Consider the following 61,514-nt stretch of genomic DNA (forward strand, 5'->3'; position numbering starts at 1 on the left):
GAAAGCAGGGACTTGTGCCTGGGTGATTTCAGGTACCATTTAGCGAGCACATATTATAGCCTAGACTCCTTTCTAAGTGATTCCCACAGGTCAACTCACATAATACTTCAAACATGCCTCTGAGATCTTGCAATTTTCAGAAAGCTTTAAAGAAGCCAAGGCACAGAGAAGTCTTCCACTTGGCAAGGACATTTAGCTTGTGACCAGAGGAACCTGGGTGGGAAGCTGGCCAGTCCAACTCCTGAAGTCTCAATGTGTGGGGTCACCCAGAGGGCCAAACCCAGCTCAGCTGGGGTGCCCAGCCACATGGTGGTAGTCGGATACAGCAGAATGCTGAGAGAACAAATCTATGGCCACTGAGACCTAGCAACTAGCCCAGGCTTGCCCCGGGGTAGCCCACGGCATCATTCTTACTGTCACACTGGACAAGGCATCCCCAAGCCACTGTGTGAGTCTCAGCTTCTGTTGCACTCCGTTTCGACTTGCTACACAAAGGGTCTGACCAAAAGCTATGTTCTGAAACGCGGAAGCCCTGGCGCACTTCTGATACCTTAGCATGGAGCTAGACCCAAGGAAAATGCAAATGAACTGCTGAAATGAAATCAAATACCTTCGAATATTACTCCTCATTATGTCTGCACCCCCTTCTCCCTAGAAGCTCTCATGAGCACCTGGGTAGTTGGGTATGGTTCTGTTTGGAGACAGAGGAATGTATAAGGTGCCCTTGGATACCTCTCCCACCCTACGATTCTTGAATCATCCATTTCCTCTGCTTGCCCCCTCCAACCTCTAGCAGCAGCTGTGTTCTCTCAGAAGTCAGTTTCCATCCCCCACCCCCAGATTTCCAGCTCCCCTGCCAGTGGTCCCCACTGGCTAGATGCTGTTGCTATGGTAATGCTTCAGGAGCCTTCAAACGCCCCCCCCCCCACCCCCCAGGCTGCTTGGATGGAGATGGGCTGGTCAAATGCCTTACACATCTTCTGCCTGTCTGTATGCAAGGTCTGGGGAGAAGAGAGTGCAAAAGTCGGGGCTGCCAGGGGTGTGGAGCTCCAAGAGTTTTCAATGGCACCCCTGCCGTTTAAATATGTCCCCTGAAGTTTGAGTATTACCCGCAACACAAAGGTGTTGCAAGATGAGATGGAGCCTTTAAGAGATGCTGAGATCAAAGACTCCATCCTTACAAAGGGTGTAATGTGGGAGTGGCTCCTTATTTGGCCGCTCCCCCTCTCTCCCAGTGACCACCACATCATGATGGGTCCTGCCATGTTCTACGACACAGCCAGGAGACCCTCACCACAGGCAGCCTGTTGATCTTGGACTTTCTTCCCAGAATCATGAGCCCAATCAACTTCCTTTGTTTACAGACTTCCCCGGTCTGTGACAGTCTATCAGGTCAACACAGCCAACAAGCCACTCCATCCCCAAGAGTGTGGTGATAGTATGTGGGAGGATGCTTGAGGAAGCTACCATTGTGTCATCTTCACTTGTAGTTCTGAAGCAGGCAAACCCCAGTGTGCACTGGGAGAACTTGTGAGTCTGATAGAAGATTCCAGAAGCCTCTGGCCTCTCTCTCCCTCTCTCTCTGTATATGTGAGAGAGAGAGAGAGAATCTTGAGAAACCAAGTCCTCCTAGGTCTGCTCCAGTTGCCTGTCTCCTGCCAGGGTCTCTGGTATGGGGACATGTGCCCCACCCTCCTTCTAGGATCTAGAAAATTCAGGCTGGGCTGCCAGGAGGCCATCTTGGTATTAGAGACCAATAGAAAACCCTTCAAATACTTGCAATGTGATGTTACTCAGAGGAAGCACTGGCTGGGGGGAGGGTGCTACTCTGGCCCTGAGACAGCTGGCACCTCCCAGGTGCTCTGCTTGAGATCAGACAGCTCAGCTCCCTCCTGCTGCCCACTCCCTCCTGGCGAGGATCGCGCCCCACTCCATTGTTGTGCCTAATGACCCTGGGCATCAGAGGCTGTGCTGAACAAGGCAAGTCAGGAATAAGTCAGGGGACCTGGGCAGGGGGTCTCTGGAGTGCAAGGACAAGATCTCACAGGACCCCTTGAATCTGACCTGATGGGCCCACCTGTGGGGAATCCCCCAGCAAGGGCTTCCTGCTAACGGAATGATGCGGTACAGTCCCACCTATAATTCTTTCTGCTGAAACCAACAGAGTTGGTGTTGCTTATGGTCCACAAATGCCAACTTCTGGAAGTAAAGGGACAAATACAGGGCTCCCAGGGCCCTACAGTGGGCTCAGGAAGTGTCTGCTGCTTTGTGTGGTCTCTGGCAGGGCCCAGCACAACGGGCCCCAGTGGTCCATGTGGGGACTTGCTTGACAAGATGCCCTTTATTCCCTTTCCAGACTCCCCACCAGTGGCTCTTGGGGTCACTGTCAAATGCCCAGACACTTGAGTCCTTGTTTCAGGGTCCAGTTCTATGGGGCTCAAGCCAAGAGGTCACTCCCAGTGGGTGAACTTCTCCTCACCCGTGTGAACTCTGTGTGGTGTTTTGCACCGCTCAAGTAAGGCCTTGGCAGAGAGGGCCTCAAAGGGCCCCTCCATGGGAGACTCAATGATGGGCCAATGGCTGCTTTACTGAGCCTGGACCCTGACTCCCACTACATACTATTTTGTGTGGGTGGGAAGCCATCTTCCTGGAGTTTACTGGAGCCAGAAGGAGTCTCTCCCAGCACAGGCTCCATGACCACGTCCCAGTGGGATGGTGTGGGCTCCCTGTTCCCCTCCAGCAGTCCCATCACAACCTGCTGTTGGGGTTCCGACAACTCCCTGGAACTGGCGCGAGAATGAGGCTCCGGCTAGAGGGACGCAGGCGGACTTGTCTGGGGTGAGTCCTCCAGGGATGTTTGTGAGTCTGTCCCCTCGGAAGAGAAGCTGCCTCCAGCGGGGTGGGGGCCCTGGCTCTGTCTGGGGAGATGTTGCCAGGAGAAGAGGGAGGCCAGAAGCCGCTCCGGAGCGGGCTCAGGAAGATCCGGGGCACCTCTGCCCCCATCGGTGTCCACAGCCTGGCCAGTTTCGTGGGGAAGAGGACCTGCCTGGACGTTTCTGCTCTGGCCCCCTCGGGGGGCCTGCGAGGGCCAGTAGGACTTTGTCACAGGCTCCATACCCTGAGAGTCTTGTAGGGGCAGGTCCCGTCTCCCCCTGGGTGTGGCTTCTCTGTGTAGACACTTGCCCTTGGCCACCGGTCTGCTGCGACCCGCGTGGGCCGAGAGGGCCAGGAGATCCGCTGGGTTCCGGCAGTGGGCCAGCGCCATCCTCAGCAGGCCGTGGATCTCCTCGTGTTGTCGCTGGGTCTCGTCCCACAGCTCCTGTCCCAGGCTGGCCTGGCTCAGGGAGGCCGCCTGCAACCCCATGGCTTCCAGCTTCTCTGCTGAGAACTCGGATGTCAGGCGCTGCAGGTAGCGGTGGAGGCGACGCTCGTCCCCAGGGCTGGCCTTCGGGGCCTTGCCCAGCCTGAGCTGGGTCATCAGATCCTGACAGTCCATGTGGAACCAAGTTATCTGAGGACAGGAAGTGGGGGTGCTCCGTGAGGGACAAGGAGAGCAGGGTTGATGAGTGAAAAACGGTCGAACTGAATTACTCAACGCCCAGCAAGTGCCTCGACCCCACAGCCTGGCGACAATTTCCCTTCACTGTGATGACAGTCGTTCCCCTTCCTTCCAGGCTATATACGCCTGCCATCTGCACACAGCCTCTAGTACCCTTGGGCTTTCAGGCACCACCAACAGACCTATGGGCTAGTAGGACCTACCCGTCTCAGAGACTGTTTTCCCCTCATCACATAAAACCTCTGAAGAACTGAGGGCTGCAGGGATGGCTTAGTGGTTAAGGCATTTGCCTGCAAAGCCAAAGGACCCAGGTTCAATTCCCCAGGACCCATGTTAGCCAGATGCACAAGGGGGCGCAAGTGTCTGGCGTTCGTTTTCAATGGCTGGAGGCCCTGGCGCGCACACGCACACGCTCTCTCTCTCTCTCCCTGTTTCTCTGTCAAATAAAAATAAAATATTAAAAATATATATTTTTTTAAAAAGACCTCTTAGGTGGTGAAAAGAATGTAAGAGCCAAAGGAAGGGTAGGACTCCTTACAACGTGCTCCCTCCAGACACAAAATGGCCTGGATATCCATGACCTCACAGTGCCTGACACTACCTACACAAGACCATCATAAGAGGAGGAAAAGATCATGACATCAAAATAAAAGAGAGACTGGTTGAGATAAGGAGGGGATATGATGGAGAATGGAGTTTCAAAGGGGGAGTGTGGGGGGAGGGAGGGTGTTACCATGGGATATTTTTTATAATCATGGAAGTTGTTAATAAAATTTTTTTAAAAAAAGACCTCTTAAGAGCTGAGACTATAGCAGGCCTGCAATTTGAGCCACTTAAGAGATACTACAGAGTGAGTTCAAAGCCAGCCTGGGCAATTTGTGAGGCAATGTTTCAAAATTTAAAAAAAAGAGGGCTGGGGAGATGGCTTAGTGGTTAAGGTGCTTGCCTGTGAAACCTCCAGATCCCTTGTAAGCCAGATGCACAAAGGTGAGGTAAGCACAAGGTTGCACATGCCCTGTGGCACAAGCGTCTGGAGTTCAACTGCAGAGGCTGAGGCCCTGGTGCGCCAATTCTCTCTCCCCTCCCCCAACCAGCTCCTCACTCTCAGGCCAGGCCTCCACAAGCGCCCTGCTCTGTGGCCTCAGGGAGCTCATGTCCTCAGAGACACACAGGTGACTGGTAGCAGCGTCATTTCAGATCATGAGGTGCACTGGGAAGGTGGTGGGCGATGCCAGCCCAGCCTTCCAGGCGGTGGGAATGACAGACACAAAGGCCTCAAGTCCTGGGGAGTTTGGCAGATTCGGGGGAGATTCCTAGGGTACAAGTCCAAGCCGGTGGGCCCCCAGGAGCAAGAAGCTTCCAGATGCCCTTGACTCTTGCATTGCTTCTCCTCCTGCTCAGAAACAATGCTCAGAAACCGGATCCTCTCACCACCTGGCTAGGTCCACCACGTTCCAGCCACGTGGTCTGAGTTCCAATCACAGTTCTGCCACTCTGTTAGCTAGCTGTGCGGCCTGGGCTGAGTCGTTCAGGCTCCCTGGTTGCCCGCAGTGGTGACAGTAAAACAAGATGGAAGGTGACTCGCACTCATCCTGGCACAGAAGCCCAACAGGAGCTGGGGCTCAGGGCTCAGGGCTCTGGGGACTGCTGCTGGAAGTTACCAAGCCCGCTTGGGCACATGTGGCCCTGACTCCTGCGTCCCAGATTCTCGTCCTGTGTTCTCCAGATCCTGTGCAGCTGGGAAGGGGATCCCCTTCACTGCCACAGCCTTGACCACTGCCCCCAAGGAGAGAGAGAGAGAGAGAGAGAGAGGCTCTGGTTCTGTGGGTCGCCAGACATGCGTGAGTTGCTGGGTGCCACTGACTGTCCTCCAAGACACCCTGTGTTCCCTGTCCCTGCGTGTAGGGCCGGCCAACAGCTGGGAGGCAGGGGCCTGGCTTCTCCCACGCCCTGTCCCTGAGGGCAAGTTCAAGGGGCAGCTGAGGGCACTAGGCAAGAGCCAGCCCCACGGCTTCCTGTCCCAGCTGGGTCCCGGCTCTCCTAGCCTGCTCCCTTGTCCACAGACCTCCAGCTCCCCATTAGAAAAACAAGGGAGTGGTTCCATGGAGCCCGGAGGGGTGGAACCCGGAAGTCGGATCGTGCTCGATCCTGGGCAGTGCTGGTGGCCCACGCAGAGGTGGTGAGGATGGAGGCTCTCTTAGAGATAGATCTGCGCTCACGTGGGCTGCCCTTCCGGTAAATACGTCCTCCTCATCCTCACCCTCCCTCCACTCCCTTCTCTTTATGGAGAAAAGACCCAGGTATGTCCCCTGGCAGGACCACACCTGCCCCACGCCATCTCCGTCTCTCACAGAGTGCGTAGGGCTGTGTCCCAGCGGGCCAGCGGGCTCACCTTCTTGCTGAACCGGTGCAGGTGGAGCAGCGTCTCCAGGTCGGTGCGCTGTCGCTCGGCAGCCATGTAGAAATGGGTCAGCTTCGCCTGGAACGCTCGCTGGGTGGAGGCGAAGGCCACCAGCTCTGGGAGCTCGGTCTCCCCAGCCTCGCCGGCCCCTCCGGCTGCAGCGCCCAGCTGGGCCGCCTGTTTGCACAGCTCCAGGCCCCGACGGTACTGAGCCTGCGAGGGGAGAGGAGGACGTCCGCTCAGCTGCTGTCTAATGAGCTCCCCGGAGGGCCAAGAGCCTCCGCGACCTGCTGCTGAGCTGTGACAAGTCCTGAACCTCAGTTTCCCCATGCTAAAGTGGAGATCCTGACCTGCTCCCCTCCCCCACAGGGACCTGCAGGACTCAGCCCAGGGTCAGGACTTAACACATAGCAGCTATCATGCATCCGACAATCCAAGTCTTTGTGTTAGCATGTCACTTCCTTCTGGAAAGTTCTGTGCCCCCTCCCCAAGCCTGGGTCAGGGGTTTCTTTTTGTTTTTTTTTTTTCTCTCCATGGTCTTCTCTGTTGGTGACCCTGTTAGATATCATCTCTACCCTCCACTGTCCTGGGTGATCTCTCTCTAGGGCTAACCCAGCAGGCCTGGGGTAGGGCCTTTGAGCCTGCACTTTAAGGAACCCTTGAGGTCTCAGAGTTCTTTGCATTTGGTCTCAGAGAGATTCTGGAAGAGGTAACATCTGAGCCGCCACATGTGTGGGCCAGTTGTTTCCTCGATGTCCACAGAAGTCCCCTTGCATTCTGCCCCCCACCCCCCCGCACAACTCCCTGTCCCCAGCAGATGCCCTCCCCGGGGAGCGCACCGCGGCCTGCAGGAAGAAGTCCTCACACTCCACGTGGGCTCTCTCCACGCTCTCCATGCTGGCGTCGGTCGGGACAAGCGCCTGCAGACGCTGGCTTCCCTCCCGCTCCATCCAGTCGCTGACCTGGGAAGGAACAAGGATTGGGCTTGATAGGCTGAGGCTTCCTGAACCTCAGCTTGCCCATCTTAAAGTGGAGATCCTGACCTGGCCCCCTTCCCCCGCCCCGCAGGACTCAGCTCAGAGCCGCCCAGGTCTAGCTCCCCGCTTCCGGAGGTGCCAAGGTCGGCCCACCGTCAGTCCGTTGGTGGGCCTAGACAGCAACCCTCCCAGTGCTGGGCAGGAGAATCAGGGAGTGAAGAGGGGTTGGATGGGGTTGTGTTCTGCCAACATGGAGGGGAGAACCTCCACCAGCACCCTGCACCTACTAAGTCTCTGTGCCCCTGGTTTGGGATGACGATGACATCACAGGAAGGCAAGCCTCAGGGGATAACAGATGAGCACCCCATTCAATGAAGGACAGAGGGTAGAAAGCAGCGCTTCAGCCCCTGAGCCCAGTTCCCTTCCTGTTCTGGGGTATGAGCGCACACTGTCCTCACAAAGCAGGGCGCTGACTCACTACTGCCACTAGGGAAATGAGGACACGGAGGTCTCACAGTCACGTGACCCACATGCACAGAGCCTAACATGGACACTGCATTGGCTTGGGGTGTTGGAATCAGGAGAAGGGGTGCCAACAGGGTTGCAATACCTGACCCCATGTATGCATGGATGTCAACCCCCCAACTGTGTGGTAAGGAATCCCAGTAGCTCCCACATCTGGTCTCTGGTGAGTGACCAGACTGGAAAATGAGACTGGGAGCAAAGGCGCTGGTCCAGGGCATGGCCATAGCCAGTGCTTAATAAATGGCACTTCTTGGCATCATGTCTTTATCCATTAAGCACCTGTTGAGTGCCACATCTTGTGCCTTGCCCCCCTCAAATAAATGCCTGATTGGTCTTCATGGGGGCTGTCAGCCTGGTGAGATGGTTCCTGGGGAAAGCAACTGGACAGAGCCCACATTTTCCCCGCCAGCCTCCCCTTCACCTGGTGGATGGCAGCTTCCAGGTGTCCCAGGCGGACGCGAAGCTCTAACCTTCCCAGCAGGTGGTTGGATGTGGTGACCAGGACATGGAGTTGCTCATCCACAAGGCTGTACAGGGCAGCAGCTTCAGCCAGATGGCTCCTGGGAACAGAGGAAGGTGAGGAAAGACGCCCCCCCCCCTACACCCTCACACTCTTGTCCACCAGGCCTGCTCTCCTGATCTGTGACCCGGCACAGGTGCCTTTACCTTTCTGGGCTTCAGCCTTAACCTTCCATGAGATCCAGAGGACTTGACAATACAGCAGGAAGTGAAATGACTCTCCTATTCTTGGCAGGGTTTAAAGCCTGCTGGACAGATCTGGTTTGAATCCCACCTTTCAAGTGGAACCTTTTAGGGCCTCTGTTTTTCCATCTATGAAATGGGGATGGCTACAGAACCCACTTCACAAAGAGGCTGTGAGCAGTCAGGGATCTAAGGGGGGGAACTTTTAGAAAGGACCCTCTCATGCTCTACCCCAGGCTTTTGGGACAGACTTGGACCCCAGAGCTTTCTAGAGTGGCCCTGTAGGTTCCTGGCAGCCAAGGTAAGAGTTGCCCTTGTGCTCAAAACACTCAAGAGAGTGTCGGGCCCAGGACCTTTACTGTGTTATGATCTCTGACTATCCAACTTCCATTCTACAGGTGGTAAAACTGAGGTCCAGAATGGGATTCAGGCCAGACCTGGCCCTGCATGAAATTTTTGTTGTTGTTTTTGTTGTTTTTATTTATTTCTGAGAGGGAGAAAGAAACAGGCAGGGGAAGGGGAAGAGAGGGAGAGAATGGGTGCATCAGGGTCTACAACCACTGAAAATAAACTCCAGACACAGGCGCTGCCTTGTGCATCTGGCTTTCGTGAGTCCTAGGAAATCAAACCTGGGTCCTTTAGCTTTCAGGCTATGTCTCCAACCCCTTCTCCTTTTTGGGGGTTTTTCAAGGTAGGGTCTCACTCCAGCCCAGGCTGATTTGGACTTCATAGTTCCAGGCTGGCCTCGAACTTATGGCAATCCTCCTACCACCAGCACACCCGGCTTCAAAGCCACAAGGCCTAAAGGCAGGCCTCCGATAGAAGTTAGGGCAGGAAGATGCTCAGGTGAAATCTGGGGGTCTCCCGCACCCTTGCTCTGGGGAGCCTATCTTCAGGACAAAGATGCTACCTTCCACCTGGGCCTCCAAGATGCCTGAAGGGACAGGACATGCAACCCAGAGGCTGAGGCTGGAGAGGGAAGGCTGAATGCAGGGAGAGAGGGAGAGAGGTAGGGGGCAGGTAGGCCAAGGCTGCAAGACCCAACAAGAAATAGTCGCAGGCTGTCAGCCAGCACAGGCCCACAGCGCCCCCTGGTGGAACTCCGGCTGGAGGGTCTACAGGGACCTCAGGTTATACAGAGGGGGCTGGGTGAGACAGGTGGGGCAAGGGCGTGCTGGGAAATAGCTAGAGCAAGCCCCGTGAGGAACGTAGAGGTGGCCCACACCCAGCACCAGGTCCCGCTGTCCCTTGGCGCTCCATCTGCGGGAAACTGACCTTGAGTCTAGGGGTTGTAGCTCAGGGAATGCGGTATGTGTTGACGATTGTAGGCCAGACTGCCTGCTTCCACCCTTGTCCCACCACATCCCAGCGGTGTGACCCTGGATAGTCACACAACCTCCGGTTCCTCCACGGCAACGTAAGAATCCTGGGATGCGCCTCAGTAGAGGGACTTAAATGGAACAATGGGGAGGCACACTGAGTTTGGGTTCAGTGAACAGATTCTTAAGAGCTGACTCCTGGATATTGTGCATATGTGTGTGATTGGCACGAACATGCTCATATGTATGCGGGTGCACGTGTGCATATGTGAAGGTGGAGGCCAGAGGTCAACATCAGATGTCTTCCTCATCGCTCTCCACCTTATTTATTTATTTATTTTTTATTTATTTCTGAGACAGAGACAGAGAGAGAGAGAGAGAAAAGGAATGGGCACACCAAGGCCTCCAGCCACTGCAAACGAACTCCAGACACATGTGCTACCCTGTGCATCTGGCTTACATGGGTTCTGGGGAATCGAACCTGTGTCCTTAGGCTTTGCATTAACTGCTGAGCCACCTCTCCAGGCCTCCATCTTATGTTTTTTGAGACATGGTCTCTCACTGAATCTGGAGCTCATAGATTTGCCTAGGCCAGCTAGCTAGAAAGCTCTAGCGTCCCTCACTGTCTCAGCCTCCCCGTCACCGGGGTGACAGACACACGGCTACGCCTGGCTTCTACTGTGGGTACTGGGGATCCCGACTCAAGATCCTCATGTTTGCCCAGCAGCCGCTTTACCCACTGAGCCATCTCCACAGCCCATGTATGTCTCACGAACACCTTTTACACATAGCCTGGAGGCGATTGTAGGCAATGGCTTTTAATAACTTTGAACATGAAACAAAGTCTAACAGTGTGAGATTTTCCACCTGTGCTCAAGCTGTCTCAGTTTGGGGGCCATTTGGATTCCTAATTCGTAGATTGGGGGATCACACATGCCCTGCACCGACTCCCCAGCCCATAAAAAGAAGGAAGCTGGCTTCCCAGGCATGCCTGGCATGCCTGGCATTTACTCAAGTGGCTCCCACACACAGTGAGGCTTCTCCACCAGGAAGTCCTTGTGGGGTGGGGGATGATGGGGTGTATAGAGTTAGACGCTCCGCTTGTCCCCACCTCAGGTTCCCAGTGGGCTGCTTGCCCCACTGTTATTTCTCTGTGCCGAGTCTTAGTGTTCCCTTCTACCCAGTGAGGGTGGCGTGGACTGCACCCAGTCCCTGCCAGGAATAAATGAGAAGAACCTTGAAGGGCTTGGCCCAGTGTCTGGGTCAGAAAAGGGCACGGCCCATGCAGTGAGTAGATGGGAAGGGCAGCCTCCAGTGACCACCCCACGCTGAAGAATGGTCAGCAGTGAAGGAGGGGCAGCAGAGACACAGCAAGGGACTTTCCGAGGTCCGGTGGGTGGGGACCTGTGACCAGGCCTGTTCCGGGCTCGGGAAATGCCAGCTCCTTGCTTTCCTGGGCCCACCCTACACACCCCCTGGACGGGGTTGCCCCACTTCTGGGTTTCCAGACTGGGGAATGGTGGAGGCGAGACAAGCCATACCTGACGTCGGGGTTGGGGTCCAGTCTGCTGGCCTCATGCTGCAGCCTGGCCAGGGTGGCTCCGCCTTCCCGCTGGAGCCCCAGCAGCCCTGGGTCCTTGAGCACAGCCTCCATCAGCTCCTTAGATTTGTTCAGGCACCTGGTGGCCTCCTGTCACATAGGGAGGAATTCTGAAGCCCAGTCCCCACTCTCCCCAGGGGAACTCCCCACTCCCAGGTCTGACTGACTTCCCCAGTAGCGCATTCAAGTGTCTTCATAAAGTTGAAGCCAGACCCCTCATCACCATAGCAACCTCACTCCATCTACTCTCTGGAAACCCAGTTCAGCATCTTGACTGATCTCCCTACAGCTCTCTGGCGCCCCCTGCGGTCCATCCTCCAGATAGCAGCAGAAAGGACAGCGGCCAAGTCCTTGTGGGTCTGGTAAGTCTCTTTCCTTCCTCCTGACTCCGTGCCACGCTGACCTCGTGCTATTCCTGCACACTCCAAACATCATCCTGCCTCAGGGACTTTGCACACACCTGCCCTCTGCTTGGCACTGATTCCCTTCAAAGACAGACTTCAATTAATGCCATCTCTTCAGAGAGGTCCTCTCTCCTGTCCCACCACGCTCAATCTCACTTTTACAGCATTTGGCCCAGTTTGTAGCTGCCTTTTAACATGTTGTTTATTTATTTGAAAGAGGGAGGGAGGGCCGGGCATGGTGGCACACGCCTTTAATCCCAGCACTTGGAGGCAGAGGTAGGAGGATCACCATGAGTTCAAGGCCACCCTGAGACTACATAGTAAATTCCAGGTCAGCCCAGGCCAGAGTGAGACCCTACCTCGGAAAAAAAAAAAAAAGAACAAAAGAGGGAGGGAGGGAGAGAGAAAGAGAATGGGCAAACCAAGGCCTGGAAGTGAGCGACCAGATGCCACCTTGTGCATCTGGCTTACGTGGGTCCTGGGGAGTCGAACCTGGATCCTTTGGCTTTGCAGGCAAGCACCTTCACTGCTAAGCTATCTCTCCTGTAGCTACCTTTTAAATGACCACTCTGCCATTGCACACAAGCCCCACCAGAGCAGAGGCAAGCTGGTTTGCCCCCACTAGGACCGCAGTGCAAGACACACAGTGTAATTACTGTCTGCCCAGGAAACATTAGTTGAACAGAGGAGTGAAGAGCAGGAGTGACCGTGGTCACCCTGAGTGTCCTCTTCACTGTGCCCTTTGGTCTGTGGGGCTTCCCTGCCCAGTGCTCAAGGCTCACCTGTGCCCCCGAGGGGAGATCGCCCTTCTCAAATGCCTGGATGGCAGCCTGCAGCAGGGAGGAGACCTGGAGCAGGCCAACAAGGAATGGGTCCAGCCTCTGAAAGGACATGAGTGGGGGGGGGGGTGGGTTCAGCCCGGGTGGCCAGGACGATGTCCCCTCCCCAGGAGGACATGGGGAGAGGCAGCAGTCTGTGGTTCCAGACCTTCAGCTGATGCCAAGCCAGGTGCCTGGGCCCTCCTGGAATTCGGTGCCTGGAGGTGGGCAGTGCCCTGGAGGCGGGGCATGAGAACGAGTGGCTCTATCAAGTCCCCGGGCAGATCTGGCTGCTGCTGTGGCAGGTCTAGAAACTACGTGTTGTGATTTGAATGTAAAATTCCCTCCCCGCCCCCCCCCCCACCACATAGTCTTATGTGTTCAAACACTTGGTTCCCAGCTGGTCACTACCATTTGAGAAAGCTGTGGAACTTTTAGGAGGCACAGACTTGCTGGAGGAAATAGGCAGGCTTTGAAATTAAATGGCACAGCTCCACTTCCTGTTAGGCCTCTGCTTCCTGACTCTGGTGCCATGTGACCAGCTGCTTCTTGCTCCTGCCACCAGGCTTTCCTGTCATGAAACTTCCCTTTGAAACCGTAAGCCCCCCCAAAATCCCTTTCCTTCCATAGGAAGCTTCTGGCCAGGTTTCTGTTCACAGCAACAAGAAAGTAACTGATGAACACATGTGGGGACAGAGTTGGAGGAGAAAGACAGTTCTGAACCGATCTCAGAGTGTGGGGATCCTCACAGGAGGGACAAGACAGGAGAGAGAGAGGACAAGGTGGGGGAGCATTCTTAGCTCTGCCACCTGCTAGCTGTGTGGCCACAGGTAAGTGACTCAACCTTTTAGGCCTTTGCTTCTGCCTTTGTGAAGTGGGGGACCTGTCTTACAGGGCAAGTGAGGGTCTGAGGCATTAATTTATCAGGGCATTTTGTCTTGATTCTCGTTTTGTTTTGTTTTGTTTTTTGAGGTAGGGTCTCCCTCTAGCCCAGGCTGACCTGGAATTCACCATGTAGTCTCAGGGTGGTCTTGAACTCAAGGCAGTCCTCCTACCTCTGCCTCCCGAGTGCTGGGATCAAAGGTGTGTGCCACCATGCCCGGCTTAGCAGGGCATTTTGAATACAGCCTGGCACACACAGAAGTCACCACCGGTGTCAGTTTTATGCTCTGGGTCTGCAGGTAAGATTTCACTGGAAGGACGTCTGAAATAGGAAGTGAAGTCCAAGTCCACTGGGGTAATGGGAGGCCCTGGTGGAAGGGGCCAGGGAGCCCGGGAACAAGCGGCCATGGGATGCCTCAAGAGCTGCCATGTGGAATGTGAATGTGCACGGTTTGGTGCGTGCCAGCAAGGTGTGGAGTCGGTGCCAGGCCCTATGGAAAGGCTGCATCGAGCGTACACACAGCTCCTGTGCACTCACGATGCCTGTGTAATAAGAATGCCGGGTCAGGAATCGTTCTGGGCACTGAGAAAATAGCTCCATGGGAAGGGCACTTGCCACGTGAGTGACTGAGTTCACATCCCCAGAACACACGTGAAGAAAGGCGGCACGGCAGCAAGTGCCCGCCGTTCCAGTTCCAACGTGCCTACTGCAAGAAGAGAGACGGAAACAGAGAGCCCGCAGAGGCGGAGGGCTAGCTAGCCTCCTGATTGCAGGCGGTGAGCGGCACGACCCCACCTCGGGGAGGTGGAAGGTGAGAACTGACTACACGCGTAACCGTGCTCATACATGTGCATGCACGCACACACCAAAAGAAGTTGTACTGGAATTGTGTCAGTGGTCATAAGAAAAAGGTCTGCACGTATTCAGAGCAGTACAATCTCTCTCTGTTTCCTTTCTTTATTTTTCTTTTTAATTTATTTGAGAGAGGGAAGGAGGCAGAGTGAGAGAAAGAGAGAGAGAGAATGGGCGTGCCAGGGCTTCCAGCCACTGCAAACAAACTCCAGACGCATGTGCCACCTTATACATCTGGCTTACGTGGGTACGGGGAAAAGGAACCAAGGTCCTTTGGTTTTGCAAGCAAGCACCTTAACCACTAAGCCATCTCTCCAGTCCTCTTTCCTTTATTATTTATTTATTTAAGAGAGAGACACGCATGTGCCACATTGTGTATCTGGTTCTACATGGGTACTAGGGAATAGAACCGGGGTCCTTGGGCTTTGCAAGAAAGTGCCTTAGCTGGTAAGCCATCTCTCCAGCCCACTCCCCCTACCCCGTTTTATTTTTAAAGAGATGGGTGCTCATATAGCCTAGGCTGATCTCCAAGTATGTAGCCAAGGGTGACCTTGAATTCCTGATCCTGTTGCCTCTGCCACCCTAGTGCTGAGATGAAAGGCATCTGCCAACAGGCCTGGCTCAGATGCAATGTCTTTTTAAAATATTTTTATTTGTTTATTTGCAAGCAAAGAGGGGAGAGGGGAGAGAGAGAGAGGGAGAAAGAGACCGAGAGAATGGCACACCAGAGCCTCCAGCTGCTACAAGCTCCAAATGCATGCACCACTTTGTGCATCTGTTTTTACATGGGGACTGGGCAATAGAACCAAGATCATTAGGCTTTGCAGGCAAGTGCCTTAACTGCTAAGCCATCTCTTCAGTCCAAGATACAATTTATTTTCCCCAAATATTCTGAGGCCCAGGCTGCAGTCCATGGCATCAGAACCCACAGACACATAGCAGCCCTGGAGTGCATTCATAACCAGACCCAAGGGGGTGTAAGGGCACTCAACTGTTATCCCAGCACTTGGGAGGGAGGCAGAAGGCAGAGGATCTCACATTTGAGGCCAGTTGAGCTACAGCGCAAGTTCAAGGACATCAGCTATATGGTCTGAGCTATAGGGAGAGACCCTGTCTCAGAAAACTAAGGGCAGAAACTGAAGCTCGGCGGTAGAGCATGCACAAAACGCTGCACTCCATCCCCAGCACCCTTAAAAAGAAAACAGAAATCCACAGGCTGGAGGGATGGCTTAGTGGTTAAGGCACTTGCCTGCAAAGCCAAAGGACCCAGGTTCGATTCCCCAGGACCCACATAAGCACCAGGTGGCGCATGTGTGTCTAAAGATCATTTGTAGTGGCTGGAGACCCTGGCATGCCCATTCTCTCTCTTTCATCTTCCTTTCTCTCTAATAAATAAATAAAAATTTAAAAAAATATTTAAAAATTCCAAACAGAAATAATTTTGAAAAAGAGCACCCAAGCAAAAAGCAAACAAAGCACTTCGTCACACTATCAATATTGACCAGCTCTCCACGGGGGTCACTTTGTCCCCGCTTTGTCTGTCATATTTAGCGGGCAGACACAGAGGACTGACTGGTGATCATGCCATGTGCAAGGGAACCCTCCTGCCCCCTGCAGGCCCTCCCTGGGAATCCCAGGCTGAGCGGCCAGGTGGAAGGCAGAGTGCCCAGAGCAGGCATTAGGGCGCTGAAGTCAGTGTGCTTGAAGCCGCTGATCTGTGTGCTATAGCATAAACCACCCCACTGGGCATGGCCTCGCGAGTTAAACCGGGCACAGAATACCCTGACGTGGGGCAGCAGTGTGTGTGTGTGTGGGGGGACTGAAATCATGGCAGGAAGGAGCCCAGCAGGCAGTGTCCCTCCCTGGCACGAGGCAGCGTGGCCACCAGACCCTGCTCTCCACAGCCGCTGCAGATGCCCGCCAGCTTACTTTGTTAACGCAGCCACGGGTCTCGGCACGTGCCAGACACTCTTGTAATCCCTTTACCCACATTAACTCGAGCTTCATACCAATCCCACAGAGGCGCTGGGAGATGGCTTGGTCAGCAAAGCACGTGCCATAGGAGACTGAAAACTGGCCCAGCGTGGTGGCACACGCCCTTGATCCCAGCACTCGGGAGGCAGAGGTAGGAGGGTCGCTGTGAGTTCAAGGCTAGCCTGAGACTACATAGTGAATTCCAGGTCAGCCTGGGCTAGAGCGAGACCCTACCTCAAAAAAAAAAAAAAATCAGAGAGAGAAGAGAGAGAAAGAGAGGAAGTGAAAACTGGAGTTACGATCTCTAGAACCCACGTAAATGCTGAGCATGGTGGTGTGAGCCTGAAATCTCAGCACTGGTGAGGTGGAAGTGGGGAACCACTTGGGGCTCGCTAGCTGGCTGGACTAGATGAATTGGTGAGTTCTAGGTTCAGTGAGAGACACCGTCTCAACCAGTGAGGTGGAGCGTGATAGACAGATATACTCGATCTTGACCTCTGGCCTCCACATGCCACACACATGCTCACATGCCTGCATGCACACATATGAATATGCATATACACACACACACACACACACACACACACACACAGACACACATACACACATCCCCATGCCAAGAAAAGGTAACTCCACTACTCACTTTGCTGATGAGGAGACCAAGGTTCAGAGAAGATAGCTAACTTACCCAAGATCCCAGTGCAGAGCTGGACTAGAACCCAGGAAACCTGGCCCTAGAGCCTGGGGCTTTTACTCATGCCACCCTGCACCTTCACTATAAGTGTGCGTTGAATTACTGTGCATAACCTGATGGTGTTGAGGGACCCAGAGGTGGGGGAGGCTGTAGCTGGGAGGGTTAGACACCTGGAAGAATCGCACCCACTCGCTGTGGCAGTAGGGGAAGGGGCCTTCCAGGGCCTCGGGCAGCTGGCTGGAGTCCACGTGGCGACTGAGCGACTTCAGTGAGGTCAGAATCTCCACCTACAGGCAAAAAGCATGAATCAGGAGGATCACAGGACTTGGGATGGAGGCAAACATTTGAGAAGGTCTGGGTCCCTGTCCCCTGCCCCCTGCACCAATCCGTCTTCCACAGGGATGATGCAAAGTGGTTTTCTGGGCAGCCAGTCTTCCCTGGGGGTCATTCAGATCCTGGTTAAGAAATGGCAATTACAATCCAGGTTTGGTGGCATGTGCTTTTAATTCCAGCACTTGGGAAGCAGAGGTGGAAGGATTGCTGTGAGTTCAAGACCACCTTGTCCTGAAACTACATAGTGAATTCCAGATCAGCCTGGGCTGGGCTGGACTAGAGAAACCCTACCTCAAATAACCGAAAAAGAAATGACAATTGCAAAGTCATTCTCTACTTGTGCTCAAGGCAGACATCATCAATTGATTGCAGCACTCTTCCCCTCAACACAACTGTCCAGGCAATCCTACAATGATTGAAGCCAGCTCTGGGATGAATGAGTCTATAGTCCTTATGCTGCTCTGTACTGGCTCCTCCTCGGGGCTTATGAGGAAGGTTACTGAATCTCCACAGTGGCCCCCTAAGACAAAGAAAGCACCGTGGACTGCTTCTGCCAAGCAGTGACATTTCAAATCTAGTCTGGAAGCCGTGGATTCTTTGGGGCTGGACTCATTGGTCGTCCGGACTTCTCAGAGCGTGGCTCAGGGGCAGTAGTCCAAGCCATGCCTAAAGACACAGGAGTGGAGGATCCCAGACCACACCGGAACCCCTGAACCAAAGTCTGCACCTTGCCAAGGTCCCCAAGAGATTCTCCTGCCCAGGCCCTGGCCCCTCCTCCAAGGCAGACTAACTTTCAACTTTAAGAGGTGCTTCCAGGCCTGGAGAGATGGCTTAGCAGTTAAGGCACTCCCATTCTCCTCATGTTATATCCCCTCTTTCCCACCCCCATTCCTCGGTGGGATCCCAGCAGGGTACTGTGGGAGATTTCTTACCCCAGTGAAGCCAAAGGACTCGGGTTTGATTCCCCAGGACCCACATAAGCCAGATGCACAAGGTGGCGCATGTGTCTGGAGTTCATTTGCAGTGGCTGAAGGCACTGGCCACTCTCTATCTGCCCCTCCCTTGCTCTTAAATAAAGAAATAAATAAATAAGTTGCTTAAGGAATAAGCAAGCTGGATGCCTGTTCAGTTTGGGCAGCCCAGGGGACCAAGGGGACCTGGATCACTTCCAAAGCACTTTCTTTGTTGTTGTTTTTTCGAGGTAGGGTCTCACTGTAGCCCAGGCTGACTTGGAATTCCCTATGTAGTCTCAGGGTGGCCTTGAACTCACGGAGATCCTCCTACCTCTGCCTCCCGAGTGCTGGGATTCAAGGCATGCACCACCACGCCCAGCTCTGAAGCACTTTTCTATAAACCCAGAATCCACACATCTGAATTAATTAGAGGGAGATGCAGGTGGATCAGGGTTACAGCGTGAAGGAGACTGCAGGTCTGTGTAGGGCTTGCCAGGTGGCCTTATGCCTTAGTCCCCCCCCCCCCCGCCCCGGTATGTAAGGAGAGAGAAGGCACCTTCTCCACAAAGCCTGTCTCAGGGGTCTCACTCTCAGTCATGTGGCATGTCCACCAGCGATGGTCAGGATTGCAGACACAAACACTGGTGAGCGTTTTGGCTATGTCTCTTGCCAAGACGGGATGGAGAGGTGCAGGGCACCCGGGGCTGGCTCTTCTAGGCTAGATTCTTTCAAGACGGGAAATTCTGTGGCTCTTCACCCCTTTGCCCAGCTCAGCTCAGGCCCACCCGCCACCATCAGCTCTGTCCCGGCTTCCACTCACCTGGACAGGTAACTCCTGCAGCCGAAGAGCCGCTGCATTCTCCCCCAGGAAGAGCAGCGCCCCGACGGATTCCCGGGTCAAAGCCTGTTGGAGAAAACCTTCTCAGGCCTTCTCTACCCCGCCTAGCCTCCCCACCCTGGCATCGCCTCCTCCTGCCCCTAAGGGTCAGGCAGGTGGGCCACAGGCACGTGAGGTTCCCCCAGGGCCCAGTGTTTGTGTGAGGTGGTGTTTGGGGTGGGGGGGGCGGGGGGCGGGGGAGCCACTGTCAAGAGTACAGCATGTGGAAGCTGTCCTGCAAACCTTCCTTGAAACCCCTGCCCTCTGGGCCTCAGTTTCCCCAGCTGTAAAATGAGATCAGACCTCCTATCCAGCTGCCCTCGGTGGCTAATACAGAATCTTCTGGGGGGGGGGTGGGGGAGGTTAGGTGGCCGAGATTAAGCCAGAGTATTACCTTCCCCTGAAGACAGGGATTGGCGGATGAGTGGAGGGCTGAGCCAATTGGGACTAAGAAACATTCACCAGGATCCCTGGGGTAAGAAGTCTCTCACAGTTCCCTGCTGGGAGCCCACTGAGGAATGGGGGTGGGAAAGAGGGGATATAACATGGTAACATGAGGAGAATGGGACTAACATGATTTGTCCATACAGTGAAGTTGATAACTAAAAAAAGATAAAAGTGTGGAGAGATAGCTTAGCAGTTAAGGTGCTTGCCTGGGAAGCCTAAGGATTCGTGTTCGACTCTCCAGGTCCCACGTAAGCCAGACGCATGGTGACGCAAGCATGCAATGTTGCACGTGCACACCAGGGCGCACGCGTCTGGAGTTCGACTGCAGCGACTGGAGGCCCTGGAGCGCCAGTTCTCTCCGTCTCTGTCTCTCTCTCTCTCTCACTCTTTTGCTCTCGTGCTCTCTCTCTCTTGCATTAAAAAAAAGGCCAATCTGTTGGGCTTGCCTCAAAATAAAGAGCTGGGTATGGTAGCGCATGCCTTTTATCCCAGCATTCAGAGAGATCAATGTGAGTTTGAGGCCACCCTGAGACTACGTAGTGAATTCCAGGTCAGCCTGGGATACAGTGAGACCCTACCTCGAAAAACCAAAAACTAAAGATCTAACAAAGACAGCAGCTGGGCACACGTGTTGGCACACGCTTTTAGTTGGGAGGCAGAGGTAGGAGGGACACCATGAGTTCACAGCCAACCTGAGACGACACAGTGAATTCCAGGTCAGCCTGAGCTAGACAAACAGAGAGAGAGAGAGAGAGAGAGAGAGAGAGAGACTGTTGACGTTACAGGTGCTGGTAACATGCTGCCACCAAGTGGGGAACAGGGCTGTGGGAGAGTGGCACTCTTCCATGTCTGGGCCAGAAAGGGAGAGAGAGGAAGGCTAGAGACAGTATTGGAGCCCTGGGATCCAGCCATACCTGACGCTGGACTTAATTCCACTCCAGGAACCCATGAACTCCCTTTGTCCTGAAGCCCAGTTGTGCCGAGTCATCTCTTAGTGGCCACTAAGAATCCTTGCCTGGGTGTAGTGGTTCCAACCCTCAGTCCGCCAGGCTCTGGGCCCTTCAGAGTAGCCTGGGGCCTCCCAAGGCCCCCTGGACTAGGTGCCCCACATCCCACTCACCTGGGTGGTGTGCAGGGCGCTGAGCAGAGCGGGCTGCGGGGTCCCTTTCCTGCCATCAATGACGACCGCCAGCCCCTTGGCTTTATCTTCCGACCTGTGGTGGCCGACAGAATGTACAGTCTTGCCGGGTAGCCTGGGGCACTCTTCCCAGGCCGAAGGGCCACGTGGGAAGTGAGGGGAACCGGCTGGGAGAAGCCTTTGCCCTATGAGACCAAGTAAGTGCCGGTTCCTCCTCCAGGAAGCCCTCCATGGTTGTGTCTGCAGCGTCCGCAACCCCAGTAATCACCACGGTAGCCGAGTCACCGCTGTTCACCTGCCCCTTTGTGAGTGAGAAGTGGAGCTCTGTGGTGCAGCGCGTGCCTACACGTGCAGGGTCATCCCGCACTTCAAGAACAAGGAAGCCGGGCACGGTGGCGCACGCCTTTAATCCCAGCACTTGGGAGGCAGAAGTAGGAGGATCACCGTGAGTTGGAGGCCACCCTGAGACTACATAGTGAATTCCAGATCAGCCTGGGCTAGAGTGAGACCCTACCTCAAAAAAAAAAAAAAAAAAAAAAAAAAAAAACAGAAAATCAAACAATAACAACAAAAAATACCCACCTACCCTTTGGAGTGGGCAGAACCCCCATGTTGCTCAAGATTTCAACTCCCTCTGAGCAGCCACCCCAACCCCCCAAGCTGGTTTCTGATTGATAAGAGGCCACTCTAGACCCAACTCCTCTGGCTAATGCCTGGCATAGATGTGGGTCATGTGACCTATCTCTGCCCAGTGAGGTGACAAACGTTTGCTGAGTGACTTCTGAAAAAAGACATTCCCTCCTTTAGACTTCTCCCAGGAGGAGATATTTGGGAGGGGGAAGGGGACGAATACGAACAAAGCACGTTATAGACAAGCATAAAAGTGTCATAAGACATGCATTCTTTTGATGATTAGTATCTGCTGATACAAGAGTCACTGAAAATAAAGCCTTGAAAGAGCCCCTAGGCAGACAGTGAACCGCGTCTTCCCCTGGCAGAGAAGCCGTTCTGAAGGAGAGCTCCTGCGGCCACCCTCCCCCTTTTTCACCAAAAACAGAGCTGATGGTGGGCTCCTTTTCAGGATCCCCCAGGCCTATGAAAGCACAGGACTTGTTCAAACATGGATAACTCATGTGTATCCTGACCCTGTGCCCCAAACTTTAGGCAGTGGTGTGGATCATGGATGTGGCCCAGCCAGCCATCTCTTTCTTTCTTTCTTTCTTTCTTTCTTTCTTTCTTTCTTTCTTTCTTTCTTTCTTTCTTTCTTTCTTTTTTTTTTAACCTAGCTCTAGCTCAGGCTGACCTGGAATTCACTCTGTAGTCTCAGGGTGGCCTCGAACTCACAGCGATCCTCCTACCTCTGCCTCCCAAGTGCTGGGATTAAAGGCGTGCGCCACCACACCCAGCTTTTCAGCCACCTGTTTCTAACAGCCCAGGAGGTCATTGACCATCAGGTGAAAACCACGGGTTCCTTCCTGAAGGCTCCTGTCTGTCTGTGGGTTATTTTTAGCATCCCTCTCTCTCTTGCCGCCCCCCAGCATCTGGCTTGAGGTTGGCTCCGGGAACACACGGTAGACGGAGGATTCCGGGCCTCCCTTGCCTGGCCCAGGGTGGAGGTACAGTGGCGTGGTCGGGGAGACCCAGCCCTTACCTGGGGACGCCGCACAGGTAAGAAAGCAGCTCTGTGACCCGTGAGGCCGTGCACCATGGTGCCTCCCAGGCACCCTCTGGGACTGATACCAGAAGCAGGGGTCGCCCTGCCCTGTCCCGACCACCTGAGCAAGAGAAGACACGCATGAGCAATGGGAACTCTGGGGGAGTCCTCCATGGCAACCTCCTCTGTGACCCCTCCCACCCCCCATCCAGGCTTTTGTCCATACTGGTCCCTCTGCCTACAAACTCCTTCCTCTCCTTCCCCTGGGAACTCCAAACTCCTATTCATCCTTCAGCTTGGCCACTTCCTGAGAAAAGTCTTGCCTGACTTCTTCCACACAGAGGTAGTTCACTCCTCAGGGCTTCCTGTGACTAGGGTATCCCAGGAGCAAAACTAGCGGGATGAGCTTCGGGGGGGCTGGGGGTGGGGGTCTCTCAGATTAATGCACTTCCTGGCTCATCTCTGGCTTGCTGTGTGTTCTCAAGCCAGCCTGCATCTCTGAGCCTTCCTTTCGTCGTCTGCCTGAGAACAATTCAATTCTGTGCTGCTGATGTTACCATCGTGGATCAAGCAAGTCAGCCCCTGAAAGTGTTCAGCAAACAAGCAGGACGGAAAACTGCGGCCAGGGTGCCACAGGCACCACCTCTGTCCCCACCTCGCGTGGCCCACGCTGTGCCAAGGGCAGCCAGTGGCTTCCACTGACTCCTTCCACTGGCAGACGCCCAGCCGTGGTTTCTCCTCGGGCATTTCCCATTCCAGGGGATGAGGGCTGTGTGACTCATTGTCCCCACAGGATTCATGGACCCGAGAGTCAGCACAGCCTACAGGATGCCCCCTCAGCCCTCACCTTCATTCGCCTGTCCTGCCCATCTCCATCTGGTGAAATGCTACTGCCCCCCTCCCGACCCAGCCAAGATGCCCTCTCTCTCCTCACTGTCTTTAAAACCCCCGACCCCACTCCAGGCTCCCACAGCGGTTGACAGCCCTGCAAGGGTGTGTGCTAGGTGGCACTGCCTCCCGTGCTTGGGACTAGTTGACCAGCGTGTGGAGGTCAGGGTGGAGCTTCGAAAACCTCAGTGCCTGGGTGGGGACGGAAGCACCTCTCCTAAGCGCCTGAGCTGGTGCACGTGTTGGTCCTGAGACCATATTCAGAGCAGCAAACGGGTCAGGCACCGAGACTGCTTCCCCGCTCCCTGGGCTTCTGCGCAGTTGACAATCCCACTGACTTTCCTCTAACGCTGGAATAAAGGTGTCCTGGGGCAGAGAGGGTGCCAGACTCCCCGGGGCTCAGTAAACAGGACTGGGTAAGTCTTAAGCAGGAATGGTGACACCTTCAGAATGGAATGCTGTCAGTCCCTGACCCAAAGCTTCTCACCAGCAGAAAACTCGCTTGTCCCCCAGAAGCTCAAAGTGTTGGTATCAAAGGGCACATAGATGTCACCTTTCCTGAAGACTTGCCCTTAGCTGCACTGGCTCATTGGCCACCCTGCAGCCCCATGCCAGGATCAACCTGCAGTCAATGTTTGACATATCCAGGATCAGACTGCAGTTAGTAAGTGACAGACTCAGGTGTCAAAAAGACAGCATAGAGGGGCTGGAGAGATGGCTTAGCGGTTAAGTGCTTGCCTGTGAAGCCTAAGGACCCCGGTTCGAGGCTCGGTTCCCCAGGTCCCACGTTAGCCAGATGCACAAGGGGGCGCACGCATCTGGGGTTCGTTTGCAGAGGCTGGTAGCCCTGGCGAGCCCATTCTCTCTCTCTCCCTCTATCTGTCTTTCTCTCTGTGTCTGTCACTCTCAAATAAATAAATAAATAAATAAAATTAAAAAAAAAAAAACCTTTAAAAAAAAAAAAGACAGCATAGAGGGCTGGAGAGATGGCTTAGTGGTTAAGGCATTTGCCTGCAAAGTCAAAGAATCCCGGTTCAACTCTCCAGGACCCATGTAAGCCAGGTGCACAAGGGGGCGTGTGCGTCTGGAGTTCATTTGCAGTGGCTGGAGGCCCTGGCATGCCCATTCTTTCTCTCTCTCTCTCTCTCTCATCTCTGTCTCTGCCTCTTTCTCTCAAATAATTAATTGAATATGTTTTCTTAAAAAGAAAAAGGCAGCATAGAGATGTAGCCAACTAGGGGTGTTAGTCATACCTCAGAGCTTCCCCTGGCGTCTGACTACAGCCTTACTGTTTCTTCTCTGCCCTGCCCTGCTTGGTTCCCTTGTTTCCTCCTCTTCCGAGAGCTTCCAGAAAGCCCAGCACTTGCCTTGGCTCCCAAACGGGATGGATAGCAGATAGATGGATACCTAAAAACCGCTCTCTTCTGATCCAAGCCCTTCACTGGCAAGCTGCAGACCTCCTGGGACTTCCCTGCCTCCTCCTCGCTGACCAGAAGGAGGGTGCTCTGGGACTTCCAGACCCCGCCCCTCCCCTCTGAGCCCTCGAACCTGGCAGGCAGGCTATCCCAGAGTGGAGAAGCTCTACTCCCAGATCCACAATCCTGGGTGCAGGCCTGGGGCACTCCTCCAGGCTAGGGCCTCTTCCCGGAGGGCCCACCGAAACTTCTGGGAAGGCAGCCTGCTCCCCAGACAGTGGGGCTGAGTGGGCGGTGGGGCCAGATGTTCTGGGGCGGGATGTTCCGTCTGGGGAAGTACAATAACAAAGGAAAGGACATGAGGAAAGATGGGTCTTTCTAAGGGACAATGTTACAGCTTATGATCCATCATCTGCTCTGGGCCCGACACTAATGCTGAGCCCAGTCTTTCTTTCTTGTTCAAGGGTCTCACTCTAGCCCAGGCTGACCTGAAATTCACTATGGAGTCTCAGGGTGGCCTCGAACTCACGGCGATCCTCCTACCTCTGTCTCCCGAGAGCTGGGATTAAAGGCATGCACCACCACGCCCGGCAAAGCCCATTATTTCTAGTAAGGCTTTGAACCATCCAAGCAGCTCTGGGATGTAGGTGAGACCCTCACCACACAGCTAGGGACACCTGCACTGAGAGAGGTTAGGTACCTGGCCAAGGTCACGCAGCCAGGGCCAGGGAAAGCTACAACATGACCCCAGAGCCTTGTTGGACTCCAGGCTTGTGAGACCTCTAGCTCTTAGCACACTCCACTGTGCTCTAAAGCCCTGAAACTGGGCCAATCTGGCAGCCCCTGTATCTCGCAGCCAGAGCCCCCCAATATTGGGAGCTACCTGGACCACACAGGGCTCCCTCACGCTGCTCGGCATGGGCACTCACCTTTCCCTGGAGCCTTGGTTCCATGGGGCTGAAGAGAGTCCAGGGAGCACGGGGCCTTACAAGGCCTGCCGTGCTGGTCCTTGGGAGGCACCAGAGCTGGCCTCTGCCCTGTCAGGCCTGAGAGTTGGAGGCCAGAAGTGGGGGTTGGCGAGGAGGAGGTGTTCTGACTGGCACAAGCCACGGGCTTGGGAACGCTGGCATGGCCCTGCTTGGTCTTCTCTGTCTTTGCTTCAGAGGCTGAGGCTGCAGATGCAGCTGGGCTCAGATGGGGCGAGGATGCTTGTGTTGGCCCAGGTCTGAGCTGGACAATGGCCTCTGTGAGTCTCAGAGACCCCTGCATCTTGGAGGAAGCTGGCTCTTCTGAGACATCTGCCTCCACACCAGAGATGCACTCCAGAGGCTGCTCGGGGACACCAAGGTGGGGCTGCTGGGACTGTCGTTTTGTGTTGTGGGCAGATACTTTTAGTCTGGCTTTCCTCCTGGAGCCCCAAACACAGGCACCCTCCCCTGAGCCGGCTGGCTTTGCACTCGCCCATCTCCCCAAGTGGAGTTCACCAGTGGGTTCTGGGAGAGGCATGATCCCTCCAGGCAAAGGCATCCCCTTAATTCCAGATCTCTCCTCCAGGGTTCTCAGAGTGCACCCACCAGGTGCCACCACATCCTTACAGAGACACCCCTCTTGGTGCTCTTGGGAAGAGCCCAAGAGAGTCACATACTCCCCACCCAGGCCCCGGCTGGCCCCGTGGTCCATCCTGAAGTCCACCTTCCCAGGCTGGCTTGGTTCCACCTTGATGAGTCCTGGATACTTGTCCCCAGATGTCCTGTCCTTACCCTTGACCCCACTATGGGCCAAAGACCCCTGGCTGCCTGGGGAGCTGGCTCGGCACAGCTCCTGGGGACTGCCAGGATGGAGTGCGTCTGATGGACAGGAGTCCCCAGCTGGTGAGACCACGTTCGCTGCTGGGGATCTGTCATCCACAAACTCTGGGCTGGTGATCCTGGTCCAAGGCACAGGGGCGATACCGTTTTCTGAAGCCACCAGGCAGTTGTGCAGGGGACTTCCTTCAAACTCCTTGTTGATGGCCTCCAGCCACTCGGGGGTGAAAAGCATAGGGTAAGATGACCCTGGAACGGGTTTCCTGTCCACTGTGCGCAGATCCAAGGAGAGGCACTTGAGTGTCATGTGGACAGACTGCTCCTCCAGAGGCTCCACTTGAAGGTAGAAGTCACCAGGGCGCAGAAGGAGAGGGTTGAGTGGTGCCAGGTGGACCACAACCTCCTCCCGCAGACACAGAGGCCAACCCTCGTGCTGGAAGAGGCAGTGGGCGTAGGGGGCCTGCAGATGGGGAGGCATCAGAGAGCAGGGAGTTAGTTGGAGGACCTCGCTCTTGGTTTCTTGGTTGGTTTCCTTTCCTCTCCCACATGGGACCTCACACAGCTGCAGACTAGGAGCAAGACGGGAAAGGCGCCCAAGACCTCAGGATGTGCCGTGTTACCTCACCTAGCCCAACCTTTCTTTGTTTATTTTTGTTGTTGTTTGTTTGTTTGTTTTCCAGGTAGGGCCTCACTCTAGCCCAGGCTGACCTGGAATTCACTATGTAGTCTCAGGATGACCTTGAACTCATGGCGATCCTCCTACCTCTGCCTCCCAAGTGCTAAAGGCATGCACCACCATGTCCGGCTCTTTGTTTTTTTGTTTTTTTTTTTTTTGAGGTAGGGTCTCACTTTAGCCCAGGTTGACCTGGAACTCACTCTGCAGTCCCAGGCTAGCCTCAAACTCCCAGTGATCCTTCTACCTTCTACCTCTGCTTCTCCAAATGCTGGGGTTAAAGGTGTGTACCACCATACCCAGTCCCCCTGTTTCTGACCTTGGCCTTGAAGACGCTGGCTAGCCACTGGCCTGAATGAGAAGCTCAGGGGTTCAGTTACTGGTCAGCAAGGTGTTTTCCATGGGGACTGTGATGGCTTATCTCAATGTCAACTTGATGAGATCTAGAACCACCAAGAAGACAAATATCTGGACATGTCTATGAGGAAGTTTCTGGATTAGGTTAATTGAGGTGAGAAGTGCACCCTAAATGTGGGTGGCACCATTCCGTGGGCTGTGGGGGGGGGGTGGTCTCAGACTGTATAAAATGGAGAAGGTGGGGCTGGAGAGATGTCTCAGTGGTTAAAGCACTTGCCTGCAAAACCTAAGGACCCAAGTTTGATTTCCCAGGACCTATCTCTTTCTATTTGCCTCTCTGTCTGTCTCTCAAACAAATAACTAAAATAACTAAAATATTTTTTAAAGGCTTTAAAAATTTGTTTTGTTTATTCTTATTTACTTGTTTGAGAGCAACAGACAGACAGACAAAGAGGCAGAGAGAGAGAGAGAATGGGCGTGCCAGGGCCTCCAGCCACTGCAAACGAATTCTAGATGCATGCGCCCCCTGTGCATCTGGCTAACGTGGGTCCTGGGGAATCAAGCCTCGAACCGGGGTCCTTAGGCTTCACAGGCAAGCGCTTAACCGCTAAGCCATCTCTCCAGCCCTGTTGTTGTTGTTTTGTTTTGTTTTTAATGGAGAAAGTTAGCTGAGTAGCAGCATTTGTCCCTCTCTGCTTCCTGACTGTGGACTGAATGTGGTCAACTGTTTCCTGCTCCTGTGGCCATGCCTCTCCTGCCAGGACGTAGTGGTAAGCCACAATAAACCTTCCTTCTTTAAGTTTAAGGGTGTTTAGTGACAACAAAGAAGAAAAATACCTAATACAAGGACCTTGCACAGCCGTGTCCCTCTCCTCCCCATCTACCCAAACCTTTCCAACCCAGCTCACGCCTACCCTACTCCCGACTTTAAATCTGAATGGCTAAATGGCTACTTTGTAAAAATAACTTAACTGTTCTTATCTGTGACTAGGAATCTTAAAACATGCCAGTCAGAGTTCGCGGGTTGGCATGTGAGGAAGAGCAATACATAAGCACACCTCCACAAGGCACGTAACAGGTAAGTATTCAAGAACATGAATTCACTCTCCTTTTTGTTTATTTTTATTTATTTATTGGAGAGTGACAGAGAGAGAAAGAGACAGAGGGAGGGAGAGAATGGGCGTGCCAGGGCCTCCAGCCACTGCAAACGAACTCCAGATGTGTGCGCCCACTTGTGCATCTGGCTAACGTGGGTCCTGGGGAATCGAGCCTTGAACCAGGGCCCTTAGGCTTCACAGGCAAGCGCTTAACCGCTAAGCCATCTCTCCAGCTCTCACTCTCCTTTTGACAGCACTCACCCTCTGTACAATTATGGGGGTATCTATCTTTTACTTTTTTATTGACAACTTCCATAATTGTAAACAATATCCCATGGTAACCCCCCCCCATTTTCCCCTTTGAAGCTCTACTCTCCATCATATCCCTGCCCCCTCTCAATCAATCTCTCTTTAAAAAAATCAAGAAAATTTTGCTGGGTGTGCTGGTGCATGCCTTTGGTCCCAGCACTCAAAGGGCAGAGGTAGCAGGATCTCTGTGAGTTCGAGGTCAGCCTGAGCTAGGGTGAGACACTAGGGGTTATCTATTTTTAAAAGAAACCTCCTTTGCTGATTTTTGTACCATTCGTTAATGTTAGTAGAACAGTTAGAATGAGATGGAAACAATTTAGAATGAGAAGTCGGGAAATCTGACTCTACCACTAACTCAGCAGGTGGCCTGGAAAGCACCATTACCATTTTTATATGCTAACCCATCATTCTGATTAGGGATGATATATATAATGGAGAGAGAGATTTGTTGTTTGGTTATTTAATTTTCCCTCCGTGGGTAAGAATATAGCAGGTTTTACACACATATATGTGGTGTGTGTTTTAAAGCAAGTAAAGATGCCCCAGAAACTCTCTGAACCACTGTGCAGGGATACCTCTCAGCCTCACCTAGAGGCGAAAATATAAATGACATTTCTGGATCAACCAGGTAGTTTCCTTCACCTGGCTTTTGGCTGAGTGAGTCCTGTGGCTGGCCCGAGTCCCAGTCTCACATGACTAAATTACTGGGGAGGAGAACCCAGAAAGGACATTTTATTCACTTAGCGGGTGTTTCCTGGAATTCTTCACGGAGGTGATAGTGAAACGGGACCGCATTTGCACCAGAAGGTGAAAGGCCAGTTCCTGGCCACAGCACTGTGAATCTCACACTGGAGAACATCTGAGTCCGTAAGCTGTGAGAGTTGGGGACAGGTGGCACCATTCCCCACCCAGCCCTCGGTGGGCTCCCTTGCTTTCTATCTGAGCAAGACAGAGCCCCACACGTGGGACCCCCACACCTGGGGCAGTTTAGCTCTCTCAGTGACTCAGTGGTGCGGGACAGCCCATTATCCTTCTCCCTCACGCACGGGTGCTGGGCTTCAGAGAGGCAGCAAGGATCTCCAGGGTCACAGTGACCAAACCTTGACTTGAACCTGGGTGCCTTGAACCTTTACTGTCTCCTGCCTGCTCTGAGGTTACGTGAACGTGCTATAACTACAGCAAATCAAATCCGCCCGTCATTAAAAACAGAGAGGCAGTTAACACTACCTACACAAGACCATCATAATAGGAGGAAAAGACCATGACGTCAAAATAAAAGAGAGACTGATGGAGAGGGTGAGGGGATATGATGGAGAGTGGAGTTTCAAAGGGGAAAGTGGGGGGGGGGTAGGGAGGGAATTACCATGGGCTATTGTCCATAACTATGGAAATTGTCAATAAAAAATAAATTGAAATTTAAAAAATTCTTTATGCCCTAAAAATCAACAACAAAAACAAAAAAAGGCAGTGACAAGTGGATATTTGTCACTGAAAAATCCAGGAAAGGGCCAGTGAAAATGCAATTTCAGAGCCAGGCGTGGTGGCCCAGGCCTTTAATCCCAGCACTCGGGAGGCAGAGGTAGGAGGATCGCCATGAGTTCAAGGCCACCCTGAGACTACAGAGTGAATTCCAGGTCAGCCTGAGCTATGGTGACACCCTACTTCGAAAAACCAAAAAAGAAAAGGAAAGGAAAGGAAAGCACAAAATGGGGTTTCAATGGCCAAATAAAAGAACTGGAACTGGACAGTACTGTGTGTTTTCTCAAGGAGAACAAGGACTGGGAGCACGGAATGAAGTCAACAGGGGTCACACAACAGGGGAGCAGGCTATCCATGCTTCAGGGGTGCCCCGAGACCCCCTTCTGCTGTCTCTGCTCCTGCACCATATAGGTTCCTTCACATGCACTGGGCTGAACAATTTTAATGGAGGCTCTCTCCTCCTCTGTGCCGGCTCCTAAGGGACACAAGGTCCCACCCTGATTTGCTCCTGATGAGCTAAGTCCCTGACTAAGCAGAGGGGCACGAATCCAGCCGGGCCAATCTCCTCAGGCCCCAGTGATTGATTGGTCCAGTCATCAGCATGTGACCCAAGTCTGGCCAATCAGAATCCTTCCTGGAAATTTTTCTATCTATAGCTGCTAGGGAAGACTTCCAGGTTCCTCCCAGGACCAGAGGCAACCCCAGATAAAGCAACCTGGCCTTTGGCTGAAGGAGGCTGTCAGCAGGGAGACGCAGAGGCAAGGAAGGGTCTTCAAGAGGATTTGCAGGGGGACAACTCAGATCTGCCCTTTACAGCCACAAGTCTTGCCCAAGACATTTTTCACTTCCGTTGGCCCAAGAAGTGACCCCCCAGAAAGCAGAAGAGATTTCCAGGGATGAAAATGAGAGTCATAGCCGGGCATGATGGCACATGCTTTAACTCCAGCCCTAGGGAAGCCAAGGGAGGAGAATCATCGTGAGTGCAAGGCCACCCTGAGACTACATAGTGAAGTCCAGGTCAGCCTGAGCCAGAGCGAGGCACTGCTACAAAAAACCAAATATATATAGTCATTGCAGCACTAAGGAAGTTCTGGAATATTCTCTGTTATTTCTATGGAAGCTGTCTCACTGGGGTCTTGGAAATCTGGTTATTCCCAAGATGCCAGGCCCCAGCAAGCTCCTCAGGGCCAGGGACCTCCCAAGGACATCTCTCTGAAGGCCTTCCTTGCTAGTGGACATGTAAATATCATTGGTTTGTGGGTGTCATGAGACAAAGGACCCAAGTGACCCTCCTACTCCATTTGGGGAGAGATGGCTCCCTTCAGCTAAGCAGCGATTCATAGAAACCCTTTTCATATTCTATGTGCTTCCCAAGGCGAGAGACACTCAGGCCACCACCTGACCTGCTCAAGTCTAACTCTGCGGCCTTCTGGGAGAGGTTACCCCCCCCACCCCCACATCCCCCTTGGCTTACACAGGCCGCTTCTCGCACTTGCTCACATAAACGCTGGGCAGGGACGAGGAAATCCAGGAGGAAGCTCAGGCCGTCTCCCCGGAAGTCAGAGTCCAAGAGCCGGAAGACTTGACCCAGGACAGTGGGCGCTGTGGCTTCAAAAGGTGGATAGAGGCCCGCCAGGGCGTGCTGAATGGCCGTGTCCAGGGCCGAGGGGTCCTGTCGGGGACAAGCAGTGAGGGTGAGCAGTGACAGCAGCAGCGATTGCAAGGTCAGTGGCCTTCTGGACACCCTATGAGGAAGGACCTATGGCTGATGGCCAGCGCTACTCCATCCGTTCACTCCCACTCAACTCTGGAGCTCTCCATCCCCACCCAGTGATCGTCTCCCATCCAGTCAGATTTCATGACCACCTCCCCAAGCTCCCAACAGCCCTCGGCCATGTCACACACAGCCACCCCCCGCCCCCCGTAGCTCACGCCCCTTTGGCCCTGTCTGCCTCTTCCATGACAACCTCAACTCTTCCTCACCCAGGTGACCGCAGAGCCACTGTTTTCAAATGTGCTGCCCCCTGCTCAACAGACCTCAAGGGCTCTCCATCGTTTCCCCGAATCCAGGTCTGCGCATAGCGCCAGCCTCCACCACGACATTCTCTCGCTCCCCCAGCCTTGGCTTTGCCCCTCCTCTTCCACTCCTGCCTCACCTGGCCAGTCCTCCTTCCTTCTCGGGACTCAGGTGAGCCCTCATCTCTTCATGAGGTTTCCTATGACGTCTCCCCTGCCTCTACCCAGAGATGTCAGCTGTTCCTCCTTCTGAGCTCCTGTAGTGTCCCGCCAGAGCAGTTCCCACACTGGCTGCCTGCTCCCCAAGGGCAGGTGTAACAGACAGAACACCACACCAGCCCCCCCCCCCACAAAGTGCTCACATCCGAGTCTGTGGATACAGGCAAGGCTGGGGGTGCAAAGGGAGTGAGTGCAGCTCATCCGCTCCTTGACTCTGCAAGTGGCCCATGGTACTCACAAGACCCTCAAAAGTGGGAGGGGATGTGAAAGAGAGCCAGAGGGAATGGGACTAGAGAAGCAAGGTCAGTGTTGCAGTCAGCTACAATGTTGCTGAGATGACCGTCCCAACCAGACACAGTGTCATGGGAAGAAGAGATTGATCCCAAGATTACAGACAGTTCATCGATGGTGGAAGAGGCTGGCTCCCGTCCATGAATCCAAGCAGAGACAGAGAGAGAGAGATGCCACTAGCAGCCAGTAAACACCAAAATGCAGCAACAGGGACCCCTGCCAGAGTTCACCTTTGAGCTGAAATAGATCCACCCCCAAACATGCCCTGTGCTGGAACCCAGGCTCCACCCCCTAGTGACACCTCCCCTAGCCAGCCAGATGAAGACGAGACTTAGACTTACAAGGCTTATAAAACTCCTGAGGGGCTGGAGAGATGGCTTAGCGGTTAAGGCGCCTGTCTGCAAAGCCATAGGACCCAGGTTTGATTCCCCAGGACCCACGTAAGCCAGATGCACAAGGTGTCTCATGCATCTTCATTTGTAGTGGCTGTAAGCCCTGGCATAAACATTCTCTCCCTCTTCCTCTCTTTGTCTCTCTCCCTCTGCCTTCCTCTCTCTCTGTGTGTCAAATAAATAAAATATTTTTCTTAACTCCTGAGTTGGGGCTGGAGAGATGGCTTAGTGGTTAAGGTGTTTGCCCACTAAGCCTAAGGACCCAGATTCAATTTCCCAGTACTCATGTAAACCAGGTGCACAAGGTGGCCCATGTGTCTGGAGTTCGTTTGCAGTGACTACAGGCTCTGGTGCGCCCATGGTCTCTATCTGCCTTTTCTTCTCCTCTTTCTCTTGCAAACAAATAACTTTTTAAAAATCCACTTGAGTCTATGGGGGACATTCATTCACATTCAAATCACCACAGCCAAACAGATGGCATGCTGCTGGCTCTGACCCTGGAGAAAGAGCCTGGGACTGTGGACATCTTTTACAGCTGGAGAAGGCAAATTGACTCTCCCCTGGAGTCTCCAGGAAAAAATGCAACGCCCCCTCACTCGTGATTTTAATCCAACAAGACCCTGTCAGGTTTCTGAGATAATCAAGATGGTTGTTTTAAGTGCCTACATTTATGGTCCTTGTAGCAGCAACAATAAAAATAACAGTGCGTGGGGCTGGAGAAATGGCTCAGCAGTTAAGACACTTACTGCAAAGCCTAACAGCCTGAGTTCCGTTCCCCAGTACCCATGGAAGCCAGATGCACAAAGTGGTACATGCATCTGGAGTCCATTTGCAGCAGCTGCCAGCCCTAGCATACCCATTGTCTCGGTCTCTCTTCTATCACTCTATGTTTGTAAATAAATAAATTAAAAATATATATTTTTAAAATACAGAGCAACTGCTGACTCCTGTTCCCTTCTGAGTCCCTTGGTGCCTGCTACAAGGTCTGGCACAAAACAAGTGGCTCAGAAAAATTTGTGTCAGGATGAACAAAATGTCCCTCCAGAACCACATTTTCTGCATTTATAAAACAGGCAAATTGGACAAGGCTGGAAGATTCCAAGCAACTATGGTACAGAACCTGAGGGATATATAAAGCCCAGTGGAATATATATAAAGCCGTTCCAGTCCTCCCTGACTGGCGGTGGACTCTGGGCCCATTAATTATTGAGGAGCAAAGTGAGGCGGGAGGAAGTAGAGACCCAATGCAAACAGAGCTTACTTACGAGGCAGAATAATTTTTATAAATGAAACCTCTGGGGAGGACAAGGAAATAAAGAAGGCACTTGGAGGAGGAGGAAACAACAGGACTCCCTCGCAGAGCCAGATTCCAAGGCCTGGAGACCCCGAATCAGAGACCAAGGCCCCTCTGACCTGCTGTCCACGCGGGGCAGACCTCCCCTGCTGGCAGAAGGAATGAATGAGTGAGTGAGTGAATAAATGAACGTCCATAGCCCCAACCTGGAGGACAGCAGGCTCTGGGGCTGACATGCTGCCCAGAGGAGGGGACAATTCATTTGCCCAGAGCAAAGAAAGAGGTCTTCAGTGTGGCAGAACAGAGAAAGAGTTCCCTGGCCCGTCTAATGCTCCCAGCTCTCACCCACGGATATCTACCCCGTGTGAACATGGGGATGGGGGGGGAAGGGGACAGAGAACTAGAAGACCGCATCTGCCATCCAAGGACACGTGGATTAAGTCCACCCCACCCCACACACCCCACTCCCTCCCGCCTGTGTAGGACACCAGCACCCCGACACCCTCTGGCTTCTACCCCCATGGGCTGCCTTAAGTAGAGTCCTGCCCTCTCTGGGCCTCTTTCTCCTGAGTAGCTTGAGCTGGGCTAAACTTTGTTTTGTTTCTGAAAATGTAATCACTCACTGTCACTTTTAAAATTTTACATGTAATGCAATCGCTCACTGTCATCTTCAGAATTTCATTCGTAATGTAATCACTCACCGTCACTTTCAGAGTTTCATTTGTAATGTAATCAGTCACCGTCACTTTCAGGAATTCATTTGTACTATTAGCATTTACTGCTTTTCTTCACATCCACCCACTCCGTAGACGCATACATAATCTGGTGGATAAACATTTTGCTGGTGAGAGGACTGCGGCCCAGCTGTGGGGAGAAGGCTCGCTCTGCCACCTACTGGGTATCTGTCCAGGCCAATTGCTTCAGTTTCCATGCCTCCGTTTTCTCATTGTAGAATCTCAGATTGTAAGCGTACCAGACTTCACGAGTTGACTTAGATTAAGCGTGATCATTATTATCGACAGAAATTCCCTGCACAAGGTGCACTAAGTGCTCGCTGAGTCTGAGCCACCTCTGGGGTTGTCTCAGATAACACTGGAGTCACACCGTCAATGAAGAGCCACAGCAGAATGCGACTCCAAAACTACAACAGTGATGCAGTCACCAGCTCTTACTTTATTTGTGTAAGTATATATGCATTTATTATACATCTATTATGATAATCGCATGTATGGACTGGGATTCTTGATTATATAAAAATAGGGTTGTTTGTAAATAATTGTTATACATATTGACATAAACACAACATATAAATATATGAGGTTGAGGAGATGGCTCAATGGTTAAAGACGCTTGCTTACAAAGCCTGCCAGCCCAGGATTCAACTCCCCAGCACCCATGAAAGCTGGATGCACAGTGGTGCATGCATCTGTGATCCCAAGGCATTATAATAATGAGAGGTGGAGACGAGAATCCGAGCTCAGGAGTCAGCAAGCAAGGGACCCTGTCTGTTTCAAAGAAGGTGGGGCATAGACACCTCAAAGTTGGCCTCTGATGGCTACCTGTGCACCGTGGCATGCACGCCCCTACACACACAAATACATCTTTTAGAATAGTACCTGTATCACATGTTTGTGCGTGTTCTTACGTGTGCAGGTGCATGTGCACGTGTGTGCATGTGTGTGGAGCCAGAGGACAACCTGGGGTGGTGTTCCTCTCAGAGGCTGTCCACTTTTTTTTCTTGGAAACAGAGGCTCTCAGTGGCCTAGAGCTCACCAATTAGGCTAGCCTGGCTGGCCAGCGAGCCCCACAGACCTGCCTGCCTCCACTTCTCCAGTGCTGGGATTACAAGTGCATGATGCCACACCCGGCTTTTCTGTGCGTTCTGAGGACTGAACTCAGGTCTTCATGTTTATAAGGTGAACACTTTAGTAAGCTATCTCTCCCCAGTCTCAGCACACAGTCATTATGTAAAATAAGCTTTCTTTTTACCTTTCTGTTTCTATAAAAACAAATTACAGCCTGGAGAAATGGCTTAGTGGTTAAGGTGCTTGCCTGCGAAGCCTAAGGACCCAGGTTCCACTCTCCAGACCCCACCTTAAGCCAGATGCACAAAGGTGAGGCAAGCGCAAGGCCACACATGCCCACTAGGTGGCGCAAGCGTCTTTAGTTGGATTGCAATGGCTGAGGCCCTGGTGCGCCAATTCTCTCTCTCTCTTAAAAAAAAAAATACTTTGCCAGGCATGGTGGAGCCCGCCTTTAATCCCAGCACTCGGGAGGCACAAGTAGGAAGAAGGTCACTGTAACTTTGAGGCCAGCCTGAGACTACAGAGCGAATTCCAGCTCAGCCTGGGTTACAATAAGACCCTACCTCAAAAAAACAAAAACAAAAAATTACCTTTTAAAGAAAAAGCAAACAATGAAAACAAATAGATATTAAATTCTAGCTGGCATTCCTTAAGGCTCAGTTCCTGTCTGTGTCATAGCTGATGTCCTAAGTATGGCTGCATCACAACCTCTAGGAAACGGTCAGCTAAACTCTCTCTTCCTAGAGGTGTCTCAGTTTACCCATCTGTGACTGGGATTCTATCTGCCATCCTGCTGGCCTCAGCTGACACCTGGGGCGCCAGGAGACAACAAATATGAAGGGTGTCTTGGGAAATGACGTCAGGGCTGCTTCCTTGCTTATTGTAGCTATTATTTTTATATTTTTTTCTTTGTTGTTGTTTATTGTTATTTATTTATTTGAGAGTGACAGAGAGAAAGAGGCAGATATATATATACCTCTCTCTCTCTCTCTCTCTCTCTCTAGAGAGGGAGGGAGGAACTCCAGACGCGTGTGCCCCCTTGTGCATCTGGCTAACGTGAGTCCTGGAGAATCGATGCTTGAACCAGAATTCTTAGGCTTCAGAGCTTAAGCAAGTGCTTAATCGCTAAGCCATCTCTCCAGCCCGCCCCCCCCCCCGCCACTTTTTAAAATTTATTTATTTGCAAGGAGAGAGAGGGAGAATGGGTGCACCAGGGACTTTAGGCACTGCAAATGAACTCCAGATGCATGTACCACTTGGTGCATCTGGCTTTATGTGGGTACTGGGGAATCAAACCTGGGTCGTTAGGCATTGAAGGCAAGCCCCTTAACCACTGAGCCATCTCTCCAGCCCTTGTAGCTATTCTTACTCATCTTGTCAAAGCTCAGGCCCCAGGTCCTGGGTGCAGGCTTCTCCTGGTGCCTTCCGGAATCTACTAGTAAGGCATCCTGTGGGAGGGACAACGGCAGTCTGAAGCCAGGCATGGTGACACAGTCCTGTGTTCAAGCTCCAGGCTAGCCTGGGCTACATAGCAAGACTCCGTCCCAAAAATAAATAAATAAATGAGTAAAAATAACAAATAAATAAATAGAAGAAACAGCAGCAGCCTCCAGGCATCTGCTGTGCTCATGTCGCATAATACACAATAACGTTTATTTTACATGATGAATGCGTGTTGGAGCAGGGGACACAGCTCACTTACACTGTCTTACATGCCCCACACGAGTACAGAGGTTCATCAGGACACTACATCTTGCAGGAAAAGACGTGCAGGTGTTCCTTGCCCAGAGTCTCAGAAGGAGGAAGACACAGAGCTGGGATCCAAGCCAGACTTTGATGGGCAAAGTCAGCCCACTTCTCTTGCCTCTGGATGCCTGCTCTGCCACGGGCCACCGACTTCCGGGGTGGGCCTGTCCACCTCTATTTTCCATTGGTGCCTAAAGCAACTGTTTGCCTCTGAAGAGCGAGCCTGGCCACTGAGCCGCACGTGGCTCGGACAGGCTGACCCGATCCTCCACCCCGGGGGAGTGGGCACCCTGGGCCAGCAAGCAGGATGCTGCACACGCTCTCAGCAGCCATCTGCTTGCCACAGGCCTGGCCCCTCTGCCTGGCTCGGTCCTGCTCAGCAGCGCAGGGAAACACAGAGCAAAGGGTCCCCAGTGGTTGCTGGGAAGAATCCTGGCCCCTCGCCATGGCAAATGAACCTAACAGCCCCGCCCGGGACCACAGGAGCCTGGGCACGGCTGGCCAGACCCAGGCGCCTGAAGTGATTTCCGGGAAACTTGATAGACGTGTTTCCATTCCTTCTCAGTGAGGGAAGGCCAGCCCAGCCCTCAGCTGAGCATCTCTCAGGGGCGGAGCAAGGCAGGGTAGAGCACTGAAAAGGAGGAAGGCGAGGCCCTCTGCAGGCCCACCTATCCGGCCCTCTGCAGTGGGACCAGAGGACCTTGGATCAACAGTTTTTTAAAAACAAAGGAGTTCCATATTTCTTTTTGCAGTGCTGGGGATGGAAGTAGGGTCTTGAACGTACTGGGCTAGAGTTCTCCCACTGAGCCACATCCCCTAGCCCCTGGTCTTTAAAAAAAAATTATTTATTTATTTGTTTAAGAGAGAGGAGGAGATGATACAGAGACAGAACGGGCACTCCAGGGCTTCCAGCCACTGCAGACTAACTCCAGACACATGCATCACTATGTGCATCTGGCTTGACATGGGTACTGGGGAATCAAACACAGGCCATCAGGTTTTGCAAGCAAGTGCTTAAAGCATTGAACCATTTCTTCAACCTCCATGTTTGTTTTATTTTAATGGGTGTTTGGGGCTGGAAAGAGCTCAGTGGTTAAAGGCGCTTGCTTCAAAGCCCAGCAGTACAGGTTTGAGTCGCCAGTACCCATGTAAAGTCAGAGCTCAGAGTGACGCGCGCATCTGGAGTTTGTTTGCAGTGGCAGGAGGCCCCAGCGTGCCCATTCCTTCTCTCTCTCTCTCCTTGCAAATAAATAAGTACATTTTTCCAGCTGTGTGTTTGGGGCTGGAGATATAGCTTAGTGGTTAAGGCACGTGCCTACAATGCCTAATGGTCCGGGGTTCGATTCCCCAGTGACCACATACAGCCAGATGCACATTCAATTGGAGTTTGTTGGCAATGACTGGAGGTCCTGGAGAGCCCATTCTCTTTCTCTGTCTGTCTCTCTTTATCTCTCTCTGCTTTCAAATAAATAAATATATAAAATGTGTGTTTGCATTCATGTGTGTGTTGATGTATGAAGGGTGAACAGCCTTCCCTAAAACTAAAGGGAACTAAAGAGTTAATAGCTATCCCTAAAGCTTGTGGGCAGTAAAGAAGTTTGGCACCCTTCCCTGATTGATGTGCTCCCCTTAGCCTAGATGCCCTTGAAGGACCAGGGATCATCTGGGTGTCCTCCCTTAGACATTCCTGGCTGAAGAAGCCTATTCCGAACAAGGACACAAACAGCTACAATGTTCTTATCAACTGCACCTGGTACAGTCTGTTTTTCTTAGGATCCTCCTCATACGTTTGAATCCCAATCTTGCTCAATGCTTCACCCTTCATCCCTCGGGAAAGCTGAGACCCCTTGCTGCTTTCTTTCAATATAACAATCTGTCTGTAGAGATCTCTCTTTTGCTTTTCTCTTACACTTTCCTTACAGTGCACGTGTGTGCATGGGCACGTGGAGGCCAGAGGACAAACTCAAGTGTCGCCCTGGGGAATGCCGCTCACTTTTTGTTGCGCTGTGTTTTGTGTTAGATCGGGTCTCCAACTGGGAGGGAGCTCACCAGTTAGACTAGATTGGCCAGTTGAGCGCCCAGATCACTCAGCACTGGGGTGCTACGATTACAGGGATGTGTGGGTTCTGGGGATCAAACCGAGGTCCTCATGCTTGGGGAGCAAGCTCCTTACCAAATGAGCCATCCCCACAGCTAAGGCTGACCTTGAACTCACTCCCTGTGTATCCCAGGCTGAGCTCCAACTCACAATCCTTCTACCTGTGTCTCCTGAGCGCTGAGATCATAGGTGTGTACCAATCTGAGGCACATTTTAATATCTTGCAGTGAGTCTGTGCTATTAATGTAATTCTGATTGTTATTTTTTATTTTATTTTATTTTATTATTCATTTATTTATTTATTTTTGGTTTTTCGAGATAGAGTCTTGCTCTAGCCCAGGCTGACCTGGAATTCACTCTGTACTCTCAGGGTGGCCTTGAACTTAACAGCGATCCTCCAAGGTGTAAAAATGTATGTTTTTAACCTACGTATTGACCCCTGTAGCCTTTACTTACTTAGTTCAATATGCAAATGTTTTATACCTCCACAAAGAGACTCCCTCCTTGTCAACTACCTACTCCTAAAACACTTGCACTGCAGTGTTTAAAAAGAAAACTTTCCATGCAGTGTGATCCTAGAATGTGCCTAGAATATGCCTAGGCTCAGATTAAGACCAAGTGGGCATGAAGCGAAGTGTTAACTATAGTTACCCCGAGGGCTGTGAGGAGGGAGGGGTGGGGGCCTCACCAGGCAGGGTTTCATTCTCATTTTTTCAGAGCTGGCTACATTTTCCAAACTTTCTGGAACTGGCTCGTGTAGCTTTTATAACCAGGGGGGAAAACATAAAAGTGTGATTGTGTGTTTTTTAAGTCTGCCCCCCCCCCTTTTTAATGGTCTCAGCAGATGTCGTTAGCTGGACCTTCTGAGATGTGGGCTGGGTTTTCTTAAAGGTCCAGATCTTTCCACTGACTCTGACAAGCCAAGATTCTAGTTTTCTTTGGCACCGCTGTTTCCTCCTCTTCCTAATGGGGAAGGGGGAGGACTGGGAAGGGCCGAGGTGGGCAGGGTCCTAGAGCCGCCTTCCATGTTCACTCTGCTCTGTGGGTGTACGCCCAGGGAGGGCTGGGGTGTAGCTCAGTGGTCCAGCACTTGCCTAGTGTGTGTGAGGCGTGGGTTCCATTCCCAGCACCACACATAAAGATTAAAAAGGCTTAGGAAAAGTGAGATTCTCCATTTCCCCACATGTAAGAGGGAAGCACTGAGCATATCTGTCTCCAAGGTTCCTTCCAGTGGAGGTCATTCTAGGAGACCAGTGTAATCTGGTTCTGGAAAGAGCAAGACTGGGGTTTCTCTGCTCGGGGGACCAGGGACAGTCTCAACTAGCAGCCATGATATAAATGCCTTCACAGGAGTGTGAGCAAACACCTCCTGCTGAAGATCACTGACTATCCTCCTTAGGGAAGCCACAGGGTGCCACGGAGCTGGAGCACCCAGCACTACTGAGGCCTGACCTTGCCTGATTTACTGAGTTTTCAGTAAAATGTCCCCGAGTTTTGAAGATTGGCCAAGGCAAGCATCTGCAAGCCAGATGCAGCCCAGCAGGTGTCGGGCTGTGACCTGCAGACTCCAGTTCCAGAGACACTGCTCTTGAGTTTGTCTAGGCTGAGACGCTAAAACCGGCCTCCCGGCTGCCAGGAAGTTCTTGCTGGTGTCCAAGGAAAACTTCTTGTGCCTAAAGTCTTTTTCGTGTGTGTGTGTGTGTGTGTGTGTGTGTAGATCTGTGTGAGAACTGGTTCTTTATAAACAAACTCCCAAAACTTCTTGTGCCTAAAGTCTTTGCGTGTGTGTGTGTGTGTGTGTGTGTGTGTGTGTGTGTACAGATCTGTGTGAGAACTGGTTCTTTATAAACAAACTCTCAAAACTGGAAACGCGGCCCAGATGCTATGAACCGGGACGCAAGTAGGCAGCAGAAGAGCCCGCTGAAATCCAGCTCTGTTGTGGGTCACCTGTGTGACCTCCAGCAAGTCACTTCGCCTCTCTGAGCCTAGTCTCTCCCTCATCCCTGAGCTTCTGCCCCGGGTTACCATCTTGCACATGGTGATCCTTGATACAGGCAGGGCCAGACCTATGCTAAGAGGATACCATGCTCTGTTCTCTCTTCCAACTTACTCCATGGGCTGGGCATCTTGTTCCCATTGCACAGACTAATATGTAGAGGCCAAGGCTGTACTGCTAGTCAGCAATAGACTCGGGATGTAAACAGGAGCACCAGTTGAGGCTTCCCATACCCTTCCTGACACAGAGGTCCAACTGTGGCTCTCCCCTGGTCAACACTGGGTAAGCCCCCTACTGCCCCAGCAACTTGTTTACCAAAGGCTTGTGGTCATCAGCCAGCTCCCAGCCCACCTTTCCTCCTCTACCAACACACTTTCTGCCTAGCCAGACCTTCCCCACCTCCCTCCTGCCCGAAGTGCAAGGCTTTCTTGCCATGTTCATACCCTAATTTATTATTGGACTAACATATATATTATTATTTAATGTTTGCCTTTCTTTTTTAAATATCTTGTTTATTTATTTGTTCGCAAGCACAGAGAGAAGAGAGATGAGAGAGAGCGGGAGGGCGGGGTGGGGAAGAGAGAAAGAGAGAGAATGGGCATACCAGGGCCTCTAGTCACTACAAACAAACTCCGGATGCATGTGCCACTTTGTGTATCTAGCTTTACGTGGGTATTGGGGAATCAAATTCAGGTCACTAGGCTTCGCAGGCAAGCACCTTAACTGTTGAGCCATCTCTCCAGCCCTAATGTTTGCCTTTCTACCCATTCATTTTTTTTTTTTTTACTTTATTGTACATGTTCATGCTATTGAAATCACTCCTAGGCCTGGAGAGATGGCTTAGCAATTAAGGCACCTGCCTGTGAAGCCTAAGGATCCAGGTTCAACTCCACAGGACCCACATAGGCCAGATACACAAGGTGGGTCTGGAGTTTGTTTGCAGTGGCTAGAGGTCTTGGCACACCAATTCTCTCTCTGTCTCTCAAAGAAATAAAAAATACAATAAATCACTTCCTAATACTAAGATGAAAAGCAGTAAGATAAAAAAAGGAACACGAATCTAAATTCAGTCGCAGAGGGGTCCCCTTGAAGACCTGTAACTCTGTATCCCTGCTCACACCGTACCCCTCTCTGGACAAGGCAAGCTCCTGCCCGCCCTTCTGAGCCGTGCCATGTGGGCATCTCTCCTGTAGCTTTTCATGACATCTGTGCCGCCAGGCAGTCGCCCTCCCACCACTCATCACACAGCCAGACCTCTTAGCAAACCACCTGCCCGTATACCCAGTCCCCAGGGGCCTGGCACCCAACGGAGGCTTGCGCGGAGATCACCATGAAGTAGGTTGTTTGCAATGTTGTGTTCACTGAGCTGGATTTGTCCAGCGACCCCCTAAGCATGGGAAGATGCTTCGGGAGGCCCACGGACTTGAAGCAAAATCACAGCAAGAAGCCAGAGCCAGCTGGGCCTGGTGACCCAGGTCGACAATCACAGCTTCTTGGGAAGCCGAGGCAAGTTCACAAGTCCAAGGCTTGTCTGGACTGTATAATAAGGCCAGCCTAGGCAACTTACCGAGACCCTGTTTCAAAATTAAAAATATTAAAAGAACACTTGCAACAAAAATCAAACAAACAAACAAAGAAAATAATAAAAATTAAAATATTAAAAGAACGCTTGGGGATGTAGCTCAGTGGTAGAGTGTTTGCCTAGAAGATGTAGGGCCCTAGGTTCAATCCCTTAAAAACAAACAAAAACAGCAAGAAAGTTCCTCCAAATCCCTCACAGTTCTAATGACAACAGAGAGAAATCCCCAGGCTGGGCTTAATGTGCCCTGTATCCTCTCAGACACTTCGTCACTATTTCTGGAGCTGAGAGGGTTCACGGCCAGCCTTGTCCCAACAGACTGTACCAATCCACCAGCCTGCACTATGGAGATTTTCAGTGGATTTTTTTTTTTTTTCCATTTAGTCAACAGATACTGATTGCTCACAGTTATGATGTAAAAGATCCCACTCAGGAATAATTTATTTATATAGTAAGTTGATTTAAAGAAAAATACTGGGAAGCCAGGTGTGGTGGCGGACGCCTTTAATCCTAGCACTGATAGGAGGATTGCCATGAGTTTGAGGCCACCCGGAGACTCCATAGTGAATTCCAGGTCAACCTGAGCTAGAGTGAAACCCTACCTTGGAAAACAAAACAAAAGAAGAAAGAAAGAAGGAATGAAAGGAATTAAGAAAAATATTGGGTAAATAAACTGCTTTTGTTGTTTTCTTGTACTGTTTTCTCCAGCAAGTGGATGGATATGTCAAAGTTGTTTCAATGATGGTGCTTTGGAAGTGGGAGGGATGGACAAGCCCTGAACCCCTTTGCTACAGCCTCTGGAAAGCCATTCACCAAATCGTCCCACAAGAATCATAACTGTGGGCTGGAGAGATGGCTCAGCAGTTAAAGGTGCTTGCTTGCAAAGCCTGAGGGCCCAGGTTTGAATCCCCAGTGCTCATGCAAAGCCAGACGCACAATGAAGCGATGCATCTGGAATTTGTTCCCAGTGGTGGGAGGCTCTGGCATGCCCATTCTCTGTCTTTGTCTCTCTCTCTCTCTCCTTACAAAGAAATAAAATTAAAATGTTTTTTTAAAAAAATTATAACCATGGGCTGGAGAGATGGCTTAGCAGTTAAGCGCTTGCCTGTGAAGCCTGAGGATCCCAGTTCAAGGCTCAATTCCCCAGGATCCACGTAAGCCACAGAGGCCCTGATGCGCCTGTTCTCTCTCTCCCTGCCTCTTTCTCTCTCTGTCTGTCTGCCGCTCTCAAATAAAGACAAACGAACAAACAAAAAAAAAAAACCTTTTTAAAAAATTATAATCATGCCGGGTGGGGTGGCGCACGCCTTTAATCCCAGCACTCAGGAGGCAGAGGTAGGAGGATCACCATGAATTCGAGGCCACCCTGAGACTACATAGTGAATTCCAGGTCAGCCTGAGCTAGAGTGAAACCCTACCTCGAAAAAAAGTATATAATCATGATGGGTGTCACAAGGGAGGCTGCTAGAGGGATAGCTAGCTATACCCCAGAAGGCTTTACTGAGGAAGTCATATGTGGGTAGAAGTTTACAGGATGAACAAGAGTTTCTTTGGTGAGGGTGTTTCTCCCAGCAGAGACTGTATGTGTAAAGGCCCTGGGGCAGGAGGGGGCATGAACCTTAAGATTTTCCCAGCCAAGGCCAAAGTGCTCAGAGCACAGGGGTGGGGCCAGAGAAGTGGACCCTTTACAGTTTAAAGACAGAGAGGAGGAAGATCTGCCCACCTTACCCACTCAGGAAATACCTGCTGAGCCTTTCAGAGGGGCAATCCAAGGTTGGACCCTTGATTTGATGGTTGAGGGTTCACCAAGGAGCTTCTGGATTCTAAAACTAATAACAACTGAGTTACATCAAAACCTGGAGAGTGGGGCTGGAGAGATGACTTAGCGGTTCCCAGGACCCACGTTAGCCAGATGCACAAGGGGGCGCACGCATCTGGAGTTCATTTGCAGTGGCTGGAGGCCCTGGAGCGCCCATTCTCTCTCCCTCTCTCTCTCTCTCTCTCTCTCTCTCTCTCTCTCTCTCTCTCTCCTCCCTCTTTCTCTGTCATAAAAATAAACAACAACAAAAAAAAAATCTGGAGAGCTTTGACAAATAGATGAACAGTGGTTCTGGGGTGGGGTAGCAGCTGACCGTGGGGTTAGAATTCTGGCTCCTCATTCCTTGTGGGGGTGTCTTTAGACAGCCATTTAAACTCCTAGGTGTCAGGTCTCCATCTGAGATATTGAAGAAAGAGCCTCACCCAGGATCGCATCGAAGGAAGATAACCACTGGCTCCTAGGATGGATTTTCAGACTACTCAGTGCGTGCGAACCTGCGCCCTGTTAGTATCTGGACTTGGTTTGGAAGTCTATCTGCACGTGCAGGTGTCTGCCCATATTTGACAGTATGAGACAGCAGACAGATGAGGCCCTGTGTTCAGTGTGTGTGTGTGTGTGTGTGTGTGTGTGTGTGTGTGTACACCTCTATGTAGAATTCTGGGCGTGGATCCGCACAAGAGTCAAAGCCCAGCCAGACCAGCAAGGTGGATCACAGTCGAGGGGTAGAGGCCCTGGCCTGTCTACACAGCCCTTCCCAAATCTTCCGAGATTTGCAAAATCACTGCTGTGAATCCTGAGGGCTTCTGGGCCTGTCTGGAGCTGAGCTGGGAACTCTGAAAACAAACTCCGCTTTCATTCCTCCTTCCCAGACACTGGCACAAACTCGCACACACCTCTTCCCCAGCGTCCCCACCTGCCCAAGGTGCCAGTCCAGAAAGCCCAGCAATAGTCCGGCTGCCCTCCCTCTGCCCCTTCGACAGTCACCTCCCCATCCCGTTCCCATGGGAGCACCCCATGGCCAGGCCATGGTGTATTGACTTGGCCAAGCCAAGGACCTAGAAGAGCGAAAGCACCCCAAGTTTGGGTTAGCAATTCCCACTTTTCCAGACTGCATCCCTCCTGGTCCTACTGCTGGGGGAGACTCTGACTCCAACCCCTTCCAGGCCGTTTTACTTGGAACCTGGTGCAGCCTGTCTGTCCATCAGTGTCTAAAATGCAAAACCCCAGGTCTTCTGCAAGACCCGGGAGCCTGGATTCCGCCTCGAGCTGTGCTCTGGGCTGGGGTGGAGAGAAGTTTCAAAGTCGTCAGAGTCGACTCCATCCATTTTAAGCCCAGAGAGGTCCAGCCAGACAGGACCCCAGCCTGAGTTAGAGCCCACGTTCCTTCTTGCTCTCCCCAAGACGACGAACCCACCCCTCACCGAAGCAGTATCCCTAGGGGGGAGGGCTGTTGGGGCAGAACTCAGTGGTCCAGGCCTAAGCGGGCGTTACCATGGTGACGGGATCACCGGCCGGTTGCTCTCCTGCTACGTTGGGGTCAGTGAGTCCTGGTGTCCGTCTGTCCGACTCAGATCCATTCCCGCCTAGCCCCGGAGCGCGAGCAAGCGGGGCGGTCCGGGGATGCAGAGCCCGGCTTCATTTCCCAGGGGCGAGGGGCGGCCCGGCCTGAGACGGGAGCAGAGGGAAAAGGGACTGAGGACGCCGGAGAACGAGGGAGGGAGAGGCGGGCTACCCGCGGGGCGGGGGGTGGCGGCAGGGGCGGAGCGCGGCGGGACAGCAGTCTTTTGTGCGGCGGCGCCTAGCCCGGCTCCGGCTCCCGAACCGGGCGTCCCGCCCGCCCAGAGCCCACCGGAGCCCTCCTGCGGAGTGCCCATCGCTACCTGGGCACTCCCTCCTGCTCCCCTACCCAGGACTACCGAGTCAGGGCTAGCTGTTAGGCTCCCCTCGCCCTTTCCAGCAAGTCACGCAGTCGCTTAAGCCTCAGTTTTCGCCTCTGTAAAATGGGTCCGCAGTCGTGCCGATCGCGTGCGCGCACACACGCGCACACACACACACACCCTCTTAAATTCGGGAGCAGGAGTCAGTATCGGTCCCAACACTCTTCCCCCACGAAGTTTTCCTCTCATCCTGATCTCCCAATCCAGGGCTTGGGATGGTTCTGCGCTTGTCGCAAACAGCTGACCCTGTGACCTTAACAAAGCTGCTATTCCCACCTGGGCTTCGCAAAGGAGCTCCAGAGAGCTGCCTGCTGGAAGGGCCTCCGTGAAGCAGAGAGCAGGACTCCCTACAACCACTCTGCCCACGCCTTAATCTTGGGTTCCCTAGACCCCAGGACTATGAGGAGGGGAGGCTTGTTTGGAAAGCACTAAGGGCTGAGGGTCCAGGAAGAGGCTGACACTTTTGGATCTGGAAGGGTTGGGAGGGATTCCGTAAATCAAAGTGAGGTGGGGCATCCGTCACTCAGTACTTGCGGACAGAGTCAAGTAGCTACAAAACTGATTCCAGAACTGGGCAGAGTTATCTAGCTCTAGGATCGGGTAATTAATGACCTTACTGTATTAATAACCCTCCTGTGTGAATCGCAAGCATTCACCCTGCCTGGTGAACGATATTCCAAGCTCTAAAGAAAAGTCCACTCAGCCCATGTCTAGCGGTACCTGGAAGCCCTCTAGGACTGCACACAATAAGAAAGGCCAATCACCCAAGAGGAAATTAGATTGTTGAAGGAGGAAGGATGGACATGAAGACACAAAGTGACAATCACCAGTACAGTGGCCTCTTGTGTCTCCTGGCATCTCCTCTACCCTTCATACCCACGCGGGCTCTTCCAAAACTGCGGTATTCAGTTCCTCCCACAACCAAGAGTGTGCACACCTTCCTGTCACACAGATACACACATGCATCAGACCTGGGTGATTTGGGCCCATATAATGTGTGGCCTCCAGGAGGTTCTGAGCCTGGGGTCCCTCCTTTGTGTGGAGAACGCCACTTCCATGATTCAATGAAGCCAGTGGCTATGGCATGGAAGAATTCCTATGCAGGGCATAAAAAAAACCAGGTTCATGTTTGGGGAGAAATGGTTGTGAAATCAGCCTCCAGCTACACAGGCTCAACTCCTAGGCTGGGTTTGTTCCAGGTCAGGGGCTTTCCAGGGGCTTTTGTTTTTTTTGAAATGAGTGACTGAGCAGTGACCCCTCCCCCCATGGCTACACTAGACTTAAGGAAAATCTATCCACGCCTGGTCTGATGTTTGGAAAGAGCAGATGGGAGGTGAGGTTCAGCTTATCCTCTGGGTGGCCTTGGGCAGATTGCTCCCTTCTGGGAGCCACTGTGATGAATGTTGGGCATCTCCTTGGCTGGGGGTTTTTGGGAGAATCCCCTCACATCATCCACTGGTGCAAAACTGTACCTGAGTTGTAACCCATCTTCAGCTCTCCCCATGCCTGCGAGACTATCCGGGCCAGAAGCCAGGAGACTGACTGGGAGAAAGCTCCCTTGGGAACAGGGAAGTTGCCAACTTTGGGCAGAATATTACGGGATTCAGAATTCATTAACTCCTATGGTAAATATTTGTGCCAACTAGCAGGGTGCCAATTAGCCAGTGCTCATGGACATTCAGCAGTCCCCTACCCACGACAGGCATCACTAATTGATCATAGACCTGCCGGTGGCGCCCAGAAGCAGCCTCAGAAGCCTCAACACAGCACAGACAGCTGCCACCAGTCAAGTGTGGGTTGTCCTTGGGGGTTCATGTGCCATGTATCTGTTACCTAAATGGGAGCAAAGACTGACATGGATGAAGACACAGGCGCCTGAGGCAGAGGACTTGGCTCAGAGTCTTGCCTTAAAGGCCCCAGTAGGATGGGAGGGGGGACTCAATGGTAGAGCACTTGCATTTCATGTGAGAGGCCCTGAGGTCCATCCTCAGCGCAGCAGAGAATGTGAGAATGAGGAGGTACTAAGGAACTTGTGAAGTGTCAGCTGTGGAGACCCGGAGCTGTGGACACCTTCAGGATCTGCTTCCTGGACAGCCCGCTGTGAACGGGTGCCCTGGTGCATTTTCTGTGGCTGTAACACAGTACCTAAGGCTGAACAACTTATAACCCCCCACAAAAAAAGAGGTTTATTCAGCTCATGGTTCTGGACATCTGGTGAGGGCCTCAGCAGCCCACATGGTGGTGATGGGGACAAACCACAGAGAAATCATAGTTCAGGGACTCACCGTTTCTTCCCAGTGCGGACTTGTCCATGGGTAAGCTCCGCACCAGAATTCCCCTCCTGCCCCGGCTGGGAGGCCGACCCAGGCCTTCTCAGCAGCTAGGCACTGCGTAGGCTTTTATCTTTTCCTCCTTCTTCCATTCCACATCTTCCTCCTGCTTCCTCATCTACCTTCCTCCTCCTCTTTCTGGTCTTCTCGTCTTCATCCTCTCCCCGCGTCTCCTTCTCCTCGACCTCTGTGTGTGTGCACGTGTGTTTAGGTGTGTGGAGGCCAGAGGTCAACGTTCAGATTCTTCCTCCACCACTCTCCACCGCATTCTTTGAGACAGGGTCTCTCACTCAACCTAGAGCTCACCAAGTCCACTAGACTGAGCCCGTGAGCCCAGGGGATCCTCCTGCCTCTACCTAACCCCCCCCCACCCTCCGCCCCAGTTCTGGGATGATGGGTGTGTGCACTGTCATGTCCAGCGTTTACATGGCTGCTGGAGATCTGAACTCAGGTCCTTTTGTGCAGCAGGCACTTTACCCGCTTAGCCACCCCACCCCCAGTACCTCCTTTTTGGCACAGGGTCTCAGTAACCCAGACTAACCTGGAACTCAGGAGCCTCTGTCCCCCAAGAGTGGGATCACAGGAGCGTCCCACCATGCCTGCAGGGGTTGCAGTATCAAATGCCCAGTCTGTGCCACGGGCACAGTCAACGGCCCAGCCCCCATAGAGCTGGCAGGCTAGGAGGGAGCCAGTGTCATGAATGCCCAGTGCAAGCAGTCCTGATACCTTAGAGGGGGGAGAGCACAAGTCAGAGGACGTGGTGGCCTTCAGGACAGCTGCTCCCGGGGCTGGAGCTGAGATTCCAAGACAGAGAAAGCATTCACGAGTGACAGACGTCAGGAAAATGCCTGACGAGCAAAGCGAACAGCTTTGCCAAAGCCCTGTTGCAGGACCGCACGTGGGAAGCACATGAGACCGAGGGGGAGGGGCAGGGAAGGGTGGGTAAGAGGACGGGGGAGGGTGGCCTCTGCAGACCTGAGTCTGAACTTTCTCCCAAGAGCCATGAGAAGGGAGGAGAGGGACCCGAAGGAGGCAAAGAGGTCCAGTTAGGTTTCTCCCAGGATTCCTCTAGCTGCGGGGTGGAGGCGACAGTGGAAGGGGTGGGGACACACTGCGCTACAGACCAGTGGCCTCTCAGGGTGGGAAATCCCCAGCAGGACACGGAGCTGGAGCCTTCTTGGCTGGAGACCCCCAGGGCTGCTGGGTATCCCCAGCACATCCTCAGCCTCAACCCTCTGAGCCCTGTGATGGAAGCTTCTTTTTTCCTCCCAGTCCAGCCCAGTCTTGTTATTACGGGAGGAGTCCGTGACTGACTTAGACGGGACATAGGTTTCTTTTTTTCTTTTTTCTTCTTCAAATTTTTATTAACAGCTTCCATGATTATAAAAAGTATCCCATGGTAATATCCTCCCTCCCCCAACTTTCTCCTTTGAAACTCCATTCTCCATCATATCCCCTCCCCATCTCAATCAGTCTCTCTTTTATTTTAATGTCATGATCTTTTCCTCCTCTTATGATTGTCTTGTGTAGGTAGTGTCAGGCACTGCGAGGTCATGGATATCCAGGCCATTGTGTGTCTGGAGGAGCACGTTGTAAGGAGTCCTACTCTTCCTTTGGCTCTTACATTCTTTCTGCCGCCTATTCCGCAATGGCCTTGGAAGGTGTGATAGAGATATTGCAGTAGTGAGCATTCCAGTCACTTCTTTCCAGCACCATGAGGACACAGGTTTCTTGCTCCAGTGTCCTCTCCCAGGAAGACCTTCAACTCCCCGGCCTGCAGTAGGGGGAGGGCTGGGGGAAGGAGGTGGAGCCCTGACAGCCACCGGCTCCACCCACACTTTCCCGCCACACTTTCTACCTACCCCCAGGGGAATTCTTTCATGTCTGCCTTGCTCATCCTTCAGGAATCACCTCCTCTGTCTGGGAAGCCCTGCCTAGTGCTTCAAGGCCACGTCGTCTCTGGGCTGGGCAGCTCCTTGGGGCTTCACCTGGAGGATGAGCTGTGGGTACAAATATAGCAGAAGTCCACAGGAGGCAGTTATACGAGCTAGAGGTCCAAGCCAGAGAAGGTTTCTCAGAGAAAAGAACATACGCATTGGGGTGGTGAAGGAGGAATGCCAAGTTCGCGACTGGGAAACAGATGAAAATACATTTGAAGTCAGAGAAACAATGTGGACAGATGGCCATTGCAAGCCACTTCTGTAATGCAGGAGAGGGGCCATGCAAACATTTGTTGAATAGAGGAATGAATGAATGTTTGTGGGCAAGACTGAGAAATCTGGTATGACTGCATCAGGGTTTGCAAACTGGTCAACTCGGCAAACTGATCATCAGGCAAACAGGCTAAAAATACATAGCAATTGAGGCGGGCATGGTGGCGCACGCCTTTAATCCCAGCACTTGGGAGGCAGTGGTAGGAGGATCGCCATGAGACTACATAGTGAATTCCAGGTCAGTCTGAGCCAGAGTGAGACCCTACCTCGAAAAACAAAAAAAACAAAACAACAAAATACATAGCAATTGGGGTTATGTACAGAAAGAATGTAAGAGCCAGAGGAAACTTACCACTCCTTACATGCAACTGTCCAGACAGAAATTGGCCTCGGTATCCATGACCTCGCAGTGCCCAGCAATACCCACACAAGACCCTTGTAATAGGAGAAAAAGATGAGGACATCAAATTAAAAGAGAGACTAACGGAGAGAGGGAGGGGATATGATGGAGAGCAGAGTTATGAAGGGGAAAGTAGGGCAGGGGTGGGAAATATTATGGTTTGTTTTCTGTAAGTATAGACGTTGTCAATAAAAAATATATATATTAATAAATAAGCCAGGCATGGTGGTACATGCCTTCAATCCCAGTACTCGGGAGGCAGAGGTAGGAGGATCGCCATGAGTTCGAAGCCACCCTGGGACTACATAGTGAGTTCCAGGTCAGCCTGGGCTAGAGTGAGACCCTACCTTGAAAAACAAACAAACGAACTATATATATGTGTAATTCGTAGCAATGAGGTGGCTGCTTACATCTAAATCTTGGGGACGTTCACATCGAAACCTCAGGGATAGCCACCTTAGCTCCTGGAGTGGGCAGCAGCTCTGCTTTACCAGGTCCCTGTTCTCCAGCTCACCAGAGACCCAGCTGCTTCCCCTGCTCAGTCACGTGGCTCCTAAACCCTGTGGGCACCAGAGTTTGCACCTCTGATCCACACTGTCATTTTTTGTGGGTTCTGGACTCTGAACAGGTTGCAAGGCCAGCCATATATCAGGTGCTCAATAAATGCCTGTCCACTAGGTGGAAGGATACTATGGTGACCTTAAAAGGTGTCCACAATTTTGTTACTCCTCTCAGCAAAGGTGGAACCTTCTCCATTGTGGGCTGGACTTTGAGACTCGTATGTGGAGAAACAAATGGAAAGGAAGCTGGGCTGTGGCTTCAGCAATGAAGTCGTAAGAGATACCATGGCTCTACCTTTCAGTTTCCCGGATGATATCCTGTGAGAAAGGTTACCCAAGACCCTTGTCACCTCCTCACCCCCTAGATGGGAAGGGCTAAGGTTTGCTGCTTTGGTCCAGTGCCCAGGGCCAGCCAAGCTTTTGTGTGGCTGCAGCTCTGGCTGACAACTTGACTGTTGTCCCATGATGACTTTGGGCAGTACTTTTCTACAAAGATGCCCCCAAACATCCAACCCACAGAAACTGCAGGAAACAACAAATATTGCACACTCTGAATTTGCTATGCAGCAAGAGATAAGCAACGTGGATGGATGGATGGATGGATGGATGGATGGGTAGGTAGGTAGATGGATAAATGGATAAAAAAGGTAGCTGAATGGAAGGGTGGGTGGATGGACAGGTGGGTGAATGAATGGATAGGTGGGTAGAGATGGATGGTAGACGGAAGACTGGAAGAATGGATGGGTGCGTGGGTGAGTGGATGGATAAGTGGCAGATGGATACTTGAATGGATGGGTAGGTGGATGGATGGGTCGACATACGAGAGGATGAATGGATAGGTAAGTGGGTGGATGGGTAAGTAGATGGATGGTTGAATAGATGGGTGAGTGGATAAGTAGAGAGGTGGATGCATGGATGGATAGATGGATGGTTGAGTGGGTGTGTAGGGGATGCGTGGGTGGGCAGACAAGTGGATGAGTGGGGAAAGGATGCAGTAGGTAGGGTTGTAGATTCAACTAGGAAAGTAGGGGATATCAGATCCCAAATGGGCTTGGTAGCCTGAACTTTTGGAAGAAATCTGTCATGCAGGGGTTCCATGATCACCTCTGAGTTTTAGGCAGGTCACCCAGGCAACCAAGCAAGAATAGATTGATGACTTCAACCCAAAGGGTCCACAAGAAGCCCTGTGCCTCCAGCCCTAGCCCCCCCACCAGCACCCCCTCGCATCCTTCCTGTGGTCCTGTCTCCACCGTTCCTCAGCCGGCCAGCCGCCCTTCTGAACGGAGCAGGAGGTCAGGGCTTGAGCGTTTCTCAGAGGCCGAGTCACAGTCCTCGCTGAGTGCCGTCTTTGTGCGCGTGCAGCGGGGGAGCAGTTCCTCTCTCTGCTGGGGGGAGGCTCAGGGCAGGGCCAGGAATCTCCAAGAGCCAGAAAGAAGGGAGTGAGGAGCTTTGGACCCCGCTGGCTGCAAAGGCACAGGGGGTGTGGTGGGAGTGGGCAGAAAGCCACAGCCACTTGCCCACCTTCTAAGTGTGAGTGTGGGGGTTGTTTGGAATGACTCAGCATGCGTCCTGGGGACACAGACACACAGAGAAGGTTTAGTGTAAATCCACACAGCACTGAGATGCCATTTCTCAGCCATCACAGGCTGGCAAAGTTTCTGTTATTGGCATGGCTTAGACTCCGGGGTCGGGAGACTGACTGAGAGTTCTGAGTTCTTATGCCCAGAACAAAGAATTGAATCAGGGGCTTATGCATAGTGACAGAAATAAGGATAGTTTGTCGGGAAAGTGAAAGGTGCTCTTAAGAATGGAAGTGGAAGCCGGGCGTGGTGGTGCACGCCTTTAATCCCAGCACTCGGGAGGCAGAGGTAGGAGGATTGCCGTGAGTTCGAGGCCACCCTGAGACTCCATAGTGAATTCCAGGTCAGCCTGGGCTAGAAAACCAAAAAAAAAAAAAAAAAGAATGGAAGTGGGCCAGGGAGCTGCGGAAGTCTGAGGCTCAAAGGCCCTGGGCCATGAGAGTCTTGGTTCTTTGCAGGGTGTCTACATTAGCCACCCCATGTTCTTGCTTTTAGAGATTATGGTCCCCCCCCCCGCTCCTCCACATGCTGTTTTGTTATATGTAGTTTGTGTTTGAAGGGGTTCCCACCATCTTCCTCTGCTATTTTTCCAATACTTTTTACAATGCCTTTATCTTATTTTTATATAAGCAGAGAGAGAGACAGACAGAGACAGAGACAGAGAATGAGAATAGGCATGTCAGGGCCTCTTGCCACTGCAAATCAATTCCATATGCATGAGTCACTTTGTGCATCTGGCTCTATGTGGGTATTGGGGAATTGAACCGAGGTGGGCTTCGAAAGCAAGCACCTTTAACCACTGAGCCACCTTCCCAGTCCCATGCTATTGTTCTTCCCCCCCCCACCCCATAGTCACTGTTAATGTTTCTGAAATGTTCCTGCCTCTCCTATTCTTCAACTTCATGAGACAATCAGTCCTCCTTTCCCACACACTTTCTACCGCGAGGCACTTTCTCATCACAGGCCCACAAGCAAGGGAACCAGCTGACCATGGACCAACCATGAATCAATGCAAAACTTCTCTCTACAAGTTATCTCTGGTATTTTGTTACAGAAAGGGAAAGCTGACTAACACGGTGGGAATGGCTTATAAAGGAAATTTGTATGGTATAACCAAAAAGCACACATATGGCTCAGGTCTTTCTGTTCCAGGTAATTTCCTAACAAAACAATTCCACAAATGAGGGGGGAATCTTTAGACGCAAGGTTATTCACTGTGAGGTAATATTTATAATAGCAACATGTTGGAAAAACTCAAATATGCATTTGTTAGTTACTTTTCTTTTTTTAATATCTTTTATTTATTTATTTGAGAGAAAGAAAGAGACAGAGAGGGAGGGAGGGAGAGATAATGGGCGCACCAGGGCCTCCAGCCACTGCAAATAAATACCAGACGCATACACCCCCCCTCTTGTGCACCTGGCTTATGTGGGTCCTGGAGAATAGAACCAGGATCCTTTGGCTTTGCAGGCAAACACCTTAACCGCTAAGCCATCTTCTCCAGCCCTGTTAGTTACTTTTCTTGTCTTTGTAACCAAACGTTTGACAAGATGTAATTGATGGGAGGGAGGACTGGCTTGGGCTCATGGTTTGAGGGCACGTCCATCAGGCCCAGCCATCGTGGAGGGGAAGGATGGTGGCAGACAGCTCCACGGCCATCGGTGGCTCCATTGCATTGAGATGCTGTAGCATCTGCTTGTCACGTGGTTCCAGGCAAGAATCAGAGACAGGCAAATGCTAGCTCTCACCTTTTTTCTTGTTATGTTCCAGCCAGGCCCCAGCCCATGGTACGGGGCCAGCCACATTCGAGGAGGGTCTTCCCCTCAGCTAGTCCTGTGTGAAACCCCACCCCAGGTACTAGAGGCGTGCCTCAGTCTCCTTCTTGATTCTACGTGTAATCAAGTAGACTATGAAGATTCACCATCACACCACGGATGGAAAGCCAGATGAATACACTATGGTGACACACCAGGGGACCAAATGCAGACACAAAAGCAAAAGGAAGATCCCTGTGTACCTATAGAGAGTGATTTCCAGCATTTTGTTGTTGTTGTTGTTTTTGGTTTTGGTTTATCGAGCTAGGGTTTCGCTCTAGCCAAAGCTGACCTGGAATGCACTATGTAGTCAGGGTGGCCTCGAACTCACAGCGATCCTTCTACCTCTGCCTTCCGAGAGCTGGGATTAAAGGGTTGCACCACCATGCCTGGCTCTAGCATGTATTTCTAGGCAAAAATAAAATAAAATGAAATGAAAACGTATAAAATACTGGCTATAGATGCTATCAGTTAAGAAAATAAACAAGAAAGCACCTACTCACTTACATACTGCTTATTGGTTTCATAATGTACTAGAAACAAAGATCAGTCCAGAAACTTGCTGAGAAGGGCCACTCATGCAGACTTGCCCGGAATGCAGTGGGAAGCAAGAGATGGCAATGAGATTTCTCTCAAAATATTTTCATATAGCCCTGACTTCTTTTCCAACTTTATTTTTGATTTTTTAAACCTTTTGTTTGCACTTTTTATTTATTATTATTACTATTTTTAAATAGATTAAATTTTACTTTTTATTAAATGTTGTAAAGATTTAAAGTAGAAAAGAGTTATTATGGTAGTGAGCAAGTACTATGTAAATATCACTTTCTTCTCCCAATAAAGCACTTTTCTCAAAATGGCAAAAAAGATTTCATTTATTTGCATGTGAATATGCGTATGTAAAAATGTACCAAGGGGCTGGAGAGATGGCTTAGTAGTTAAGGCACTTGCCTGAGAAGCCTAAGGACCCAGGTTTGATTCTCTAGGTCCCACATAAGCCAGATGCACATGATGACGCATGCATCAGAAGTTTGTTTGCAACGGCTAGAGGCCCTGGCACACCCATTCTCTCTCTTTCTCTTTCCCTCTCTTTCTCTTTCTCTCCCTCTCTCCATCACTAATAAAATAACTTAAACTTTTTTTAAAAGAACGCACCAGGGCCCCTAGCCATTCTACAAATGGATGTCCGAATCTTGCACTAGTTTGAGTTGGGTGCTGAGGATTGGAACCCAGGCTAACAGGCTTTGCAAAAAAGCAAACCCTGGGCTGGAGGGATGGTTTAGTGGTTAAGGCATTTGCCTGCAAAGCCAAAGAACCCAGGTTTGATTCCCCAGGGCCCATGTTAGCCAGATGCACCAGGGGGTGCATGCGTCTAGAGTTCATTTGCAGTTAGTCTTTTTTTTTTTTTTTTTTAATCTTTCCAGTTAGGGTCTCACTCTAGCCCAGGCTGGCCTGGAATTCACTCTGTAATCTGAGGGTGGCCTCGAACTCACAGAAAACCTCCTACCTCTGCCTCCCAAGTGCTGGGATTAAAGGCATATGCCACCACACCCGGCTTTGTTTTGTCTTTTTGAGACAAGGTCTCACCATGTACCTGAGGCTGACCTCAAATTCACTATAAAGTTTAGGCTAATCTCCTTGAGATCTTCCTGCCTCAGCCTAGGATTTCAGGCGTGTGACATCATGCCCAGCATAACCTTGCAGGGTTTTGTTTTGTTTTTTTTTTTTCCAGCAAATCCAACACACTGGCTTTCTTTTTTTTATGTGAGAGAGTGAGTGCGAGAGTGAGTGAGAAAATTGGCACACTGGGGCCTCCAGCCGCTGTAATTGAAACTCCAGATGCACGTACCACCTTGTGCACATGTACAACCTTGCACACTTGCATCACCTTGTGCATCTGGCTTATGTGAGATCTGAAGAGTCAAACATGAGTCCTTAGGCTTCGTAGGCAAGTGCCTTAACTGATAAGCCATCTCTCCAGCCCAATACTGCAGTTTTAATCAACACTGCTGGCTAGGTAAATCCCTTGTTACATGGATTGAGAAACGGTGGACCCCAAGAAGGACAGGGACCTGTTAAGGGTCCCAGAGACACACATGACTGGGTCCAGGCCTCTTGGTAAATCACTTCTTTGAAAATCTCATTCATTCATTCATTGATGAAAGCCTTCCCTTGGTACTGGCTACTCCAGGCATTTCCCTAAGGATGTCCCAGAGAAAGGAGCACACCCAATGTTCACACTCAACTGACTGCAAGCAGACTCTTCAAAAGCATGGCCACAAATGCTTCCCTGGCAATGCCTAAGTCTGGGTATGGAGGAAGCCCCAACCCAACCAGGCCTAGGGCAGTGGTCAGAGAAGGCTGCCCAGAGGTGATGAGGCAAGCCAAATCCTAAAGGAGTCATGGTTGGGGAACGCCTGCCTGTTCAAGGGCCTCCGGGCAGGTGAATCGGTGTGAGCCAAAGCCCGAGGAGAGGAGCAAGGAGTGATTGATGCTGGCTGGTATTCTGTGCTGCCAGAACTCCAAACATGAGGCAGCAGAGGCAAGCTCACACATTTGTCCACCCATTGAGTGCCTTCTGTATACCTTCCCTACTCACGTACGGGGTTCTGGCCCTGTGATGGTTTATACTAATTGTCAACTTGACAGAATCTAGGAAAGGAGCCTCTGGACCCACCTGTGAGGAATTAGGTTAGTTGAGGTAGGAAGACTCACCTCAACTGTGAGGGGTTCCATCCATGGGCTGGGATCCCAGACTAGGTAAACAGAAGAGAACCAGCCTAACAACTGCATTCATTACCCTCTGCCTCTTGACTGTGGCTGCAATTTGACCAGCTGCCTCAACTAACTGCCACCACGACTTCTCCACCATGATGGTCTATATCCTTGAACTATGAGCCAAAATAAACCCTTCCTTTCTTCCTTTAAACTACTTTTATTAGACATTTTTGTCACAACAATGAGACAAGTTATCTCACACATAAACCACGCACAAAGTAGACCAAATCTCGGTCCTTGAGGCTTATAAAGATATTCTAGAGCTGGAGCGTCAGCTTAGTAGTTAAGGCACTTGCCTGCAAAGCTAAAAAGGACCCAGGTTCAATTCAACCAGGACCCATGTAAGCCAGATGCAAAAAGGTGGTGTATGTGTCTGGAGTTTGTTTACAGAAGTGGAAGGCCGTGGCATGCCTATTCTCTCTGTATACATCTGCCCCCCTCTCTCTCTCTCAAATAAATAAATAAAAATTTAAAAAACTATTTTAGAATAAAAAGATATTCTAGTGAAAAGGAGAAAAAAAAAAACCAGAGAAATAATTGAATAGCCTTCATGGGCAGATGAGGGTTGAGGGAAAGATAGCAGCCAGGGACAACCTCTTAGGGCAAATGGTTGTAAATGGAGACCTGAAGGAATCCAGACAGTGTGGAAGAATCGAGGTGAAGGGTGTTCTAGGAAGAGAGGCCGTAGGTGCAAACGTCCTACACAGGAGTGACATGAGACTGGAGACAGGTCAGCAAGGGAGGTGCACATCTTTATGTGATGTGCTAAGAATGTTCTTTTGGGAGCTGGAGAGATGGCTTAGCAGTTAAGGCACTTGCCTGTGAAGCCTAAAGACCCAGGTTCAATTCCCTAGTACCCATGTAAGCCAGATGCACAAGGTGGTGCATGTATCTCGAGTCCGTTTACAGTGGCTGAAGGCCTCAACATACCCCATTCTCTCTCCCTCTATCTGCTTCTTCCTCTCTCTCTCTCTCTCTCTCTCTCTCTCTCTCTCTCTCTCTCTCTCAAATAGATAAAATATTTTATTTATTAGAGAGAGAGAATGGGCATGCTAGGGTCTCTAGCCACTGCAAATGAACTCCAAATGTTTACATCACCTTGTGCATCTGGCTTACATTGGTACTGAAAATCAAGCCTCCTTTGGCTTTGCAGGCAAGTGCCTTAACCGCTAAGCAATCTCCTCAGCCCAATAATTTTTTTTAAAAAAAGAATGTTCAGGAGCCAAATGTGGTGGCTCATGTCTTTAATCCCAGCACTTGGGAGGCAGAGGTAGAAAGATTACCTTAAGTTCAAGGCCACCCTGAGACTACATAGTGAATTCCAGGTCAGCTTGAGCTAGAGCAAGACCCTACCTTGGGGGGGAAAAACAAAGAATGTCCTTTTGGGGCTGGAGAGATTGCTCAATGGCTAAGGTGCTTGCCTGCAAAGCCTAATGACCCATAAAGCCAGATGCACAAAGTGGTGCAGGCATCTCTGAAGTTCATTCGCAGCAGCTGGAGGCCCTGGTGAGCCCAAATTCTCTGTCTCCTCTTTCTCTCCTTGCAAATAAATAAATAAATACTGTTAAATTTTTTTTATTCTTTTGTTATTTATATAAAGTATATGAGACCAGCAAGAAGTTTGAGCTTGGAAGGATCACGGTCAAGTTCAGATTTCAAAGCTCCTCTGATTACAATGTACAGTATGGGCCATGAAGTAACCAGACCAGGGAGGGGGGCTACAAAGGTTCAGACAGGAGGTGGTGGTGATCTGGACTACGAGCAGATGGGGGTGGAAACCAGAGGAGCATAGCGTGGCTACAAAAGCCGTAGAGGGCACACATTCCCAGGGCCACTCCTAGGGCTGAGGGGAAGGTCGGGTCAGAAAGACACCAGGCTGCCAGGAGAGGCAGGACGGCGGCTCAGATGGAGACACTGGAGTGGGAGGATGGGTGGAGAAGACACGTTTAGTCTTGAATCCCCGAGCCTGGGCTTCCACGAGATGCCCCCGTGCAGGGGCAATGATCTGAGCTTTGGAGAGATCTAATCTGCAGAGAGATCCCACATGCCTGGATCTGGGAAAAGGACCTGGCACTCAAGTCCTTTCTTGATGGCTGCGACTCTTCTCTAAGAAGAGAAAAATATCCAAGCCAGAACCCCAGATGGCAGGAATCTACGGGGTTTAAACGATGAAACAGAAGCCCATAAGGGACACAGAGCTGTCCATGTCCTGAGCAGAGTAAGAAGAGAGTGGGTGATGCCAGTGGGAGAAAGATGGACCCCAAGCTAGTCAGAGGCTGGAATACATCCATGGGACATTGTCAGGCATTAGTGGAAAGTGCTGAGGGGCAGCTATCTGCCAGGTGGGGTTAGGTGCCACACGGGGTGCCAAAAACCTCCCCAGCCCAGTGGTTTCTTGAAGCACAAACCCCCGATTCTCATAGTTGCTGAGGACCAGAGTTGAGACACGGTTTGGCTGGGCACTTCTGGCCCCGAGTCTCTCAGGAGGTTGCAGTTAAGATGTTGGCCGGGCTG

General features: G+C 51.8%; 1 protein-coding gene across 3 annotated transcripts; it reads right to left on the minus strand.

Moving 5' to 3' along the window:
• Positions 1 to 2,322: 2,322 nt before the first annotated feature.
• Kiaa1755 (KIAA1755 ortholog) lies at positions 2,323 to 49,699 on the minus strand. 3 transcript variants are annotated; one of them, XM_045157458.1, is made up of 15 exons: positions 49,611 to 49,699; positions 46,880 to 47,053; positions 31,608 to 31,805; positions 25,343 to 26,678; positions 24,547 to 24,741; positions 22,108 to 22,231; positions 20,439 to 20,532; positions 18,815 to 18,898; positions 16,879 to 16,995; positions 12,270 to 12,368; positions 11,025 to 11,173; positions 7,884 to 8,022; positions 6,800 to 6,922; positions 5,952 to 6,173; positions 2,323 to 3,511 (listed from the first exon to the last, which is right to left on the minus strand). In XM_045157458.1, the coding sequence occupies exons 2-15, from the start codon at positions 46,880 to 46,882 to the stop codon at positions 2,810 to 2,812; spliced, it is 3,585 nt and encodes a 1,194-aa protein (XP_045013393.1). In that variant the 5' UTR covers positions 46,883 to 47,053; positions 49,611 to 49,699; the 3' UTR covers positions 2,323 to 2,809. The 3 variants fall into 3 exon arrangements, with proteins under 3 accessions (XP_045013393.1, XP_045013394.1, XP_045013392.1); XM_045157459.1 differs by lacking the exon at positions 49,611 to 49,699 and having other exon boundaries at positions 12,270 to 12,335; positions 46,880 to 47,064; XM_045157457.1 differs by lacking the exon at positions 49,611 to 49,699 and having other exon boundaries at positions 46,880 to 47,064.
• Between the last annotated feature and the right edge of the window lie 11,815 nt (positions 49,700 to 61,514).

This window comes from Jaculus jaculus, chromosome 8 (genome assembly GCF_020740685.1).
Source record: "Jaculus jaculus isolate mJacJac1 chromosome 8, mJacJac1.mat.Y.cur, whole genome shotgun sequence".
In the NCBI taxonomy this organism is placed as follows: domain Eukaryota; kingdom Metazoa; phylum Chordata; class Mammalia; order Rodentia; family Dipodidae; genus Jaculus; species Jaculus jaculus.

What these genes read in the sequence shown, in the direction of transcription:
- Kiaa1755 (XM_045157458.1), bottom strand. An exon ending in TGGAAGCTGCCATCCACCAG is followed by an intron (nt 6,923 to 7,883) that starts GTGAAGGGGAGG and finishes GTTCCTTCCCAG; the next exon opens with GTCAGCGACTGGATGGAGCG. An exon ending in ACTTCTTCCTGCAGGCCGCG is followed by an intron (nt 6,174 to 6,799) that starts GTGCGCTCCCCG and finishes CTCCCCTCGCAG; the next exon opens with GCTCAGTACCGTCGGGGCCT.